We start from the raw sequence: 72,089 nt of genomic DNA on the forward strand, positions 1-72,089 counted from the left end.
GGGGACATTCTACGTCAAAACCTGTAGTAAGAATTCGAACGATACCCGCAAGTACCCATATATGATTTAGGGCTGCGCGGTTTTTTGCGTCAATTCGTTCAAGATAGTGGAGTAACTGAACGTTTTCATCGATATGCGTGACTGTCATTGCTCAAAAAATGATGAACGGAATCAAATAAAATGTTAGGAAGCAGCAGGGGGACAGATTTTGGGCTCAATAACACCAGAGGGTGGAGCAATCGAATGTTTTTTCCTTTCTTTTTTATTATCTGTGATTGATATATCTCAAAAAGTAATACAGTAGACCCTCGTTTTCAGCGGGTTTATTTTACGCGGTTGAAGATTTGACACCTTTATTTTATTCACGCAGATGAGTTTCGGTTTTACGCAGATGCGGCAATGCAAACAGGTAACATTTTCCTCTCTTTCAAAACCCAAGCTCCTAAAGATTGCAGATTACACGTAACTAACTGCATTTTGGCGTGCTAATAATCGAACTTGGGTCCTTGGAAACATTTTATGCGATTGGTTCCAGAGCTTTTTCCACCAGAAGTAAAGTGATTAAACTCACACAGTTCAGAACTCACTGGAAGAAGAGCTTTTAGGAGTGACAAAGGAGGTCAAAACCAACGCGGATACCGACTCCGGTGACACACAACCAAAAACGCTCACATTGAAAATTTTCGAACCATCCGTAGACAATAGGAATGATCTTTCTGATTTGTTAGTGAAAGAAGATTCTATCATGGAAATGACGCAAGTGATCATGGATGAGTTAATGCTAAGCAAAGAATTGGAGGAAAAATTCTTAATGACTCCCAAAAAACTATCATAGTCAGCTCTTCTTCATAAACAGAAAAAGAAATTAGTTTGTTTTCTTTATGCATATTGTGCATAAAAATTGATATAAGTACACATTAAACTTATTATACAATTAGTCATCACTAGAATGAAGTATTTTTTTTAATCTACGGAACCTAATTCCTATTTTGACACTAATATTAGGTCTCAATTTACGCGGTTTCGATTTACGCAGCATTTCCGTGGAACATAACCCCCGCGTAAAACAAGGGTCTACTGTACAAGGGTTAAGACAAAATTTGGTCTACAGGTATATCTTAAAGGGCGAGTTGCTCATTTATTTTTGGCTTCAGTCATCCTAAAGGATGGATCACAGAATAATTTTTATCGTTTTATGTGACTGCTATATCTCAAGAAGTAATGCGAGGATTCATACAAAAATGTAGTATACAAGTGAAATTAAACGAAAACAAGCCTTATTTTCGTTCTAAGTTGAGTTTCGTAATCGTTTACGTGAGTCAGTGTAATTAAAAAAAACAATGAAAAATATACTAAATTTATATATGAGAGGTTGAACATGATATCAATAAAATCTAAATTAGCCGTGTATTCCTCTAATTTTTGTAGCACTTTAACTAGCGTGAGTGTTAAATAAAAACTGAGTTTGCATTCTTATATAATTTGCGTAGTAAAAATTCACTAATTAAAACAGCAATTTTTTCTGAGAGAGAAAAACTTATTTGTTTATTATTATTATTATTATCAATATTCTTTTCTTTCTGAATTACCAAGCTATATTGAGCTGGAACTATTACTTTTTGAAACTCATTGGTCAAAATTGATCTGAATAATCTCATTGATATCAGTTATTTCACCCTTCATTATGAAATTTTTTCTTTTCTATTTAAAATTGGAAAATGTGATTAGCTGACAAGCGCTACTTCGCATGCATGAAAGTATCCTCTTGAAAACCTTCAATAAAATAGCTGTTCTGAAATTGTCCCTTGATGTTCTATCGATTATATAAATTTCATGAATGTTGAGAATTTAAAATATTTGTAATCGCGTAGAGTCGTTTTTCAAAAATCTGAGTGAAAGACACCTGTTTTAGCAGTTACGGGTTTCATTGATTTCAAAAGATTTGACGGTGAACATTTCGACGTAATTTCAGAATTTTACTCATAAGAGATGGGAGTTCCCACGGCAGTTTTGATCTTACTTTAACCAACGTATCTCACTGAAAACGTAGTTTTTTTTTTTTTTTTTACAGTTCTTAGGGTAATGTTGATAAATCTATGAGAAAATTAAGTTTCATTAAGATACTTTTCTACTTTATTTCCACCCTGGCCCGTGATTTCGAATTTTTCCAGTGAAAGGGGAGAGGGAGGATAACGGGCGTATGTATAACCAATGCAAATTTCATAGGATTGCTATAAAAACCACTCCCACGTATATAAAAAAAAAATTCAAAGTCGAGGGCCATTTCGCCTGATCCCCTAAATGACTGACCTGTCGCTACCGTAATAATATGCTAGAGTGAAGGAGTTATTTGTTTTTACTTCATTACGCCAAAAAATACAAACCGCCTATTCTCTTGCCGTATTCAAATTGCGCCTCACTATTCTTTCATTCGCGTTTAGAACAGTTTAGTTTTACTTCCATACCAATTTTTTGTCTGAATCCTTGCGTTACATCTTGATCCTTTATGTTACATCTTGAGTATTATTATTAATCAGATTAAACGAGAAAAAGAATTCCGTTGCAGCAGCCTTTCACATGTTTACGTTTGTAATAGTATACAGAAAAACGTATGTTTTTCTGAAAGCTATTAATTTTCTGGAATTAATCTGATGTTTACGAATTAAGACAGGAGAAAACGTTTGGAATTTTTGAAGGAACTTACTTTGAAAGGCAATTAATATTCTTTCGCAACTTTTATGCTGGAAAGCATCGACGTACATTTAAATTTTTCGTACAAATTGAACTAGCGAATTTTAGGCCGGCGACATTTTGGACCGGCGACATTTTGGACCGGCGACATTTTGGGCCGGCGACATTGTGGACCGGCGACATTTTGGGCCGGCCACATTTTGGGCCGGCGACATTTTGGCCGCGACATTTTGGGCGTATACCGTTCAATGCTGGCATGTTTCCCATAAAATAAATTCATTAATTTTTTTACTAAAATTAAACATAAAATACATCATAAAATTAAACATAATCTAAGTAAGGTAGCATGTATGAAAATAACATCTGATTAGCCAAAATATTTAAATATTTGGAAGATGCAAAAAAATTCAAATTTCAAACACGAGAAGCAATTTTCCGGGAAGTCTGAGTAAGTTCAACGTTGGCATGTTTTCCATAAAATAAATTTATTAATATTTTACTAAAATTCAACATAAAATATGATAATCTGAGGTAGTATATGAGAAAATAACAATCGATTAGCCAAAATATTTAAATATTTGCAGGATGTAAAAAGTTTGAAATTTCAAAAAAGAGAAATTTTTCGCGAAATTCAATATTGTTATGGTTTGCAAAATGATTCCTTTTTTAGACGTGGAAATTAAACAAAAAATAAACTAATCTGAGGTACTATACGTCAAAATAGCTTCCGATTGCAAAAAACTTCAAAATATTTACAAGATGGAAAAAGATTGAATTCCCAAACAGGGAAGCGATTTTTCGAAATGTTGCAAATCGAACGCATGTTCAGAAAATAGCATTAGTAAAATACTTTATTAAAGGTTTTAAGCATAATCCGATGATTTTTGAAAGAATTTAAGAAGAAACTTTTTCAAGCACTTGAAAATGAACTTTCTTTTTTCAAGCACTTTTCAAGGTTTTTCAAGTTCGTACGAACCCTGCTTGAAATATGCTGATTTAGGGAAAATATACCAATTTTTTTTATAGAGCTTCAGTTCATAGACTTATACATAAATTATAGTGTTTGTCAAATTGCGTTGACATTTTCTGTCCCCTATTACATACCCATTTAATTACGAAGGTTAAATGAGAATGCAATTTAAATTTTAGATCAATTTATTAAGCACTAGTCGACCCGTGCGGAACTCCGCACTGTACTTCGAATCGTTTCATAATGCATTTCGCTCTTTAAAAATTGCAAAGAAAGAATATTATGAAGAAAAACCGAAAAAAGTAAACGGAAAAAAGTAAGCGCACAAGAGAAGGCATGCAATTTGAAGACATCAGTAACAAAACCTCGTTAAATACAACGTTGTGATAATTTGATCATCGCTCTCTTTTTGGTTGTACGTATTTTCAATGGAAATATAAATATCATTAAAAGTGTGACTGAGTGACATGTGAAAAATCAGTAATTTTGCATGTGCAAAAACAGGTTGTGGCAAATGCAGTCCTGCCCATGTGAGCATCTGACGGAAAAAAAAGAAACATTAAAGAGATATTAAGTGGCACGGATTCGAACTGGCGCCATACTGATTAACAGTACGACGCTCCAACAAACCTAGCAACTGTGCCTTCCTTTTCGAATGCTATTCATTGAAGGAATGCGTAATAAAACACAGTAAAAAAGATTTTCGCCGAAAAAAAAATAAAAAGATCATTCGTCTATGTTTTGTCATTAGCCAGCATGATACGATTTAATATCATTCGTAAAACATGGAATTTGATTAAAGAATGAGGAAGATCTCACGTAGCGATTGAAGCAAACATTCTAGAGAAGTAATAAATTCGGTTGAAAAAAAAAGTGTTTTTATTTTTAAATATTCACCAATTTCCCATAGCATGCTTCTTTAACCTGTACGGCTTAAAAGCCCGCACTTGTTTTTCTTTTAATTGAACACTTAAACTTCAAAACCAAAACCAGTTGAACTGAGTCCGTTTTTTAAGTGTAATTTTTCGAACGTAGACAGAATGTTTTTTTTTTTTTTTTTCAGCCGAAAGCAGAGGAGTAGAAAAGGATTTCTTGCTAATGAAGTTGATAATACTTTTAATGTTTTATATCGTATTCGAATAAATAATTAAAAATTTACTGGTTGAAACTCGTAGTTTTAATTTGGCGTAGTATTTTTTCATTTGTACAAAAGTTCGAACACTGCTATCAGAAAAATCTACATTTCAGCATACAATGAAAATATTTTTCTGCACAAAAAGGATTCCCTTGAGGTATATCTAATACTTTTTTTTATGCTTACATTATGCTCAGTGCTCTGGACGGAGTCAAAGCTTAAAGAAAAAAAGGGAAGAACACCCTTCGATTAGCAGTCAACTTATGTGAATGATAACTGTAGCCTGCGTAAAGGAGTCGAAACACCAAATAGCATTCCCACTGTATTTATTTTATTACGTGTGTTATCTGTTGTATGTTATGAGTACATGTAATGCGTAATATTACTGTAAATTTGCTATTATGTCGGACAGCTCGAACTGGCCCGAAGTTCAGACAGTTTATACCAACGTTCTACGGGGGAAAAAAAAACACACAGGTAATTTTAAATTTTTTTCCTTGCCGAGAAGTGTTTTTATTTTTTTAAATTTTTACAATTTGTTATCGCAGGCTGTTTGAACCGTTATGACTTAGATGGCAGCACGTGTTCATCATTTAACAGCACGGTTAAAATACAAAATAATTTGAACTAAGTTATTTTTTAAGCGTAGCTTTTCAAATGTAGTAAAAATGATACGCCATTTGTTCTTTTGCAAAAAGAAGAAAAGTATATATATTACCCTTTAAATTGATGTAGTATTCTTTTATTTGTACAAAGAGTCAAAAACTCATTAGAAGAATCTATATTTCAACATACGATTTATTATATTTTACTGAACAAAAAACAATTCCAATGTAATCTGCAATCTTAAACCTGATACTTATATTTTCGCTTACATTATGCTTTTTCTTCCCGGAGCCAATGCTTAAAAAAAATAATAAACCCGCACAATTAAGTATCAATTTAGTTCCGTGTTGCACCAAGTTTACATAACAGCTAGGAGCGTTTTTTCCTCATGTATTCTCTCCTATTTGTTTTTCATGTAAAGCGCGATATTTTTCTAATTTTTTAACCGACTTCAAAAAGGAGGCGGTTATCAGTTCATACCGTATGTATGTTTTTTTTTTTGTTTGTCCACTCATAGCGTCCCACCTAGTGAACCGATTTTGATGATTCTTTTTTTAATGGATAGAGGATGGCTCAACTTAGGTCCCATTACTTCGTTTGACCATATTTGTTCTTTAGAATAAAAGTTATGGGCAAAAAACAGTAAATTTCCCTATTAAATAATTAAAATGATATTGTAGCGAAGTTCGCACTTTTCATCCGTGGATAACGGTGGCTCAGTGGTAGAATTCTCGTCTCCCACACGAACGACCCGGGTTCAAATCCCGACTAGGACAAGGTGAATTTTACAAAAATTTCGTTTCTACTGTTTCCCGTATTTTCTCGAATATTCTATTAATTTCTGTATCTTTTCAAGTCTGGAAAGTTCCAGCACTTTTTCAAGTTGTATATAAGGAGATGTAACGTTCATTCGTGGTTCTGAATAAAGATCTCGAGTTGAGACTAACGAGTATTCGCTTCATTTGGCTTTCACAGTGTCTTCGCTATCTTCATCTACGCGACAATATGAAACTCATTGTTATAAAAGTTTGGTGCCATATAACTGTAACATTAATAGTAATTGTAATGATAATTTTGAATAAAGGCTTTTCTAAAGCAATACAGTGATATAGAGCCGCACTTCTTACTAGGTAACTTCTTACTTTTACTGAAATATCTACATTTACACTAAAAAGAATGAAATAAAAAAATTTTGAAAAAAAGAAAATAGAACCGACTTCAAAATTGCTCTAAAAAGTGAAAAATAATTTTATTCTTTAAACACCATCGATAATACTTTTAAACATAATTTTTGAAGTTGGCGCAAAAACAAAAAGTAAAATCCATTGTAACCATGCTTCGTTCATATTTTTATCAAAAAATCATCCAAACTTAGGAACGGAACATTTATATCATTACTCAAATATGCTGTCATCAATGCGTAATGCATATGGTAGTGAAGAAACTGTACGTGGTTAAATTTATACTTGTAGTTGAGTTATGGCTGTGAATGATTTTATCGATCGTTTTTGCGCCAACTTCAAAAATTATGTTTAAAAGTATTATCGATGGTGTTTAAAGAATAAAATTATTTTTCACTTTTTAGAGCAATTTTGAAGTCGGTTCTATTTTCTTTTTTTCAAAATTTTTTTTTCATGCAGATTGTCCGGACGTGGGCCCGAACACTCATTCTCCTGGTTATCAGACGAACGCTCTGCCGATCAAGCTAGTCAGCTCTGCCGGTAGCAGTGCAAGTTAAAGTTATAAATTTAACCGAAAACCTCATTCTGGTTCTTTAAAACAGGTTTTTTTGCCCGAAGAAACAATTTTTAGACCGTGGGTCTATTTTTCGTCAGTAGTCTGCACGATAAGGTTTAAAATAAGGTGTAAATCAAAAAAATCGATCAAGAATTGAGGAATATCTCGCGTAGAAACCAAAAACAGGCTACAGAAATAATATATAAGGATTGATCTCTAAAAACACATCTATTTTTTTTTCTTAGAAAGTTCTTTTTGAAGCAAAATCTGTGTCTGATGTCCCCTCTGTTACGCTTGGAATTCACCAAATGCAAATAATACAAGCTAGAAATTATATTTTTGATAGCAACAGTAAGGAATTGTCAAAATAACTATGTAGGTAGAACATCAAAAGTTAGTCAGAAGAAAGAAATTGAAATGCAATAAAATAACCGTGATGGAACGACCACATACGAGTTCCGTTCCGGGAATTTTATTGTATTTAAATAAAATAATTGATGAAAATGCAATAAGTTTAATATTTTACGGAATTCTTACGACAAATCCTTAGTTGCTATTAATATTTTACGGAATTCTTATGACAAATTCTTAGTTGCTATCAAAACTAAAATATTTAGCATGTTTTATTTGTATTTATAAAACAAAAAATACTGAAAAATGTTCCGTTCCAGCAAATGTAATGGCACATATCTTTCAGACTTTTATGGCCATCTGTTATCAGGCATGATCATTTTCCCAGAATATGTGATTTTTGTAAATTGTCTTTTTAATAATTACTTTAAATATTTCAATTAATTTGTATTTGCTTGCTGTTTGATATAATTTTCCTCTTATTATTTTAGATTAAACAGGAAGATATATGATGGATTCAACCCTCAAATTGAGTGATTTCAATATTGGATAACGCTAATCGAGCTCTGCCTAACAAAATTTCGAAAATTGCGAGTGAAACCAAGACAAACAATTGTCAGATCTCATGTCATATAGGAATAAAGTATTTATTGATATTAATGATACATTTTATTTTATAAACTAATTCTGTAACAATGCTGTTTCCGTTATTAGACTTGTTATTGCTAAAATGTGGTATGTCTAGTTAAAGTGCAAAAATACTAATTAAGACATCTTAAAATATTTAGTATTTTTAATTGAAAGAGTTAAGATATTGAAATACAATTCATAAAAACTGGCATTACTATATAAATGGTCGATATTGGATTTTACTCAAAACACTGTATACTCTTTGGCAAAATATATATATATATTTATATAAAATATATCCCAAATAACTAAATAACGTGAACCAAACCACTTCTTACATTATAAACTTTTCATTTAACTTGTAGTACTATTGAAACACTTTGAAAATGTCAAAAATAAGGGACGTTCTCCGTGCATTCGCCACTCCATCGCCAAATATTTTGTTGCGCCAACTTTTCTGTTTTGAGCGGCTGATTTGGAAATAAATCGCGTCATTTGGCGACGGACTCGAGTGCGGAAAAATGCCCCCGAACATAAAACTTCAATATTAAGCAAACGTAGAAAATAAAACAAAATGTAACATTTAAGTACGTAAATCACACACGCACGCACATGTCGAGAGCGAACTCGTGTGCAGCAGCTGGTTTTTATTCCAGAAAAATCCAAAATAGATTTGTTCACAATATATTTAAAAACTTGAATAATAAAATATATATGCAGGGAATTAATTACTTTAGAGCATGGAACATCGGTACGTAATGAAAAAACCAGTGGATGTTTTGCCGCGAACACACTACAAACCAGATAGTACAGAAACACAGTTACAACTCTCTTAGGTACATATGAACACACTTTTGAGCAGATAAGAGAGTTGTGCTAAATTAAAACACAGTTTGAAAAATGCAAGCGCAATTGAGGTATGTTTCCCTTTTCCGCTACTGTGTACGCGCTTCTCGTATATATATATATATATATGCTTTAAAATTTACTTTCATTAGATTTCTAAAAAAAATATCTTCGAAAAAATATTTGGCAAGCTGCACGAACGGGGTATTTGTGCAAGCACGGGAAAGTAAACGTTGGTGCTTTTCTTTAAAATATCTATAAAGCTCGTGTTTTTTTTTTTTTTTTTTTCCTTCTTCATTAAATTGTAAAAGAAAATCATTCGGCTAAAAATTCAGTGTGGATTTCTGGAAATGATAGCGCTTTTTGGCAACGGTAGATACTGGGAAACACCCCCGCGGATAAAACTTCAGATCATCCAGAATACATAGTAACATTCATACAGATAAAAATTACTTTGTAGATGGCTTTGTAATATAGTCAGCAACACATTTAAAACGTCGATGTGCGAGTGGCAAAATTGTTTCCCAAAAAAGAACAACACTAGGTTATACACTATCTGAAAGATTAAAAAATTTGCAGCACCACCACGTATTTGCTATACACAACCATCGTCTAACTTCCAGCTCTAGAAATCCATAAACTCTGGAACAACTCCTTTGAACTTAAGGGTACTACGCAATATATAATTTATAATCTTTAATGACTTCTTTAAATTAAATAATTTAATAACATTTATCTATTTTACAAAAAATTTGTTCCCATTAAATATTTCACAATAATTTACATATTACCACAGTATTTTAATATAAAATTTTATATTAATGCGTCGATAGAATGCCTTTCATACAAACGAGATAACTTTATATTAAAATTATGTATTAAATAAAATTAATAAAAACGTAACACAAAGAAATTAAGCACTTAAATAAAATCACCCTGATAAATACTTGAGTAATAATAATAATAATAATTTCTGAGAACAAACATATAAACATCATAATAAGGAACAGAAAATAATGTCTGTCAAGCATTTTATCACAGCACATACTTAAATACTGTATTTATACATAATGTAATATATGAGCTATTCGTATTTACAAAGCCATTTGTTAAAATTTCTCTATAGATTCATCAACAGCCAATGTAATAATCTCAATTTGGCATCTAATTTTTTTAATTAAATATTGTAAATATTCAATAGTATTGAATTATTGAATCAACAACAAATATATAAGTACTCCCGATTGTGAAAAACTATGAATGTTATTAATGTTACCTTTAAAAGTTTGTAAAAATATTATTGCTTATGACAATTCGATGATTAGTTCTAAAATAACATTATACTCTTACTTTTTTGAACAATCGCCATCATCTTACTCGACTAAATAAATTAAATATGGCAACTAAGTGAGGTTAATCCAATGGTAATCGCGTCTTCACGACTTGGCTGTTTTTCATTGGCGATTCCTATCAATTGGCGAACCTTGGCGCAGTAACACTTGACATTCAGCCTCATGGATCTATTATTGTCTTTGTTCATTATGAAGTCGCCCTTTTCCCTCGACTCAAATGCCCCCCCCCCCCAAACTGCTTTAAAAAAATCTATGACAATAATAGAGTCGTGATCATTGGCGACTTCCATAAATTGGCTAATACTGGCGCAGTTACGTGACATTCAGACTTTTGGATCTATTTGTTAGCTCGCTTATTTAGTCGGTTCTCTTTTCCCTCGATTCAAACGTTCCCCCTCCCCTGGACCCTTAGAATCATAGTCTTATTCAGGTACATCCGTAGACAATGAATGGTCTATAAAGAGACGTCGTTTTAAGATGGCATAAGCTCTGCGTCATTTTTTTTCAAGCAAAAATGCAGTTTAAATAAAATTACGGCGACGGAAAAGCCTAGAATAAGATGATTGGTAACGTCGAAAGAGAAAGGTACTTCTAATGTTCATAAAACAAAAGAAAAAAAACGAACTCAACCAAAATTTTTAAACATAAGAAAAACAATAACAAAATAACAATATATAGCTCTGTAGATATTGGTTGATACGTTTTTTTTTTCCATTTAAAAAATAAATGCCACTATTTTAGCTGCTCTGTCCTTTATCAAAGTACCTTTCAGTCTGAAAAAAGTAACATTCATAGTTTTTTTTCGTACAGGGAATTTTTAAATTTTCAATTGCCAAAAACGAAACTCATCATATCTCCAATCTGTACAAAAAATTTTTGATTCATTCCGCATCAAAGAACGAATAAAATAACTCAGAGAACTGCGTCCGATGTTTTGTCACTCGCACACCTTTAGCTATAACATTAAAAACACATAAAAAAATCAGATTCAACCTACATCAATTCTAATGTACAAGGAAAAGTAAGTAAACCATACATTGGCTACACAACTAATGGCATATATAGAGCATGTCCCTGATTAAGGCAACATTATATTAGCACTGTTTTACAAATAGTAGCAATACTGATATTGTAAAATTGTGAGCATTTACAAACTTGGAGTGCCTTTCTGACTGAATTGTAACTAGACTGACCACTAACAACATCGGCATACCATCAGATCTAAACTTGCACAAGCAAACGTGCTACGAATAGCAAAAACTCTTTACCACAGAACACACACATTGCAGAAACTATCTCATCTTCCACAGATGCATCAAGCCATGCAGATTCAAGTTTGTAAGTTAGAAATTGCATATAAGTAAGGGGATTTCGCCCCGTGGGGATAAATCCCCGGAATTCGTCTACATATACTTATTGCGCATAAGGATACAAGACAGCAGTTTAACAATAATCACAAAGTACTGTTACTTTCATATATAATTTTTTTTCATATATATTTTTTTAAATATTTTTTTTAAGTAAAGCTACTCTTTTTTAACATAACAAATGAGAGAAAATAAGTGCATTTTTTTTTCTCATAACAAAAGAAAATATGCAAAACGCAACATTATGAAATAAAAGTCTGGAAGACTACAATCAAAATATAATTCTTCAACATTTTTTATAGGTTGCACTCAAAACGTACGCAGAAAAATAGACAAATATAAGTTCTTATTAGAATATATAAACGGCCTCTGTTGGCCTAAAATAAACAATGCTATAATTAAAACATTTTGTCTACATATACAAAAAACCACGTAAATATATTAAAATAGGAATACTAAACAATATTAAAAATAGCAATTACTAACCTCTTTGTTTTTTTTTCTTTTTGTGCATGTTTGTCGATTCCTTGGCTGCACAGAAAGTTTAACTGTCACAAATCACAAGACTTACTTATGCAGCAGCAAGGAGGGTGATATAACTGACTATAAAATTCGTAAAGATAAAATATGTCCGAAACATGGTTCCGGGTCTCTAAGATATTCACTTTCCAAATGGCAACCAAATTATTTTATGTGCAAATATTACATTCACATGACAGTTAAAACTACATAGTTTAAAAAGTTTAATATGTGGAATATACACCCGAATACGTAGCTTCATTTTATAGTTTTTAAATACAAATCAGACATCAAAGAATATAATCTTTATTATAGTAATTACTTTTAATACTCCGTCTTATTTTCAAGATTGTGATGCAGCAAAATACGCAGCTCTCGTGTCTACTCGGATAAATTAATCCCACTCGTCCATCAGAGTGGATATAGATATATATAATATATATTTATTTTTATATATGGAATAAATGATGGGGCGTCGGAGACCAAGTTAGTGACTATGGGCATGGAGACACACACTCACACACAAAGTGGCGATATAAACAAATTAAAAAAAGATGAGAATGCTTATTGTTTGGCTCTGGCCTTCGGGGAGGTCAGGATTGATATCTGATAAGCTGCCAGTCTTTAGGAGTAGATGCGAATGGCTTGGGATGCGGGCTGCCGACAGATGGGGCACTCGGAGTCCGTCTTCTCGCAGATGCGGCTCGCGCACTCCAAGCAGAAGAGGTTGTGTCCGCAGGGCACGAGGGCGGCCACTATGGCACTCTCGAAGCAGACGATGCAGTCGCGCTTGGGCTTCTTCCCGGGGGCCAGAGCTTCGATGGGGCTGCTCGACGAGCTGCTTGTGCATTTGGTTGCAGCGGCGGGGAATCCGGGGGCCGGGGCGGCGCCGTCCAGGGGCGAGAAGGAAGATATGGTGTTCCCGAGGCTGCCCAGACCGCCTAGGCTCCCCAGGATGTCCCCCACTTCCGGGACCGTGAGGGGGTCGCTGCGGATCCGGCGCGCGGGGGGGTGCTCCGACAGCATGAGATCGGTGAGGGCGCCGCTGATGCTGTTGCTGCGTTGGGACAGGTCGCTGCCGGACCCGGACCCGAACAGCGAGATCCCGCTGTCCGTGAGCGTAGACGCCCCGAAGTCCGGCCACGAGGAGGCACTGTGCGGCGCCCCGGGGGTCTCGAACGTCGGGGAGTCCCCGAGTCCCTCGTCCACGTCGTACAGGCCGAACCCGTTGCCGAAGTTGAAGATGTTGTTGAAGACGTCGTTCTGCTTCGCGTTGTTCCGGCCCGTCGGGAAATTGAAGATGCCGCCGTCGCCGGACTGGATGTCCAGCAGGTTATTGCTATCACGGGGAAACGGACAGATAAAGTTCTCCGTCTTGAAGATGGAACTGTTTATGGCGTTGAGGTTGTTCGTGAGCGAGTCCAGGGGATTCGAGTTGAAGTCGTCGTCCGCCTGGTCGACGGAAGTGCCAGTCCTCATCGCGATGTGGGCTTCGATCTCCTTGCGGGCGCTCTCCACGTTGTCGGGCAGACCCGTCACTTCGAAAATGGGCTCTTTGTCTCTGCTGGGCGTGACGATGTATGTGTTCGTTTGCTGCTGTATTCTCTTGATTGTTGCGCCTTTGGGTCCCACTACCAGTCCCACAACACGATATGGAACTCTGACTTGGATTGTCGTCTGGCCTGGAATGTTGGAATTGGGGCCTGGTATGAGGGTGCCGTTCAGGTTATTTTTCCTTTGAGCTCTGATTTGGCTGAAATGTTCGGCAGCAGAAAGAATTTCGCGCTTCGCGGCACTCACGTCCTCTTTCCGTCCGGTCACTACGAACACTGGCTCTTCTCCTCGAACGGGGGTCTTGATATAGGTATTTGTCTTCGCTCGGAGGGCCTTGATTTTGCAACCTGAAACAGAAGAAAACTATTATTTTTCCCGTCAGTAACATTGAAGATGCAATATGAAAGCTATTTATTAATGACATTCTAATAGTTGCGACTTTTCATTCAACATAAGTATCACAGAAAGAATGGACGTTTAGCAACAGCTTCATAAGCATTTAACAACAGCTGTAAGAAACGAACGCCCACTGCGTTATTTCTGTAACTGTTGTGTCAATGCGTACGTTTCATTTGATTTGTATTATTACTACAGTTGGAGCAAACCTAACCTGGCAGCATTCTTAAGGCTAAGCAGATCCTAGTCGCGGCATTACGACGCTACCGGGTCAGGTTTGCCCGTAACTATATACGATTTCAATTCTTAATTTGCACACCATCCAGCTTGATATTATTTGACATTATTGAGTCTCCCGTATCTACTAGAGATGATTTTTATGAAATGGGGTTCAGAGGCCTTTTGATCAAAACAAGGAGGTTTTTTCACGTCCACTACTGCCTAGAGGTTTTGGTTTGTAAAGGGAACCCAAATGTGAATATACCGGATGTTTCTTTTTTTCAACATTTTTGATCCCGATTCGCTTTTGGTTTAAGTGTCACACTTTATCTTTCCCCCTTTCTTTTTCACATGTTAAGATACATTTGAAGTGCTCGGGGCAAGAATGTGATGTGCCACATGAGTTTTTTCCGGTAGGCCAAGTTCCAACTTTTGAAAAACTGCTTTCAATAGATACTATACATTCTACATTCTGCAGTACTAAAACCAGTTACGTTTTTCTGACAGTGAAATAATTCATTGTCATGTTGATTTCAATTATCACAAAGCAGCATTTAGAACAAAAAATGTTCGATTTCAAAAGGGTGGGTTATCACGTTCTTGCAACGAACCCTTTATTTCAATACCATATTTTTATTAGGAAAAAAACGTGTGATGTCACTTCTTTTACCCTCCCCCCCCCCCGTCCAGTAGCGTAACTATGGGGTATAGCGCCCCTGGCGAACTAAAGAAATTGCGCCCCCCCCCCGGGTCTCCCACGTTGGAAGTCATCATGACCTCTCCCCAAAAATAATTTTTTGGAACACTTGGATTAAATGATTCGACAAATAGAAGCAGCATTATAATTTTTTTCTTATTTTCTTTCTTAGAGTTGTTTTCAATGACGCCCAATGTTCCTTCTCAGAGTATATATACCTCCTCTAGCTATTTTCCTTGCGAGTTTTTCTTTTTAATTATTCTGAACTTTTTTCAAATTCTATAATCAAAAAGAAAACTCAATATTTTTTTTAATCAGTCGAAATGCCCCCCCCCCCCCCGGCTGCTGCGCCCCTCGCGAGAGCCACTCCTGCCAACCCCTAGTTACGCTACTGCCCCTGTCACAATTTCGCGAATCCCTTTCTCCTCTCAAAAGGTGACATCATTTGTAGCTTCTTAAAAAGATTTGCAGTTTTCTTAAAAACGAGCTTATTTGTGCATCACATAGCCTTCTTTAAGAAATGATAACAAGTTAACTCTCCAACGATTGGCAATAGCGCCAAATTAAAAACAGATTCGAAATCTTCGCCAAATTTGTCAACTTAGCGACTAAAAGCTTAGCGATATATCGTCAAGTGTTCGCCAAATTGCAACATCACTTGAGTTTGCATTGAAATGAACATTGATTTCTAAAAAGGTGTATTTCGGAACATCCGAATGCAAGTAAAAGGAGAGGTGCACAACTTTAACCTACTATGAGTCATATCAATTTTCAACTTTCTATGACATACCGTTTCTGAGTTATGCGCGATACGACATACATACGCACAAACACGTCGCGAGAAAACTCGTGGTATAATTCACTAATGGTCAAAATAGATTATTTCGGGCGTCCATACGTTGTTGATAAGCATGTGTCCACTTGCGGTAGAGTCGAAAAAACTACTCAACATTCATTAGGGGATGAGTAAAATGGTAAATTAGACCGAAATTTGAGGGATTTTTTTTTAATCGAATACCTTCCTTTATTATGTAAAAGTAAAAAGCTTATGCTCTGTAAGCAAGGCATGTTCTTATAAGACAGGGCTTTTAGCACGTGCTTTCCAAGAGAACTGCAGGAACCAAAAGTTTTCAAATAGAGAGTAACCAATAACCTACTTATGTATGTGTACACATTAACGTAATAAATGCATTATTAAACACGTAGAAAAAAGGCAAAGAATAAATTTTGAATACGTTTAGTTTCTACATTATGGCAAGAATTTTTTTTTTTGAAGGGAACTGAAAATAATTTTTAACAGGTGTTACATAAAATATTTTGTTAATTTTAAATGAAAAGATACCAAAAAGCGAAACAGGCGGTAGCATTGTTGATGGTAGTATTTTTTTATGACCAAAAGCAGCAGAAATGCTTCATTTAAAATGCAGAAAACGTGAGCAATCCTTTAATCTTTTTTTTTTCGATGATTCTTCTGAAAAATGCCGTAACAAGACAAAAGCTTAATCAAAAAGACAATTTTTTTTATAATTGTTTTGCGATGCATAAAAAAAATCGAAGGTCTGAAACAATTTTACATTCACCGAAAGCTGTTCTTCGATTGTTGCAAATATTGATCCCAGTTCGACCTTCAAATCCATCACCAGACGCACCACGTGCTCAAAATCGATTTTCATGCATTCTTAATGGACAAACGTCGTTGCATCCTTTCCTTTCACACGAGCCCGAAAATAAAGCTCAGACGAAGTTCTCATCGTCCTCAATTTGCACGTCCTCGTTCAATAAAATCTAATAAATACCTGTTTTAGCTGGATAAATGCTTTTTGAACAATCAACTTGAAATCAGAAAAATTTATTGTATCGCAGGAATATGTTTTGTGTGCAATAACATAATTATTGTAAGACTTCCATCAATAGAAATTGCTTATTTGGAAATTGGTTAGGAAAAAAACCCGGTTTAAACAAAAAAAAAAAAACTTTTTTTATTTGTTTATTTTTAATTTAAAAAATAATTGTTTTGTTAAATTTGACACAAAATTTCTTAAAATATGCGCAGTTATATTTCAGCTGGAATTTTATTTTAAAAACTATTATATGGACATGAAGGTCTATACTATTGTTCCAATTAGTGCACAAGTGTGTGTTGGTGGTTCTTAAATCATTATTGGTACTCGACAACTCGGTACTCGGTCGAGTAGTGAAAGGCCGAGTACTCGGCCAAAGTGCCACTCGGTACGTCTGTTGAAATTCGGACACACTAGCTTTCACAATTTTTTCCCCTTATATCTACCAACTCAAAAACTCTCAAATCTACCAGATGAGTAAAATAATTTTAAGGTCTATGTTTCAGTTAATCAACCGTGGCTTCCCTTCTTTTTATCCGTTAAGAAGTAGAATCGTCTGGAGATGAATGTCAACAATTGTGAGGCGGACTAGAAACACAAAATTTGATGTCCAAGTCATTGAATCCCATAGTTAACAGCAATGAGCGAGTTGTATCAAAGAGGATCCAATCAGACAATGAAACGACTAAGAAGACGGTATTGGCACGTAAAAGCGTTGCGTCAATTTTACACCTAATGCATATGAGTTGGATGGTATTACACTCAAACTCGTTTTTGTGCGATTCAGCAGTAATTTTAGCAGCGAAAACTACTTTTACTGCTACTCGTAAGGATTTTTTACGCGGTCCCCATCCACCGCACAAAAACGGGTTCAGTGTCCATCGACAGCGATACTAGCCAAACAATATATCAGTGCTCTTGTTCCTTCCAGCAAGAAAACTTCCATTGGCGAATTTAATTCGACGAATTGCTAGCAATTGAATTACATAATAATTTTGCAGTTATATACGAGTAAGCACGTCAGTTGAATCGATTTTACAGAAGTAATTAATTTTCTTGACCCCATAAATACAATTATACAGTATTCAAATTGCATTCGGATAAGTATCAAAGTGACACCATTTACTGCTTGAAGTTGTTAATGGGTATTATACGACTAAAAACACCTGGCTAGCAAATAGATTCATCCAGCCTTGGATTATGTCCTTGTCTTCATACAACATTTGCCGATTGCAGCTGGTTAATTAAAGGAAATGCGTATTAATGCTCATTTACAAGGCAAAACTTATATTCAGCAAATGATGTTATAAGTAATATCAACGAAATAAAAAGAAATCGCAAACATTGATCGTATAGGTCGTTATTTTACAAGAAACTCAGTGCGGGATGGGACTTGCATATATATCACTGTCCTTCTGTAAGAAGATAAAATGCATTTGAAAATCATCCACAACTTTTTTTAAAAAAGCAAGCAATATCCTTAATAGGGGAGGGAAGTGAAGAGGGAAGGGAAACGGGGTATGTACTACTAGAAAAATATTAAAAACCTACTTCCCGTAAATCCGTCTGGAACGTATTGACTGCGATGAACGAGGATCGACTGTATTCTTTGATTATCATACATACAAAATTTTTTCAAGACATCGATAATTACGATACATTTAAGAAATACTTAAAAGAATACATTTAAGATACTTTTTTTTTTTCACATTTTTCAGAAAAGGAATTCTGATCACTAAATTTGCCGTAGTTGTTTCATCAATTATAATATAATGAAGTTATTAATTCAGGAATATTTCTTAGAATAAAACTAAAAACTTTAACTAATTGGGAAAGATAAAACAAATGTCGCCAAGGGTCGATAAAGAAACAGACCGCCCCCCCCCCCCCGCCCCACACAAAAAAAAAAAAAAAAAAAACTCACCACAGATCGCATGAATTTGAATATTTTGGAAGTACAATTTGCTAAAGGTGGAAAAAATGCAAAAATACTTGTTTTCCCCGTAGTGGAAACAGATGTGTTTTGTTCACGGGGATCAAAACTTTTCGTAATTTTAACCCTTACGCTAAGAATTTCAAATGTTTTTAAACTTAAAATATTCAAAATCATTGAAACAGAGACCCCTTTAGAACTGTTCAAGCAAAATGCTTTTTTTAATAAATACTAAAAATGTAAACAGAATATAAAAAGTGAAGAAGAGAAAATAAAATAACTCACTGACTTCGGTTCAAACAATCAAAAGTCATTACTATTTGATAACATTTTTTTTTTCTTCAGTCAGGGCACGATGAATTCAAAGTGTTGCCCAGGTCCTGGTAAAATGTGGTAGCCCTCAAGAATATTCCGAACACTTTTTAATAACCATTTTTTAAAAAAAGGGAAGAAAATAAGCAGGTCTGGCTCCAGGGTTAGACGACCTGTGCCGCAGGAAGGGGGGGGGGGGGGGCAAAATATAAGGAGGTGGGAAAAAAAATGAAAGACTCAAATTTGTTTCTTACGTTCATTTTCTGAACAGCTGAATTTACAGCAAAACGTGAGAGTATGCTCGATTATTAAAAATAGTGTAGCACCGTTTATACATTTTTGAAGGGACTATATGAAAAAAGCGTACAAACGAAAAAACGTTTAATAGGTATAGGTTAATGTGTATTAGATTTGGCAGGGACCAATTTTAAAAACGTATAAAAGAGAAACGTATAAACGGTGCTTCACTGTATATCTATCAGAATGATGGAAATACGAAGAAAATTAAATTGTAACACATTAGTCTCAATTCTTTACATCGCAATATACTTTTTTGTTACATTCCTAACACTATTTTCAAACTTTTTCCCGAGTATTATTTTTAATTATTTAAATTATAAAATTAACATGAATGAAAAACAATGTCAATTGTTTCTGATTTAGGTCTCAAATGAATCCCGCACAAAATTATATTTTTCTTTCGTTCAGTTTTAAATCCAGCTATTTCCCGGTTTTTTCCAGGTTTTCCTCTGCCCTGCAAAAATACTACACTTTGCCGGCAAAATGACTAACGTAACCTCTTACCGCCCACCCCTTTCTGCAACATAAAAGATTTATGTATTTCGTCTTTAGGATTTTACTCAATCCTGGGTGGAAAATTCCTTGTGTTTTCATTGTGTGAATAGGCAGCATTACTGACAAGCGAACACTGATATTTGCATAAGAACAAGAATATCCATTAGTTTAACACACAGGAAAGGGGGGGGGGGGACAAATACCAGGGGCCAATCCAGGATTTTTTTCCCGCTACCTATTTTTGTGAAAGTATTGCATCATTCTATTTTTGGAAAAGTCTTTTTTTTTTTTTTATCAGCATTGGTTTTTTTTTTTTTTGAAATTTTCGAGGCATCCTAATATTTGTAAAAGAGAAGTAGAACAAATGAAATTTTAGTTCGAAAAGTGTAAATGTCATCTAGTATTATTTTTAACAGATTTCATTTTTTGGGGGGGGGGCTATGTACTGTGTAACAATATAGGAAATTATGAGAAAAACGGTTCCCCAAAACATGTTGAAAGATTGCGATAATATTGCATAAATACACTTTGGCGAGAAACAGCTAAAAATTAATTAAAATACTACAAAAAGGTTTTTATTTAAGCGATTGTTTATATAAACCTGCTTAGAATTTTATGTTATGAGTAAATTTTATTTTAAACAGAGAAACAAATTCTATATTTTAAAGTGCGAATTTTTGTGAAATTTTCGATGTTTTTGTGAAGCCACTGATTTTATAACCTGATTTCTGTGAAAGTACCGATTTCAAAACAAGATTTTTGTGAAGGTACCGAAAAAACGGTAGCAAAATCATCCTGTATTGGGACCTGAATACATACATACAAATGAAGAGAAAGGAGAATTCATTTAAAATGAAATAATAGCATGGTATGATACAGTTAAAATTAACTTTTTATTTAAAAATGAGCTAATGTGTGCATCAAATGACTTTTTTTTTTTTACGCCAACTTAATAATAATAGTGCCTTGGAGTAAGCAAAGAAACACTTTTAAATATTTTTTACACCAAGTTTGTTACGAACCGAAGCAAAAAAAAAACTTTTTATACAGATTAATTTTCCCAATATCGGACATAATAATGTTGTTCAATGGTTGTGTTTGCCAAATTCTCTAACACCACTTGAAGTTGCATTGAAATCAACAATGATTTCCCCTCAAAGGTGTAAAAGACACCCTTTGGAACATCCGAATGCAACCAAAAGGGGAGGTGCACTACTAGACCCCACTAGGAGTATACGTACCAAATTTCAACTTTCTAGGTCATACCGTTTTTGAGTTATGGGAGACACATACGTACATATATACATTCATACGGACGTCACGAGAAACTCGTTGTAATTGACTCGGGGATCGTCAAAGTGGTTGTTTCGGGTTTCTGTGCGCTCTTAGGCATATATCCAAGTCTGGTCGTTGAAAAAAAAAAAACTCAATATTCATTCGGGGGCGAAATTAAGGCCGATTTTTGGGTGAAAATGTTTTCGCGAAAACAATAGTACTTCCTTTACTTATTAAAAAGAAGAGTTCTCAATTCATTACTTGGACCTTAAAAAATGAAAAATGCAGAAGTTTAGTTCTGTAGAACTAACATTGATGAACAATCTCATGCTCTCTTTAAATTAGCATAAAATACAAGATGTAGACATTTTAATATATTTTTAAAAAATAACTCGTAGACTAATTACTATTTTTTAGTTTTATTCATGAATTTATTATTTCTGAGCTTTTATTTTTAAGCATGGATTTTTTCATCTTCAATTTAAAAAAAAGTTATTAAGGAAATTTTTAAAATTTCCTGGATTATCCCTGTTTTTTGAATTCTCGGTGTTTTTTCCTGTCTAAAGAGAAATACAGGGTTGCAATACAGGGGGTAATACAGGTTTGCAAGCCACTGGGAGTTGCAATCTCGTCCACGTTCGCTCGTCTAAGGATTTCAAAAAAAAAAAAAAAAAAAATCGTTAGAGAGCCCCAAACTTCTCCAACAGGTGTGAAATTGACCTAGTCCCCCCCCCCCCCAACACGGCCAGAAATCCTGAAAAGCGCACCGTGCACGTCGCAGTTTTTGAGACAACTCAGGGCTCATGTCAAAAGGGTCTAAACATTTTTTTGATGTCCGTATCCGTAAACAAATAATGACAAATTTTTAAAATGCTTCTGCCACAAAAAGTCTGCTCTAAGTCTGCCGAAAAATCAAGAAACGGACGTTCGTTGAATTTGGCGATTTTCAGTTAGTAATGGAAAACATCTTCCCTACGATTTGTAGATCGATGCAGACTGAAATTGAGTGTTTTCTTATAATTTCGGCAGACTTAAATCTTCATACTTCGACATCAGGCGGACGAGGGCAAATAATTTTTGCGTCAAAAATATCACAAGATGCTCTTTCCGCCATAAGATTCCAGTATTCTTTCCAATCATTTCGAAAGTTATGATTTGAATTCATTATTATTCCATTCGTTTGGTTCCTGGTCAGACTTCGTGCAAAAAGGTACGATGTTAGTAGGTAAGCTAGAGAACCTTCGGACTTCCTTACGTGTACATGAATCTTGAAACTAATACAGTGAAATTCCGTTACAACGAATACCAATGCAACGAAATGAATTTTGAGTCCCAATGTAATTGCTGTTACATTGGTTGAATTCCGTTACAACGAAATTCCGGTTGCAGCGAGCAAAATGTCCTGTCCCTTGAGGTTCGTTGTACATTTTACAATATTTCGGACTAATTTAGAGTGCGTAACATGACACCTTTTTTGCATGCATAACTTTTTTTTTTTGAGTAAGTGTGATGGTAGGACTAACTCAAAATTAAAAAATGCGCTAATTGAACCGCTATGACAAAAAAGTCATGTTACGGACATTACTCCAAAACGTCGGGAAATGACCATGTAACGGGATTTCATTGTACAGTAAAACCTGTGTAAGTTGACCACTTGCGGTGCAGCACTTAGGTGGTCAACTTATAGAGGGTAGTAATGAAAACCTTTTTTTTTTTTTTTTTGTCATTTCTTGTTCCATGCATTCATTTTTAACTAATTGGAATACTTTAAACTCACTTTCATTGTTTAACCGCCCGCTTTAAAACAATAAGAAAAAATGTTGTTTAAATATTTTTTGAGATTATTTACCAGAATGACTCGTAAAGTATCATACAAATTTAAAATTTCTGTGAATCGGTCAAAAAAAAAATGCCTCATTACTAGTGAAAAAAAAAACAACTTACTTGATATTAACAATTCCTAAAAATTCATAAGTCAAAAGTTACTCAAATTCTTCATTTGATTTTTTCTTGAACATTTGTAACCATGGTAATCTACTTTTCAACAAAATAACTTCTTATTGAAGTTTGGCGCATTTTCTAGAACCTAACATCAGTCCAATGTTTTTCGATGGAAACATAAATATTCATAGGATTTTCTAAAATGTCTGGTTATTTATTTGAGGCATAACTGATGGAACCTTTAGTACAATCTAATGCTTTTGCCTAGTGGTCAACTTAAAAAGGGTTTTTTTACAATACTCCAAACCAAAGCTGGTGTATACTAGTGGTCAAGATAGAGAGGTGGTCAACTTACAGAGGTTTTCCTTCATTATATAAGATAGGACTAATTCCGTTTCTGACAAAAGCGGTCAACTTAGACAAGTGGTCAACTTACAAAGGTGGTCAACTTTACAGGTTTTACTGTATAACAGTTTTCTCTGGTTGTTCTTTTACTGCCGCAGAGGAAACTGAGTAACAATCCATCCGAGAAACGGAAAACTCGCAAGGATATCTTGAGTGTACGAGTAAAACTAGAGTGCTAGAACAGTGTTGCCAGATGGTCAAATCCAGATTTCCCTAATTCCCTTCCAATTTTTCCCCAAAAAATGATGTTTTCTACCAAAATTCCCCGAATTCAAAAATTATTTCTCCACTAATATTTTCAGAAAATAAATCGATTTCCTCTTATATTTTTGTCTCTTGATTTTTTTCCCCCCTAAATAGCCAAATTTTCTTGTAAAATTCCCCAACTTTTTTTTTCTTCCCATTTTCGCTTTTTTTTTTTGTCTTTATCTTTATCTTTCTTTATCTGTACTAATAATAAAGCTGAAAGACTCTCTGTCTGGATATCTCTGTCTGTCAGGAGCTCTGTGACGCGCATAGTGCCTAGACCATTCGGCCGATTTTCATGAAATTTGACTAAGAATTAGTTTGTAGCATGGGGGTGTGCACCTTTAAGCAATTTTTCGAAAATTCGATTTTGTTCTTTTTCTATTCCAATTTTAGGAACATTTTCCCGAGCAAAATTATCATAGGATGGACGAGTAAATTACCAAGCTAGCATAACGTGAAACCGTAACATGGGATGGAAAAGCAAATTGGCGAGAAATTCATCATGCATTATTTGTAAATATACAGGGGAACCAAAAGACCTTTTAATTTTCTACTTCGGGCAAAGCCATGTGGGTGCCATTAGTCATAAATACAAGTGCCTGACCGAAAGATAAGAAATAGCCAAATGATTTTTTTTTCTTGCATGTACATTTAAACTATGATTTTTGTATATATTTATCCAAGAACATTCTTCATCTTGCTCACATATTTTTACCCATTTCACGTATCAACTAGTTACTCACGCAGAACACTAATGCGAATTCCATAGCATAATTTAAATGTTCCACATAATGCGAAATGCGAATTCCATAAAGTTGAGCAAAGCTAAACCAACGCTATTTGATATAAACGATCTAACTACTACCTCTTGATGACTTAACACGAATCTAAATAAGAAAAACATTCTTTTTTCCTTGAGGTTTTTTTTTCCCCTGGTTTTTCCCAAGAAAAAAAATTTTCCCCCAAAGAATTCCCCTCAAAATCCATTTCCCCAAAATTTCCCCAGAGAGCACCAGATTTCTTCAAAATGGGGAAATTTCCCCCAATCTGGCAGCACTGTGCTAGAGTCTCGTGCTTGCAATTTAGAATTTTCAATATCAGTTTTTCAGGATTAGAATAATTTTCGTACAATTTCAAGGTTTTATTATAGAAGTAGTTTTATTGAGGCGATTTTTACGAAATCTAATCACTGAAATCTTTTTATTTTTTTAAGCAGCTATCGTGCAGCTATGTTTTAGTAAAACATGCTCAAAATGGAATTGCTTAGTTTCTCTTTCATTTTGATCGTTGTTGTCATCAAAATGTCAGAAATAGATTACTTTTCTTTTTTATAAGGTTCGTTTATTTAAATCAGCTTGATTTAAATCATGATTTAAATCGTGACTTTTAAAAAAAAAATCATTGATTTAAATCAATTTATTTGAATTAAGTGATCTTTTCAACAAAATCATTAATTAAAATCAGTTGATTTTACTTTCATACATTAATTTTGCATTTTTAGAATGTATTACTCTAAACTGCACTGCATTATACTATCTGAACTCCAACAGGCAAAACTACATAGATCCCTTTCTGTGTGAGTAAGATTTTCAGGCGATAGCTTTTACTCAAAAACTACAATTTAGAACAAAATAAAAATTTGGAGTTTTTCTTATACGCCATGACTAATATAGTTCAGAAAAGTAATTGTTCAACATATTATTTTACACTAAAAACATACATGATAATGGAAACTTTACCTTTAAGCAAAGCATAAAACAAAATCACATCTTATATACATTATAACGTATTTATAAATCTTAAAATATTATTTAATAGTTAGAACTTATCTTAATTTTAAAAGTAAGTTGAATGGATTCATCTATTGTATGAGATATATAATATGTTTATGTATGTAATTAATATCTACACATTTTTGAACATTTAAAAAAAAAATCTGATTTAAATCAAAAAAATCCGATTTAAATAAAAATCCGACTGATTTTTTTAAACAAGCAAAAAAAATCATGAACCCTGCTTTTATTAGAATATTGCAAAAGAATGGAGTCTTAAAATTTTCTTTTTTGGGCCAAAACATTGAGACATCAGGACTCTGATCTTTCATTGAAATACAGGTGCAGGTTGAAATACAAGTGAGGGTAAAGAGCCTAAAACAAAATAATTCGTCATCATCGTATGATTCCGAAATTGCAGACGAATTGTGGTTTAAATGAAATTTAAGAACTACAAAGTAACGAAAAACCCACAAATGGCGCTTAAAGTGCCGAACTTCTATTGAGAAAGAGTTAAAGTAAATGTAACGCACTGAACGAACTGCGATCAGCTTCACGGAATTTTCTCTTGCCCTAACTCGCGTCGGGCATTCCAAAATAGGCGATTTTGAGTTGCCCGACAAACGAGACAAAACTGGTGCGTGGTAGGAAAAAAAATATAAACTATCTGCCCACAAAATTATAAATTATGGTTGTTTAATTGTAATTGCATTAAGGATGATATGGGGCGCAATTCGTTAACTTTAACCTAAATGTTGCAAAAGGGTCAAAAAGAAAAAAAATGAATAAGCAAGGTAATTATTTAAAAGGGTTCAGAGGTGGGCGACTGATCCGCATGTTTTTTTTGCTTTTTTTTCTTTCTTGACATGACCCCCCCCCCCTCCCCCCTTCACTACACACACATCCAGGATAATCTGGAATGACGAGCAGAGAATGATAAACAATCGCCGTCGAAACTAAGAGCGTGATCTGTGCCCCACTATCCACTTCTGTAAGTAATATTCCATTGAAGAATTTCCACTCTCAATAGACACGTTTAGTGTGACGTCAGGGGTTGCCAGAAACACGGGGAAGTTTCCAATCATGCCGTTGCTATGCGCGTTGCTATGGGAGAATCAGCATAGGATCTTCGTAGGAATAGGGTTAGAGCGATGTTTAATTGATAGTTTTTCGGCAATTAAATGGTCTAAATAATTTTTTTAGTGGTTTCAAGTTACATATAAGCCACCTGTAGACATCATTTGACGAGTATCGATAATTTTTACATGTGAATCGGGTTAAAATTCGGCAAAACATAGAATTATGTGGAATACAAGTGTGTTTTCTAGAGTTATATACTCTTCTTATTGTTATTTCTTTTTCGTTGGGGGAGAGGGGGACAGGTCCGACATTTGAGAGGGTCAGGAGAGGTATTGCTCCTTTCATGCCTTTTGGAAAATAACTGTATTTCTATAAATTTGGCGTAATTTTTGCTGTTTTTCGACGCAACATACTCGTACATTGACTTATTCCTTTTTGCACGTACCCTTCTAGGAAATTTGAAATATCATGACTTGGGGGGGGGGGGGAGATTTTTCTTTCAAAGTTTAGAGCGAAATTTAATTATTATTATTTTTTTTTAGGAAGAGGAGTAGTTTTAATTGAATTGTATGCATTCTTTTCTTTAGAAGACGAGAGACCATGTCAGCCTAGTCAGCGATACCTGGAGGGGGGGGGGAGAATTTTTCTGAATTTGTTCCAGTAATAATGCATATTTTAATGAAACTCCATTCCTTCGGGCTCTTTGGGGGGAAAGGGAGAATTGCGTGTTTTCTTCAAATTGTCACGAGTATTTTAATCTTTTTTTTTTTTTTTTTTGTATTCCGAGGCGGGGGATTTTTACTTTACTCTACTTGTTATACATATTTTTTGTATCAATATACATAAATATACATTGAAAATTTCAGTTTGTTCTACTATTTGCAATGCATAGTTCAATTAAATTCTTTTTTTCTTCGGAGAGAGGGGATATTTCTTCTTGCTGCGCGTAATTTTAAGTAATTGCTCTTTGGGGGGGGGGGGGGACAAGGATATACATATTAGTTTTTTTCTAGGTTCAATGGGAATTTTATCAATTTCTTCAAGCTAGTTTTTATTTCTATTCGGAATAGAGCTCGATTGGAGTTTAACTTAAATTACGTGTGTGTTCTCGCAGAAGAAAAACTTTTAAACTAAAATATCCCAATCAAACTCGCATTAGAATATGGTCAATGTAACCTAACATCCCCCCTCCCATTCGAAAAAAAAATAATTTCAATGCAAACAAGCATCACAATCGAGAAAAGTGAAAAATTCTCCTTCCCCAAACAAAAAATTACTTATACCATTAAAAAGAAAAAAAAAATCCCGCCCGAAAAAAATAATTATAATCAAATTCTTAGAAAACATTAAACGGGATTCAAAAAAAAAAATATCGTCATTTCAAATTTTTCTGCAAAGGGGGGGGGGGGGGGGTTAAATCATATACAGTAAATGCATATTGCATCGAAAGACAAAAAAATGCGCAAAATTTATAGAAATACAGCAATTTTCCGAAAGCGGGGGAGGGGGCAATGTCTTTCCAGACCCTCTCAAATGGCGGAGCTGTTCCCCTCCACCCAAAGAAAAAGAAATAACAATAAGAAGAGTGTAACTCTAGAAAACACACTTGTATTCCACATAAGTCTATGTTTTGCCGAATTTTAACCCGATTCACATGTAAAAACTATCGATATTCGTCAAATGATGTCTACAGGTGGCTTATATGTAACTTGAAACCACTAAAAAAATTATTTAAGCATTTAATTGGCAAGAAACCATCAATTAAACATCGCTCTAACCCTATTCGTACGAAGATCCTATGTTGTTTCTTCCTTAGCAACGCGCATAGCAACGGCATGATTGGAAACTTCCCCGAGTTTCTGGCAACCCCTGACGTCACCACTAAACGTGTCTATTGAAACATGTGCCCCACAACTGATCATCTGGAAGCTTTCATTTGCATTCCTTTTTGAACACAAGTGAGGAACAAACAATGCGTTTCACGTGCCTGAACCGGTTCACTAGGAAATGTCGTAGCCTACGAGGATGCAACGCTTCTCTGTTTGAGGGAAGTGTAGCAAATATTCCCCCAACTGGCTGATCCATTGTTTCCGCCCGTGCCCCCTTTCCCTGAGGACAAGTTTTGAGGCTCTACACCTGCTCGTCCCTTGAGTACTACAATCTTAGACCCAAGACTGACAGAGGGACGCCCTTTTATCCACCTGATTGATTGGAACTTCAAGTGCAACTGAAAGGAATATAACAAAAATCTCCTGGAGGAGACTCAATTAAAAATCTTGAGTATGAAGCTGAAGGTAGTAGAATTGCTGTCGCACTAGTCGACAACTTACGTTAGTATAGTAACGCCTAAAAAGCCTTTTCTAAGGTCATTAGCAGAGTAAGGAATTGAAGGACATTTGAGGCAGTGAGAAAGAAGCAAAGGGATTTTTGTGCAAAATTAAAAATTTGGAGACAGCCATTACAAATAGTAGGGGAACCTTTCCTCTATCTTGGAGCAAGAGGTAGAATTAACAGCCCTGGTGGTTCTGCTGTATAGCATGATTTATAAAAAAAAATCAATGAAAGCTTACCTAGGACGTTATCTTTAAACGCATTTTACTCAAAACTTGAAAATGTCCACTTACATCCCTTTGCTTCTCACTGCCTCTTTTAAATTGTAAAACACAAGCGCCAATCATAATCCATTCGGCAATTTCTCAGAGTTACGTAAAATAGAGATATCATAGAGGTTTAATTGATTTCGCTCAGAAAACTTAAGCCATATGCGATTTATTCCTTTCTTTTAGTGATTTATAGCGGCACCAGATCCTCAGTGGTTTGTTTGCTCTATATAACGACCTTCTATTACTGCGACCTTTCCATTATAGCGACCGATGCATGAAGTCCCATTTCCAATTCCATAGATGCAATGTTATTTTACTGTCCATTAGAGCGTCCGAACTGAACCGTTCATTCCAATATAACGTTCAAAACTAAGTTTAAATTTTTGTTCTAATCTCAGGACTAACTATCCGAAAACTAATGTTTTAACACTATACGTTTCTAAAGGTAAAATATGTTCATTTAAATGAATTATTTTTTAGTATAAGGTAAAAGAAATAATGAAAATAGCGCACAAATGATAGACATCACAAATGGAAAAAGTCTAAAAAAGCGGAAAGCTTCTACAATTGTAGCATAAAACTTAAAAAAAAAAAAAAAATCTCACGCAATTTTAAAAAAATTATTTTCTTAGTTTCTTGATTATCTTCTAAAATGAAGCATAACTATGAGAAATTATTCCTGCATTTCCAAAAACGACTTAACAACTTGCAATACGTTATTACGACCTCTCGTTATAGCGACCGATTTCGTTTGAACGACTGGGGTCGTTATAACGAACGTCAACTGTACTGACCACACAAGTTCGATTCACCAGCGTGTTATGTATGGAAGAGGGGAAACCATATCTTGAAGCAGTGAATAAACGCACAGCTTTAACCCAAGACCACAAGGGGGAGGGGGTTATATGTGCAATTTATCAATCAATGCTTCATATGAAACTTCTTTAATCTTTGCGTGGCGTTCGAATGCGAAATCGAAGCAAGTTTTGAAACGTTAATCGCATAATATTGTTTATTTTGCGAATAACGTTTTTTAAATTTATTTTTCAACTAGCCGCCTTCGGCGACCAGCTGGTCAGCCTTTTTACGCCATTCGCCTTTTTACGCCAGGGTTGCCGCCTTCAGCAGCTGCAAAGACAATTTAGCGACGGTATTAATGTTTTTCTTTATGTATCAATATTACCATTCGCCTTTTTACGCCAATGTTGCCGCTTTCAGCGGCTGCTTAAATAAATTGTGGCGCTATCAATCAATCTATCTATATCATTAGTAGTTTGAATAAAATATTTTCTAGACCTATCTCCAGTTCCGTCGTTTGGAATACTTTTAAAGGAGGGGAGACGCAAACGGCGTACTCTTCATGCAAATTTTGTCGAAAAATAACAAAAAGCACTCCCACTTTTATGAGAAAGTATTGTTTTTTCAAAGTCATGGTGTGGGGGGGAGGGGCATTGACACTCCGTTGAAGTTTTTTAAATGCATGTCTCTTTCTTGCTGTCCATCTACTATATCGACCTCAATATTTGTCTATCTATAAGATCTATGTACAGTCGAGCCTCCATATATCGAACTTCCACATATCGAAATTTTCTATATATCGAAATCTCAGCATATTTCAATGTTCATTACATAGAAAAATTGTTTCTATGTATCGAAAAAATCTCTATATATCGAAATTTTTTCGAGACATTCGTAGATTTTTTTTCCACTTTACACTGTTTGTCTCATGAAAAATGAAGGTTAGGGGAGAAAATTATGTTTACTAAAGGTTGCTAAGAAACTCATAAGGGGAATCTGGTGTTGAAGGGTGTGTAGTCGTTGTTCCGTTCTGGAGTTCTTAAATTCCCTCAAGTTTATTTCAAATCTTAGTTGTAACCAGTAACACTGTAAAATCAGTTTCAAGTTATCCCTTTTGTCTGTTGATTATCATTCCCAGTCTTTTCAGCTTCAGTAAAAATCGTTCAAGTTAAGTAGATTGATTTTTTACTTTTCTCCCGATTATATTGTCAAAATGAAAATCCCCTCATGTTGCGAATCAAGTTGAACTGCCGAAGAATAAAGATGTATGAAGGCACAAAAATGTAATTTCTGTTAATTTTTCAGATATTAACTTTCGTTTAATCCGATGCTCGTATAAATTAGAAATTGGGTTTCATGCACGAAAATTAGCTTTAATTTTAATGTTTTAGGAGATTTTTATGATAAAATAAAATTGTTTCTGTATATCGAAATTTCTATATATCGAATTTTTTTCCGGCAATTTGCTACTTCGATATATGGAGGTCCGACTGTATATCTACCTCTGACAGTAATTAACAATCTTTTTTTATTTATATAAGTATTAATTCTAAAAAAAAAAAACATTTTTTGTCCACTAAATCTCTATATCTACCTAACCACCAATCCATAACAAAAACACAGATCATGCAAAAAATCGCGGGCTTTATTTAATCAAAATAGCCCGCAAATAAAATAAATAAAAAAAAAAGCTCTATGTTTACCGTAGTGTGGCAAAAAGTAACGCTTGCAAAAAAAATATAATAAAATACAAGGTGAAGAGAAGGCAAACAATTTCAGTTGGATTACGTGATGAGGTAAGTTCGGAACTCAGGCGGCAAGCGACAGCTCGCGCTACGTTCTGCATTTAAAAAATTGTAAAAAAACTATTGCGTATTTAAAAAAAAAATTCTTCTGAAGGGGGCAGAATGTTTTTATTATTACCAACTAAAATTTTAGAATTGAGGATTGAATACTTTTCGCAGGATGGGTTTCGAAAAAAACTAAACCCAGAAAAAAAAATGCAAATTAAAGGTTTTTTCAAAAATCTATAAAAGATACAAAAATTGCTTCCAAATTTTTTCATTTATCATATTTAAAATTAAATTTTCTACACCATAGTACAAAAAATATTCGTCTGGCGTGGTTGGTTCGGGGTCTGTGAGGTTAAAAGTGCTAAAAATCACATAAAACATTAAATAACTTTTTTTCTAATTAAAATATCAAAAATCGAAGGCCGAGGTGCACATCTTCAGCAAAAACTGCACCAGTATACCAAATTTCATCTTTCTAGGCCTTACCGTTTTCTCGGGATGCACGCCACACACACACACAAACATCTTATTTTATTATATGTAGAGATAGATAACTCAATTTTTCAATGACGCACGTTTTTCTTTTTAACTCCCAAAGGGAAGTGTTTTTCAAATTGATCTTTTTCCCTTTCTGCTTTTCTTTAGAATGGTAACTTTTTTTTTTTTATAAATGAAAAACTAATTTAAGTTTAGTTTTAAAAGTTTGCAAAAAAAAAACACACATTCAGATTACATTCAAATCAAATTCTAGCAGATAAGTGAAACGAAGGAGTTTTGAAAAAAAAGTTTGCTTTAGTGATTTAGTTATGTTAAAACTTTAGACGGGGGGTGGGGACAAGGAGGGTGTGTCAAACGTTAACATAAAAGGGCCAGGGCAGTGTCAAGGGGAGAGGCACTTAATTAGAACAAATATCGCTCTTTAAATCCAAAGGGAAAATCTTTCAGAGTATCCATGATGATGCATATTCTGCAATATTAGCCAGCCACTCAGTCATCAGTAGTACTTAGACTGAACAGAGTGTTTCCAAAGTGGGCATACCCCTCCTTCACTTCAACACCATATTAAGGCAAAACTTTGGGACCTAATCCTAAGAGACCGTTGCGTAATATTAAACTAGTTTCTATTAGATTTCACTTTAATACCCCCCCCCCTCCCCAGAAAAAAAAAAGATGAGCAATCTTTTTTAGATCACAAATACTGCTATAATGGTAATGCAAATACATATAAAAGCTCCTGAATTGGAACTTAACGAAAATTATTTCCTTTGAAACTCAGGAAGCTAAAACCATAAATGTTTTTTCAGCGATTCCTTTCTAAACACTTTCTAAAATGCAGCTAGCAAATCAGCAAAACCTGCTTAGTCGCTAAGTGTTGAATGACCTCATTTGCCTGTAGCAAAATCAAGGTCACTCGAGAAAGAAGAGCTTTTGGACGAGGCTCATTCATAAGACTGAAATCATCACTAAACGAAGTTATTTACTATATTATTTACGAGAACAAATACGATACACGCATGAATTGGGCCTAACATTGGACTGGGCTGCTTTATTAAGGGGAAATCAATATTGTAAATAATCCCTTGTGCATGGTTCATACACTTGGTAGTTAGAAAAAATTCTCGGACTTTCCCAGGTGATTTTTTAAAAAAATTCCAAGTTACTCGCTTCAGTCAAAATTAAGTTTAAATAACAATGTTTTCAAAATATTTTTTTAAAATTTTAGGTAGCAATAGGTAAGAACAGAAACTTTTCCGTTTAGATTTTTTAAAAAAATCTTGGAACTTTTCTCTTTTTTAAGTTTTTCAAAATTCTCTTTCTCAAGTTCTTTTAAATTTAAGTTTTTCTTTTATGTTTAGCTCAAAATCTTTTTCATTCGTTTACTACTTATTGAAAACAAAGTACTTTTAACCTATTTTAGCGTTTCTTCGATGCATCCGCATTTGGATTGCAATACTTCGTTTTATTTTCTTATTAGTATATAAAAAAACATATTGAGCAAAATACAAAGCAATTTTCAGTAACTTGTTGCATTGATCGAGATACCATTTAATTCAAAAATCAACAGCTGCTGATAATAGTCTGATATCAATAATCATCAGTTCTTTTTCTTTTGCACATTGAAAAACGCTTACATTAAAATTTTACAATTTTTACAGGAAGCGTCGATAAATACGAAGATTAGATCTCATGTTAAGAAATTCAATGGGGGAAAATTGAAAAAAAAAAATTGGGGGGGGGGGGAGGCAAAATTGGAAATTTTCCTGACATTTTTAGCTATGTCATTTTCACTGACAATTCCAGGTTTTCCGTGGTGAGCGTGCGAAGCCTGCGTAAATGATTTTTTTTTCTTTCTTAAAATGCATTTAAACATATTTATCAATAAAATTTCAACACGAGCAATATTTTGAATTATTCTACAACATGTTATAGCAAGTCTTGTCAAAAAACGTAGAAAAAAATAAAATTTGATGTATAACTCTCGTTCAGGTTCACAAAGCGATTCGAGAAAAATGAGTTTTTTTCCTTCTTGAACTACATATATATATATTTAACAAATTAAAGGTCCTTAGCATACGGTAGCTAGAATCCTTTTTTCCCCCAAATTATTAAACATTCCATCTACTGACGTCAGAGGAAAAAAATAAAAACATGAAATTCTTGATGGAAACGGACGTTTTGAAAAATTTACGTTCTCAAGGATAAAGTTTGCAAAATTTTAGAGGCATTGGGCTGATACGAAAATACACTTCATAAAACTTTTTAAAATGCGTCTCCCAATGACATATCTTGAACTTTTACTATTTAAACAACACTCCAATTAGTTCGCATATTCAACCTCTACAATAAATAACTCCAACAAAAGCTACGCAATAAAAATTCTTACATCGACTTAAAAGTGATGAGAATGATACATCGTCGCTTCAGAATAACACGAAGACATCTAATCCTAGGAATAATACTAAGATATCCTACTGTTGCTCTGAGACGGCGACATATCGCTCGTTTGAAAGAGTACCACCATACGAAATTTTTAATTTTTTTTCGCTTTAAGGGCTTTAAACGTTATATTCTCCGGAAAAAAAATGAGATTCTTTTGTTCTAATATTAACTAAATTTCAGGAAGAGTGAAACCTCAGACGCTTCTTCTGTAAAATTTCAATTCTACCTCTTGTGTCACACTTCTTCCAAATAAGCGATATATATTTTTTCAAATGTCCCGGCAAGATTCCACACTGATATAATGAGGGTCAGTTGAATTGATATGAATAGGCTATTAAATAAAGTAGTGACTAAGCACCAAATATGTTAAGTCAACAGTGACTTTGCCATTTTGCAGGAGCTAATTCTAATTAGAAAATTCGTGCTATCAAGCAAGTAAAAAGGTATTCTGAAAATTTAACTTGAACTTTTTTTTTTTTTTTTTTTTTTGAAATTACATCAGCTGTTAAAATGCAGGAAGAATAACTAAGAACTTTTTATTCAATTGATATTGAATCATTAGTTTATCAGTACAACTAGTCTATTTGTATAATCATGTCACAACTCGGAGCCAATTCCATAAAAACCCTAATTTCTAGTGAAAAAAAAATGTAGTTGAAGAGTTGACTATACAGATCTCACTCCCCCCCCCCAAGCAATCTTTTCCCTTTCTAACCCGTGAATTGTTTATTTCCTAAAGGTAAAAAGCACGAAAATTAGTTAACAATTCTTTCTAAAACCAAACTTAATTGTACAACAAGACTTCTTTTATATCAAGCTTAATGAAGTGGGAACGTTTTGATTAGATTTCAATAATCACTAATCGGCGGGGGGTTTAAAATTTCGAAAATATTTGATAATTTGATATATATCGGATATTTTAATATGTAGCCGATATTTTCAATCAGCACTAACTAGCCATCAAAATAGTAAATAATACATCCTCAAATCTCACTCTATTTTCTTATATTATTACAATATATGAGCTTAAGTTTTTTTTATTATTTATATCCAATATTTCTTGTTTTCATTTCAATCAATTTTAATGGAGTTGATTTAGCATTAGCTGTTTCACTCATTTCTCTTCTGTTAGCTACTTTTAGTTATATGATTCAGAAATAAAACATATGCATTAGTCGGTGCACAGTCATAAGACACTCTTTAGATATAACCACCGTAAACACAAGTAAAAAAGGAATATTATATTACTTTGTTATATTAATGATGTATTAATACATGATAAAAATATAGTACATAACTTTTTGGTTGCTTTTAATAATAAATGAGTAATATTACTCTGATTAATATAATTTTTATATTGAAGATACGATAATTGAAAAAAAAATATCGAAAATATCATGATATTTTCAAAATAAATATCGGAAATATATCATGATATATATCGACCGATATATTACATCGGCGAACCCTGCTAATCGGTAACAGCAAGTCTGGTCAAAGGAATTACAATCATCAATCATTCCTATCGGGTTTAATCAAGTCCTTCACACAGAAGTTGGTCCAGGACTTGGGGGTCCTTTTTCTTGAATTAGTTTATAGATATGTTTTACAATTAGTTTTGTTCAGTACTGTAGAAAAATATATTCTTTGAAACGTACCTTTTTGTACCGTTTTCGTTATGTTTGACGTATTTTGGTTAGACAAAAAAAAAAGTTAATTTGGATTAATTAAGTAACCGAAGTTTTGCTGGAACAACAATTTTATTAAACTTTTTGACAAATGCACTTAATATTCTTCGAAATACATCCCTTGGGCTTCGGTACACCAATAGCTGTCCTTCGACAGTTCAAAGCATTTTTTAAACGCGTCTTTCGGGATGGCGTTTAGATTGATCGTTACACTTTTTGAATGCCCGTTATCGTCTGGAAATGGTTCATTTTGCTGAGCAAGAACGTAAAGAAATCCGGGGGAGACATGTCTGGGCTATAGGCGGGTGGGGGAATAACTGCGATGCCATGCTTGATCAAAACCTTGGAAACCAGTTTGGCGCACACTTTTTGCTGGCTCAATTCTTCCGTCACAATTTTCAGAACGGTGTAGTAAGTTAGATTTATCTCTTCACTCATCTCCCAGATTCTTGCCCGACGGTCGATGTTCAAGAATTTACGAATCATGTTTACTTTTTCGTCAGGTTTTGACATCGAAGGCCTCCCCGCGCGTTGTTCGTCTTCGGTGTCCTCCTAGCAGTCTTTGAACGCTTTGTGCCATTCATAAATTCGTGTCTGAGACAGAACATCGTTTCCGAAGCTTCCTTAAACAGGCCCTGGGTCTGGGTAAAAGTTTTTTTTTAGTTTTACGCAAAACTTGATTGAGTAACGCTGATCAATCTCGTTCGTTGCATTTTCACCACTCGGTAAAACGTAACCGACTGCAAAAAGAACCTTCGCGCGTAAGCGATATTTACTCAAACGCTGCAAGAGCAACAAGATCAGACGCACATTTTCCATCAACATGCATTCTTTTTTGACTCCTGAAAACAGAGCAGCGGCAAAAGTTCGGTTACTTTTCAATCGCTAACTGTATGCATGCCAATTTTGGGAAAGGTTCGTTGTCGCGATGTGACAGTTCGCAAATTATTTATGTAGAGAACTCTTCTTTCAGACAGTGAGTTAAACATAAAACATGGACTTTATACTAACAAAGCTCCAGCTGAAACGAACCCCCCCCCCTTCCCCTGCTACGCTGATTCGCTCGATTTCTTTGTCCTTCTCAGTTTTTTTTTTTATTTTTTTTTAATATACTTTAAAGGGTTAAACACATTCATGGGAGGGGTGGGAAGGATTTGTACAGATTGGGAGGCATGATTTGAGGCACAGGGCACCAACATTCAATATTCTAACAAGATTAATTTGACAACAAAACATTATCTGATCACTAATCCAGCTTGTTTTTCGAAAGGGGCAATATCGGAAGGAGGCTCAAAAGTGAAATATTCGGGGAAAATAGGACGCCTGGGCCGAATTTTCAGTAAACAAAACGCGGTTTCCAAGGTTTTTTTTTTTTTCATTTAAAAAAAGGGGGGAGGAAGGTGATGGTCGTAACTTACATGTTCCAGTTCAGTGCTCGTCACAATGATTTAGAAATAACAAGATGATAAACGTCAAACATCGATTACTTTATGAAGTGATAAAGTCATAAAAAAAGTTCTGTAAATTTATTTCAGCGCGAGATCGCACTTTCTCGACAACAACAGGCAGAATCAGTAGATTATATTGGAAAAAATAATCACATATATTTACTCGGGCCCGTAGCGAAGTCGAAGGGACAAAATATAATGTGTTAAAGAGTCGTAATTTTGTTTGAAAAAGTGAAACGATACAAAGCAAAAAATGAAGGGGAGTTGACGCTAAAACGTCAAAGTCAAAAATTCGCTAATCACAGCCTTGCTCGAAACGAGAGCTTATAACAATATTTGAATTTTTAAGAATTTCTTGTCCCCAATCCTCATATTAATAATAGCCGGTGATCGAGTTACCCGCGTATATCAACACTTAAACTCGCGCCACGGCATAAATGGTCAACAATGAACGCTACCTACTGGAGTTTAGTGTAAATCCAATGGAGTTAGGATTATAATTTCAACTATCAAAATATCACCAAACAGGCAATTGCTTCGTTTAAATGTATTAGAGTAGAAGCAATTTTCACTTGTCATACCTTGACAGCCGACTTTCTAGTATAATAATAAATGCAGAATCTGATGCAAATTATAGGCATTTTACTTAATTATTTCCGATTGTACTTCGCTATTCAACTTATTACAGGTTAAGACTCTTGAATAGTGGAAAAAACTGGTACGCGCGCGAGTTACGATCGACAGCATTAAGTTGGTCGGAGGGGGGGGGGGGGAGGACAAAGGTTACATCTACAGTACATTTCACAACAAACAAAATAACATGCAAAAATGCAGTACAGTTCTGAAATCCGAGTCCCCCAAAGGACGACGGGCTCTGGAACGAGCATTGTTTTCATTTACGTTTACATCTCAATAGAGTTGCGATTTCGACGTTGTAGAGAAAAGATTTTTCTCCAACACTTACGAAATATCATTTGACTTGATTTTTGAAAGGGAGAAACTGAAAATATGCAAAAGGTGTTTTTAAAACGGGTGCGACAGCCTAAATTCATAAAAATTTACATCCAAATTCATTGAACTCTTTCTTTGTTAAAACACAATTTTAGGGGGGAAAATCTACAAGCGAAAAATAAGGTATTTTAAAAATAAAAATAATTTAACATCTTTCCCACCGAATCCGAGATCTTAACAAAATACAACCTTACGACACAAGAAATAAAGGAAATCCCAGAACTATGACATTGTTTAGCTGAACTGAACACATCTAAGTTTTTTCACAGGCTTCCATTAACTTATGATTTCACAAGGAATGATCCAACGAAACTGTTAGAGCTTTAATTACTTTTGCTGGGCTGATGGCCAGTGGCGTACATAGCACCACCGCAAACCCAGCGGCGCGGAGGGGGGGCACAAGAGGTGTGAGGACGCACGCTCTGAATAAATAACACTATGTTAGAATAAAATTTATGGGGGGGGGCGCACTTATAAACATATAGGGGGCGCGATGATACGATGTACGCTACTGCTGATGAACCCATTTCTTTTGAACTCCTTAGACAAAGAATCGATTCAATAGTTATTTAGGTTTTCTCCCAAATTTTATGTATAACATCTCTTTTTTATTGTATGTATGGATTTTTTCGCCGAAACAAATAAACAAAATACATCTTTGCAATGCGAAAACCATTTTATAAAAATTTCCGACATTAAACGAATTATTACTCTATTTATCATTAAAAACAAAACTGAAGGAATTTAGTGAACCTAAAACCAAAGAAACAACTTAAGCAGAATTACAATTAGAAAAGTCCAGTACTGTTATAGTGTTCATATTTTGGGATGTAAACCTCTCCGTTTGAGGAAGATAACAGACGTCAATGATGGCGAAGTGCCAAACGAGGCATCGCACTCGTTTCATCCCAAGCTTCCCGTCCTTTGGTAACACAATAAAACTCGGTCAGACTCGTGTTTTAATTCGAATCAGTTTCTAACTGAACTGTATTCAATCTAACTTTCCAATGCAACTAGGCGAAAACACACACAAAAAAAGACGTAACAGTCATAAATAAGCCATAACGTTATGCAAGTAATATTTCAAAACATTTTAGTGTTTAAAAGAAAAGCTAAACATGCCGAGAAACAGAATGCAGAAGAACGTCGAAAACCTAATCGTCAAAAATCAGAATGCATTCTCATGAAGTTCAATAAATTTTCCTTTGTGTTCAGTTTGAAAGTAAGAGGTATATTTTTGTTAAATTCAATTGAGAACGTAATTACATACTGCGTTGCATGACAGATATTGAATTGTCACTTTATTTGATTGAATAGCACACTATTTTCCTTAACGGTATATGGTTATTTTCGAAAATCCGAACTATCTGTGGTCCAAATTGGTTCAGATTTTCGACGTTCTATTGCATTAGTAAAAGACCGGGCTAACTTTTCAGGGAATCTCAGCACTTTTTTTTTTTAATGAAACTCAGTACATTCGACTGAAGTCTAACAATTTACGTTTAGAAATAAATTATGATTCCTCTTTTCTCCAAAAAAAAAAAAAAAAAAGAATTGAAACCATTACGCTTTTTTTTTTTTTTTTTTCAAATTCTAAAAATAGAAATCTGTATTACTGCAATATTAAAACTACGTCCTAAAAATATTCAAGGTTAAATCTTGGGACAAGTAACGCACCATTATTATTCAGAACTGTTTCAAAATAAAGCAAAAATTTTAGCATGCACAAAATTTATCAAGGTAAATATGAGTTTGCTGAAACTAAAAAGAATGTTTCCAAAAAATTATTTCTTCATCCATGATTTAACAATCGACTAATCCGGAGTAGAATATCTAGATTTCTACTTGTGCGCCCTCTGTTGCACATTAAAGAACATAGAAATTAATTTAGATGAAGAAAGGAACGGAGTTTCAACTTTTAACATGTTTAATTCTAACCGTTAAGCAAACAACGGCAAACGGAAATATTTTCAGACATACACTATTATTGTTACATAAACCGCACGACAACAATAATAAAAACAAAAAAATCTATGACTTAATACTTTTAATATTTCCGCCAGTGACTACCACGAACAAAATAAAAGGTAAAACGCGCTTCAAAAGATAATCTGAAACGTTTGGATACACATTTCCAGTACGATAATTTATGCTGTCGTAATTTCTTTCTTTCTAAGGAAATAAATACTTGGAGAAAGCTTAATTCGATGGAACGAATGGAAATGGCATATAGAAACGTATATTTTATTTCAATCAAATCAAACTATAACGTCAAAATAAAATAAAATAGACATTAGCCAAAAAAACTTAATTTACGAGCATGAAATTAAGGCAAAATTTAAAGGATTTAGAATGAGAGGCAACAAGATCAGCACTAAAAATAATAATTTATTTGATCGAATAATGAAGCATTCCCTCAATTTAATTTCACGACTTGAATTTCTTTAACAGAAGTTTATGCAATATTAGTTTTAACAAGTACTACTTTATCAACCAAGCAACTTAAATGTATTTTTTTAAACATGAATAAGTTTATTCTATGTTATAATTAAGACGGTGTTCTTTTTAAAAAATATAAATGAATTATTTCTTTGTTACTGCTACGATCGAGGGAGATGGAACTCGTTGGACAGATCTTAATCTTATAATAAAATCACATGGTAGCTATAAACAAATATTATTACTATCTTTTCAGTGTTGTAACTTGATTTCTTTAAATGGTTTTAATGAAGAAGGGAGTAATCCAGTCAGTTAATTTAGTGCATAGTTATTTGTAGTTTCTTGAAGTTAATAACATTGGATATTCATTATTAAAATTGTCATATGTTGTTTTCGTAATGGGGACCGTCGGTATGCTTCAAAGAGTTGTTAAAAAATAATGTAAAAAAGGAACACTTTCAAAACAATCTGGGATTCGGTGCGAATGTTTAATGAACCTCATTGTGGAAGCTCAAACTGCTTATTTAATTTTAAGATGAGAAAAAATTACCACTAGAAAAGAGGACCGACGTTCTTCATCTCCCACTAATAGAAATCATTGCAACAGTCTCAATACGAAATGTAGAAAAGAGTAGTTAGTTGGCAATGTACACTCACAAAACTTAACTAGCAACTTAATGATACCAATTTATTACAAAGGAAACATTTTACTAAACAAACTAACTGAACATCTACGTTCATTCCATGCAGTAAGAATCAGACATCGTTCTTTTTCGTCACGCAATGTTTAAAATACGATAAAAAGTATTTATATTGATTTTTTTTTTAAACCAATAATAAAACAACAAGCGTTAAATATTGGTTACTGTAACCGTTGTGTTTTAAATTTTTTGGATTTTAAGTGCCAAGCACCATTTTGGCTTTTAAACCGAGGTACAACTTCTGAAAAGAAAAAGAATTCTATTTTTTTCAACTGCTCACATAAATTACAGGAGGTAAACGTAAAGCGATGAAAAAACAAAGTATGAAAAAAAAATCAATCCTGATTAATTATTCACTTAAATGCCTTTGAAAGGTAACTGAAGGGAAAATTCTAAATCGGAAGAATATTATTTAACATGAAAGTAATCCAGTATAGTAAGCATGATGCAGCAAAGCAGAAAGCGCCGGACCGGATGTCATCCTAACAAAGGAAATTCGGACTCTCTGTGAAACAAAGGAAATATTTAGCTACGAATATAGAGACTTGTTTCCTACCTTGCCTTCCCACGATTTCAGCAACATGCTCGGAGCTTGGGACGGGAACACATTCCGTCGTATTTTGGCTTTTTTTTGCTCCTTGGCTCACCATCGTAGGAATTACCTAAAGTGTCATTTTCGTTGTTCAAACCGAACATTGTCATTTCCAGTGCTAATTCTAGCACTCTGTGGTCTTCTAGAGACCTGCCATTGCGCTCCATATCGCTGAACAGACTAGCGGGCATCACAGGAGAAGTATAAAACAGAAAAGCGGTATAAAAATAAAATACTAAGATCTGTTCCTTTGTCTAGTACTCAAATCGCACGGCACCATCAGCCCTGCGCCGTACAAGAAGCACAGCGTCAAAATGTTCCAGAGTCGAAAATAACCATCACAGCCCGGGACATACAAAACCTGTGCGTCAGCCGGCTACGTCAGTCACGTGATATTTCGGAGGAAAACGGTGATTGGTGAAACTTCCAACAGGGGGGCGCGGCTGCATGGCAGGAAAGCAAATGGCGTCCGTTGATTGACAGCGTTTAACAGCTCTGGTTGCGTGAGAATGAAGAGGAGACATATTATTGCTGGGAGAGAAAGATACAAATCGAGTTCGCCGCTGACTAGAGGTGCATGAATGAGTAATCAATTGTTATGCAAGCTTTGTTTTAATCTTTCATTGACATATATTCTCAGCTAGTCCTCCTGCACTCATTACGAAGCTTGAGTTTTACTCACCACAACTGATGTTCTCAACAGTCGTTTACAAATTGGCGGGAAGTTTTGGCGCGCGGAAACCGCGTGTGGTCAAAGGAAGAATGAATCCCTTTAAATTTCTTCCTGGTACTATTTGCAATCTTTCTCATTTCCGGTGCTCCAACACCCCCGCGATGGAATGCGGCTTGTAATCAACTTCTTTTGATTCTGCCTATCGGGTTCTTAAATTCTCTGTTAAATTTTTATATCGAATGAAGCAATTTTTATACGCGACGATCATGTTCTGTTTTTTCTTTCATTCTAAAATGAGATTTTGGATCTTGCGTAATTTTGTATCCCGGATTAAATATTTGATTTTGTAACCGAAATTTCTTTAAAATGTTTGATTAAAAAAAAAAACTACATTGTTAGGCATAAGAAAATTAGCAAACAAAGTTCATTCTGCTTACTAATCGACCTTGATGAACTCTAGAGGTGCTACCAAAAGGGGACCCCCCCCCCCCCCAAAAAAAAAAAGAAGCATTAGTTTTAACCGATAATACCAATCCTAATAATGTTAGTACATACAGTACTATAGTTGGTAAAAAAAAAAATTTTTGAAGGAACTATCTTGGGGTTTGTCCCCAAAGGAAAGAGTGGTTTGAGTTTGAAACGAACTTGCATTGCAATTTTATTTCTTCCATAAAAAAAGAAAAAAAACATTTCGGTGGATGGCGAACCCCTCTAGCATAAATATATATATTTGATTATTGTCGGTATTATTACTTTTTTTTTTTACAATAACCAAAGCTCTTATAACAAGCACTACTCAGTCGAGAGCGTTTTTCAGAGATCCAAATCGTTTAAAATTAAAATATTTCTAATTGAGGAGTTTTTTTTTTTTTTTTTTTTAGCTTTCTTTTCTTTTTTTTCATTTTATTTCATTTCATGTATTTATTTTGTTTCCTTAAATAATTTTCTTGAAAAAGTGGACTTAATTTCTCATTAATGATTAACAATAGCCCGCTTCACTGCATTATAAACAATAGATACTGCATGGTGCATACTGCATAATTTAAAATTACTGTAAAAATAACTAGTAAGAAGTAACCATTTTACGAAGTCCCATTGAAGAAAGAGAAGCAAATGAACGGTTAGCTAGCAGTAGAGAAGATAAAGAACCATAGCGCCATCTATTGAAAACGTCAAGCATAATGTTTATTTGTTCGTTGTTGCTTATATTATCCTCAAAGCTGCCACCTGCTACGAAAAAATTGTAGTTTCGACGAATTGCAGCTTTAGACGCTACGAAAGCGGGTCCAAAAATTACGATTTTCTGTTTTTTTAATTTATAAATCCAAGAACGAAAAAAAAAAAAATCATTAACTGCATGAAAACTAAACCGGTAAGTTCAAAAAATCAAACTTCTACTGGGATGTGTATATGCAATAGCGATTTTTCAGCTGAACATGGTGGTCGTGATGATTGCCGCATGTTAATTCAAAAGGACATGCCTACCGGGTGAAAGGTACAGCTAATAATCAAGAATTTATCATCTTAAAATATTCAGTATAAAATCTTTTATTCCGTATTATTTTCTGTATCGTATTTGCAACTTATTAAGTATCATTATTTTATTCTTTATTCTATTGACAATTCATCACCGTTTGATTCTGAAGCAGTGCCCTCCCCCCCCCCCCCGCCACAAAATGCAACTACGATTTTGGATTTCCAAAAGTTGGCAGCTCTGCTTATCCTTCTACTGGTAGAAGTGGGTGCTTGATCTAGAGGGGAGCAAGCAGGCCCATTAGTTCAAAGCTCTCCAACCTACGGCCCGCGTGCCAAATCTGGCCCGCGAGCACATTCCTCCCGGCCCGCTGGAAGCTTACGAACTGAATACATTCCCTCCCCCCCCTTTGGTAATATATTTCTTTTCAGGCATTTTAAAAGAAAACTAAGTCAAGAAAATCTGAAAAGTCACTACTACTCATGTTCGTAGCCAGAGAGGGGCAGGAAGGGAAAACTGCATCTCCCTAGAAGAGAGTCTCAACTTTCACTTTCCTCCCAAAAGTCACCAGAGATACTTAAAAAATTGCAATTTGAGATTTTCATTTCAAAAACTTTCTGGATGATAGTCGCTTTTTTCTTCATTTGATTAAAAATATCCTTAAATGTTGTTTTGGTGATTTTACTCTCAAACGAATTCCGGGCAGAGATTCCGAGAGGCCCTTTCCAAACGACTCATCATAAGCTTAAAAATGCGTTTTTTAAACTTCAATATCAAACGAGCTGATGTGTGCATCACATGACTTCCTTTTACTCCAATTTAATGTCATTTCCCCATTATTCGCTATTTTAATGTGATTCAATATTTATTCTCTAAATATCACCAACAATGGCCAAATTGAAACCAAAAAAAAAAAAACTCCGCCAAATTTGTCGCCAAGTTGGCGACAAAACTTGGCGACCAAAAGACTGGCGATATATCGCCAAGTGTCCGACAAATTATAACGCCACTTGAGTTTACATCGAAATTAACAATGATTTCCCCCCAAAAAGGTGCAAAAGACCCCCTTAGGAACATCCGAAAGCAACCAAAAGGGGAGGTGCACAACTAGATCCCACTACGAGTCTATGTACCAAATTTCAACTTTCTAGGACATACCATTTTTGAGTTATGCGAGATACATACGCACATACGCACATACACACATACGCACATACATACAGACGTCACGAGAAAAGTCGTTGTAATTACCTCGGTGATGGTCAAAATGGATATTTCGCGTGTCTATACATTCTTAGGCACTTTTCCGCATGTGGTCGAATCGAAAAAAAAACTCAACATTCATTTGGGGGTGAGCAAAATGGAAATTAAGGGCGATTTTTGAGTGAAAATTTTTTCGCGAATACAATACTTCCTTTTTTGTAAAAGGAAGTAAAAATGTCTGGAACAAGTCCTACATTCTGATCATTCTTTTAACATTATCAAAGAATCTCAATCATCCTGAAATGTGCTTCCCGGACTTCATTCCCAAAACGTTTTTAAAGAGAGGGATTGAACCTTTTTCATTTCCTTAACATCACAAATAACCAAAGATAATCTAAAATTGCGTTTTCAAAACTAATTTGTGACGAGGAAAAACCTTTGACTTTACCAAAAATGACCTAGAATTGACTTCATTTTTGAAAAATAATAAGAGGGAGATAATTGCAACTTCCCATTCTCTTAATTTGACTACAATTGCCTGAACATGCGAATTTTGATGTGAATTTTGAAAATTTCTCATGAGGTGGACGCTGAAACTAGTCTTTCGACCATCTCTAACATCACCATAAATTGACTAAAACTGCGTTTTTAAGACTTCAATTTGGAAAAATTTCCGGGGATATGGCTTGATCTAGATCCCCTCATCACCGTCCTTCGTCTTATTCAAAGACAGCCTAAAACGTTTAGAACTCATAACTTTTGCTTTTGGTATCTATCTTTTCTTCAAAGCAAATACATTTTATAAATTCACTTATTTCTTTTTTATAAAATAAATTTTAGTATAAGAAATTGAAGCAAGATGGGTAAGGGCGGAAGCATCAAGTTATTGCCTGGCCTCGAAAACTAGCACTGGGCGAAGGGGCAGCTATAAACCACTATCTTGTTGTACCTAAACTTGCCCATCCGTAACGTGAATCTTGGCTACACTCAATTCACTGAGCGCTTATTTAAAAAAAAAACCCGTGGGTGATGGGGTCGAGGAGAGGGGAGCTAGTGATAGCTAAAAAATCATTTGAATTGAAATATTGTTGGATTGCTGGCCCGTGTTGCCGCCGAAAGTTACAATGTGACCCTTGAGCTGGGTTGAAGATCCCTGGGCTGAAGCCCCGAGTTATAATACTTGTATAATTGATTTTTGTACACCAGGGTTACAATGGTAAGTGGAGAAACAATATCGCATTCTAAATTACCTGATCTCTAGGAGTATTCAGATTATCGTATTTTAACATTTGGATAAATAAAATTCCAGTCATAAATTTAAAATTCTCAAATGGAAACAAAAAAATTCTTGTTCAGGAGACATTTAGATAATCGTTTGTTCTCTATGAACATCGGGGACTTGGTAATAACTCTTATCCAAAAATTCTTCGTTCAATATTCAAGTTTTTATGACAGACGATTTATTGGTCTAAAAAACATCAATTTTTAGAATTAAAAAAAATCGTTTAGAGATACTTCTATGTAGAATACAATACGACTTGAATGGATGACGCGTGAGAACAAAGACAGAAGCCGACCCGAGAACATTGTTCTCTTGCTATTTGCACCTTTCCATCCATTACCAGATAAGCTGGTTGCCATATCTTTAGGCACAAAGTAGGAATACAACTAACAACTGTCCGCTCTTTCTACAACTTCGATACCGTCCTCGTCTCCGTCCTTCAAGAGCTCGACCCCTCCCATTAGAATTCCTCGGAAGCAGACCCCCGGGTTAAGCCCTCCCCACTTGCTCTGGGGTTCGTTCTCAAGGGAAGGCTTCAACTCTTTGTCCCTTCGATTCCTAGAACGGTACGAATTTTCTGGAAGAGCTCAATGAGAGAGGGGAGGGAGGGTGAGGACATTTGAACTTCCTTTTTGGCCAAGAATCTCCCCCATCACTTTTTATACTTCCTGCTGGTGCAGTGCAAAGAAGGGGGTTATTCTTAACAGTAGGGGATAAGACGATTGGAAACCCACAGTGGGACCTGCTCCAGAAAGGGTCAAGGTTAAACGGGGATGGCAAAAAAATACGCTTGCTGAGAGATATTTTTCGTTCAAAACTGCAGGCAGGCTTTGATTTTGCTTTTCAGTTGAAAAAAAAAAGAATGAAATGAAGGGGGGAAGGGAATATTTCCACTTCCATCCTCCCCTCTCGGTCTGAGTACTTGGTTGTTTTTCTGACGGGTCGTTCAACTCGAAGCTGTTGTTTTTCGGGGCTGTGAGTTATTCCCCGCCAATCTCTCCCCCCACCCTCGGCAAAATCTTTCGATAAAAGCACAGTTGCAGAGGTTGTTCGGCAGCTTGAAGAAATTTTTCTCCAAGTCGAGAGATTAGTAGCTTTGTACCTATCTCTCTTTCCAAGGATTCTAAGCCCAGGATGTCAGAGAAGTGCCTTCTTCGAAAGAGGTTTATATTTCAAGCGACTGATAAACAAATTGTCGGAATGTAAATTGTACAGACGGAGGGAAACCTTGCCTTTGATAGAGAACACACAAGCAGGAAAATATTCCACTTTTTTGTACTTTTCACTCAACGGAAAACAGGATTATCTGATCAAGAATATTTTGCCCTTCGATTTTTTTTCCGCCCTGGTCTGAAGAAAATAAGATCTATCAATTTAATGTTCTCCATAATCGGATCGTAAGTTCGTCAAACCTTTTGGTCATTGATATTCTGTACGTGGTGCGTCTTCTGGTTTCAGACCTTATGTCTTTATCCCGTGTAAAATGAGATGGAAGGAAGTTGACCGTTGCACCCAGAAACTGGAGAGTCTTGCACGGCATTGCGTATAGCTCCAGGGTTGTTCTTTGTTCATCTTCCCATAGATTTACATTAGAATTTACCTTTTTGTAAATTTTAAAACCATCACCAGTTTTATTTCCGCAAACTGCAAATAGAAGTTACGTCAAAGAATAAAAGCGCACTAAATAAGTGGGTATTTTTATCCCAAGTATTTCAAAACGAAACCAGGTGTAGTCAAAATTTTAAATGGATCTAAACTTTTGTTAAATCAAAAATTTGGATATTTTTGGAAATATCGGATAGAGTATAAACACTGCGCCATATTATTCGCCTAATGATGGCGCCAATCTCATTCATAATTAGTCATTCCTGATTATGAAATAATTTGGGAATATATTCTGACGTATACAGCAACCTTTTTATTAATTTAATAAGTAGTTTTTTTTTTAAATGAAAATTACAACTTTTCCCTACTATACACACACGCTATATGTGTAATTAGTACTGTAGTCGGAAAAGATATTTGGGGAACTCATTTCGGGGACTCCAATTTATATAACATTTTTATTGTCTTCACGGCAAAACCAAGATATTTCGTACCCCCCCCCCCACACACACACAATCACAGCACTGCAGATAATATCTACGCAAATGATTTCTGTAAGTAACGCAACTTAACATACAGAAATGGTGCATTTAAATGATAACAATTGAATACTTGTGCTTGTGTGTAAAGAAAGAAATATAAAACAGCTTAAAAGGCGGAAAACATCGAATGACTTTTATCGGATATCCTTGTTGAAACCCCAAAACACGTATATATGCAGTTTTTCTGTAAAATTTGAGCCTTTTTACTTTGTTTAATTCTATTTTACAATTCAGAATGATAGAAAACTTGGCGGTTTCAAAATTTTACCAATATTCCAGACGGAGCTAAAGTGTCACTGTTGCATTTACCGGTTATTTTCATCGCCTCGTTTTAATTTAAAGCTCACGTAAAGTGAAAAAGTCATCCTCCAGAAGAAATGAGAAAGCGGCTAAAGATCGAGGCTTTTCCTCCCACCCCCGTCGTTTTTCCAGGAAATGGCTCTGGATAACGAGGGACTACAAAGTAATTGGCGACCCATCCAAGAGGTCCGATTACCGTTTGGGGAGCGAAAAGGGGGGGGGGGGTGCAATAGAGGCAGAGGACGGAAATAGATTTTCGTTCCCGAACCAAAGTTCAAACGACATGTGGTCACAAGGTTCAATCTGGAATCACTGCTGGAAACCGAAATTTCTATTTCTATGGTTTTTGATATAGTATCTTGGAAAAGATTTTCTATGTGATGCACTAATCGTTGTTCGAGGTCAATTAAGTTAGCCCCCTACAAAAGCAAATTAAAAAAAAACAAAAACGTCTACGTTATGCACTTGTTTTGCACCCAAGTTTCACGTTTTGCACCCTAAACGGAAAAAAGTTATTAGCGATTTATTTCGGGGGGGGGGAGCAACTTAAGCTTAAGTTAGCCCCCCTCACCTATAAATTTTGACTTGCAGGAAATTTTTCAATAACCCACGTTATGCACCTATTTCGCACCTCTCATACACGAAGTTTCACGGCCCTAACTCTAAACCTGCAGAAATGACACAGAATATAAAAAGGGGGCGTGGCAAAAGCGATTTAATAAAATTTCTCGAGTGTTAAATTTTGCCGTAAGACAAAATTTAGAATAGTTCCCATTATGCACCTGTTTTGCACCCAAGTTTCACGTTTTGCACCAAGTGGCGTAGCTACACTTTCTGCCGCCCAGGGCGGTTCCTCAATTTGCCGCCCTTTTTGATGCGAAATAGTCGACACATTAAATAGTCAAAATTATTTTAGTAAGATTTTAATAAACAAGAAAAAAAACTTTTTTTTTTTTTTATTTTTCTTGTAGAAGGAAAAAAAAAAGTAATTCAGAGCCTCACCGAAACATTCCAAAAGTTAAGTCAAAATTCGGAATTTAAAGCAATTTTTAGAATTGCTTGTAGAAAAGATGCTTGGAACTCCCTTCTTTTTTTTTTCTTTTCTTTTTTTCAAAATTAAACTTAGTTTTATGCATTCTTTGATGCTTCTTTCGTTTCCCACTTTTAAAAAAAAAAAAACTATTGCTCATTTTAAGCTCTTCACCACTGATGGAAAACAACTTTGTGGTCTTCCCTCAGAAATCTCTAAAAACGAAATTTGGAGCCAACTGTGATGACCTTATGTGATTTCGTGCACATCTGGGTTCTTTGCCTTAGAATTTTTCTGAAGTTTAAGTTTCAAATACCCAACTTTAAGCTATTTTTGGAGGCATTGGATGAGATGGGGATTTTCAAGTTTAAAGTTAATGCCCTAAATATACACTTTAGACTTTCTTTAATCATTTATACTTTTATTTTTAATACGGTGGTTTCCTCGGAACTTACTTAATATCAAATGGTAGCTTCATCATTTAACGAAAGGTTATGAAATTTATTGTTTCCTCCGTAATAGTTAAAATTAACAGCAAAAAAAAAAAAACATGGTTCCTTGACTTTACATTACCACCTCTCTCCGTCTAAAGGTTCAGACGAAGGAAGAGAGAAAAAAAAAAAAAAAACAGACAATAATGCTGAGATGTCCACAAGAAAAATACGTTTCGTATTAGAGTAATTGTACTTCCATAGTCGTACTAAAACCTTACAATTCGAAGACTTTTTTTTTTTTCTTTTTTGCTTTCAGTAGTAGATCAAAAGCATGATTTCCTTATTGGGAAAACGCGTTAAATTTTTTTGCATTAAAAGTGAGAAATTGCCGCCCCTCAAAAAGTGCCGCCCGGGGCGGACCGCCCCCTCCGCCCCTCCCTAGCTACGCCACTGTTTGCACCCTAAACGGAAAAAGGTTATTAGCCATTTATTTCGGGGGGGGGGGCAACTTAAGCTTAAGTTAGCCCCCCTCACCTATAAATTTTGACCTGCAGGAAATTTTTCAATAACCCACGTTATGCACCTATTTTGCACCGTTTTGCACCCAAGTTTCACGTTTTGCACCCTAAACGGAAAAAAGTTATTAGCGATTTATTTCGGGGGGGCCAACTTAAGCTTAAGTTAGCCCTCTCACCTATAAATTTTGACCTGCAGGAAATTTTTCAATAAACCACGTTATGCACCTATTTTCCACCTCTCATACACGAAGTTTAACGGCCCTAACTCTAAACCTGCAGAAATGACAGAATATAAAAAGGGGGCGTGGCAAAAACGATTTAATAAAATTTCTCGAGTTAAATTTTGCCGTAAGACAAAATTTAGAATAGTTCACGTTATGCACCTGTTTTGCACCGTTTTGCACTCAAGTTTCACGTTTTGCACCCTAAACGGAAAAAGGTTATTAGCGATTTAATTCGGGGGGGCCAACTTAAGCTTAAGAAAAGGATATTTAAGCAAATTTTTAGTCATATTATTGGTTGACCAGTCATGGAACAGTATTTTGCAGGGACAAGCCATTTCAGAATCATCAGTAGTTTTCAAGACATTCAGTGTTAAATGATACTGCACCCTTCAAGTAAAAGTTGGAGATTTTGGAATTTTTTTATATTTTAATCTCCAGTTTTAAGGGAAACGAATTTTAAAAGTGTACGTTTTTTAATTACTTTTCTGGCTATATATTCATGGAGTAGTTTTATATAAATTTAATCTAAGTTGCTAAAAATTTAAGATGAACCAAAGAAAGCTACCTAGGGAGCTTTGACTCAAGCCAACTAAGGAGAATATACCCAAACACAAATTTGATGTTTTTGAAATAAATTTTTATTTTTGAATGGATAAAATATAGTGATTTAGGCCTAATACTTTGATTTTATCTGAACAGTAACTCTAACATTGTGAATAAGAAGGCCTGATTTGTTTTTTTAAATGAATAACTATAATATATAATATTTTGGTCTAAAAAAATGTTTTCATTTGGCAGATTACTAAAATACTAAGGACCTTCGAGCCCGATGATTTGTTACTTAGTAAAATAACTGAAATATTTCTTAAATCTGGTCTGATAAAGTTTTGAATTCGACTTTTGGTTTCCTGCTGATATGGAGCAAGATAAATTAAATATATATTTTTTTAGTCATAATAATGTGCAAAATGGCAAACTATTTATGTATATTTTTTATTTCGTTTTAACTGTCCTACAAAGACGGGAAAAAAAGGAAAATGAAAAACCGAAAATTGGTCAAGTTTCCCTAGTTTTCCCTATAGTAGCAGCGAGTGGCTACGACTATTGCTCCGTTAAACAGACAATTTGTTTTCAATACGCAATTATGCAAATCAGTGGTAATAAATTGAGCGTGAGAGAAAAATGTTAGAGAAACAAGACACGCCATAATACTCAAAAAATATTGACCACATAAGATAACACACAGTTAAAACATAACGTATAAAAGTAACCGAACAGAATTGGAAGGGGTGCCGTCCCCCACTAAGAGCAAGACCTCACCCCCCTGCAAATATTGCCAAGTCCCTCCCCAAAGCAGGAGCCCTCCCCCAAAAAAAGTTAAACATTCCCCTAAAAATACCCCTTTCCTAAAAATTTCAATGGCGCCACCAGTCTCCCCCCCCCCCAGGTGGGCACCCCTAAAATTGGTACGAATGAAAAAAAAAAGAAAAAAAACCGGAAAAGTGAAGTAAAACAAACAAAGGGAATTACAGTAATGCGAAAAATTCGCAATCCCTCATTCAAACCCAATTAATTTCCAATCTTATAAAAACTTTTTTCGAACCTATTCAGTTTCACAAGAATTTTAGTTGGAAAAAAGTACTTAAAGACCTTAAATTCTGTTACGCGATGAAAATGACTTCCTGACACCATGGCGAGTCATTTTTCGCACCGTGAACGAAAAGTGATAATCGCCCGCGAGGATTTAACAGCGCCAGAAAAGTCATCTGTCTGATCTAATCTCTAATAATGTCATTTGGATAGATGAGCCTTTCCGTTTTATTTCGGAGGAACGGAAAGATCGATTTGGGCGCGAAAACAGAATATGCAAGGATATTATTCTTTAGTGAATAGATTCAGCAGAATTTCTTATGCCGAAAATCGATCGTCGGAGCATTTAGATGTAGGCTGTGATCTGTGATGTCTTGTGAGTAAGATCTTAATATTCTGTACATTTCACACTGCAGGGTTGTGTGGTTTTACCCAGGGGCTCTCAAATATTTTCGACTCACGGCACCCTTTGAGGAAACGGAATTTTCTGGCGGCATCCTCTAGTTCATCTCTATAACATAAGGTAAATGCGCTAAACAAGACCATCCTAATGTTCATAACCAAAAATCATGTTCATTTATGACTGAATCGACACCAGCTTTTGCATGTTCATCAGATGGCTTATTGGGCTATCATCTACTTTTCAAAGATCATCAAAAATGACGGTTCACAAAGACATGTTTCCCTTTGAATTCGCCAACTACATAACAACTTTTGTTTTGAGCAATAACGATTGCTTATTGCTTTCATTTGACTGTTTAGATGGCTTATGATTTTATTTTCCCACCAGCACCCTCTGCAGCACCACCGTCGACCGGCCGCCTCACGATGCTGCTCCTCTAGCGAAAACCGTCTCTAGGTTGCGTAAATGTCCTACACTTACACGCATACATACACGCACGTACACACACACATACATACACCTACACACACACAAACACATACACACACGCACGTACACACACACAAATACATACACACACATACATGCACCTACACACACAAACACATACACACACGCATACATACAGACACCTACACATACACACACACCTACACACAACTACCCACACACTCACGCCTGCACACAGACACAAACACACATGCCTACACACATACACATACCCCCTACACACAAACACACATATCCTTCCCACGCACATAAACACACATATCCTTTCCACACACATAAACACACAAGCCTACATACACACACACACTCGTAATTGCGAAAAGCATAATTTGAATTCAAGAGGTCAAAATTCCAATTATTATTATTTTTTTAATTTCAAGTAATTTTAGTAAATCACGTAGAAACAAAACCTACCGTAAAATGTGATAAGATAGTTTTGACATATGTCTTCCGGTAATAACTTTTGCTACATTGTTGTTTGTTGAAAAGGTTTAATCATCAGTCAGGCTCCATGGACGATAAAGACCACATGATATGGCGAATATTTATCATGTTACATCAAAAAATAGGGGGATGACTTTACTGTTCTACATGTTTTTATTTGACACATCCTCCTAACATATTATGGATACCATGGACATTTCAAGGCACCCTTGCCTCGTACTACGGCACCCAGTTTGAGAACTCCTGTTTAACCGGCCGAATGTGGCCTGAAGACAGCTCTGATTTTTCAAAATTACCAAATATCCAACTTGTTCATTTTGAAAAACGTAAGTTATCTTAACTTTGCCCCACATATATCCTGTTGGCCTGTTCCTGTTGCCCCGGTGAAGTTGAAGCCTATGAAGTCAGCTGTACTACATTTCTTTGGGCATCATTTCACGTTTATAGAATTCTAATTCAAAATACATTGCAATGTCAAATCTCGTTATCACCCTTGGAACTGCCTACATAGTGTCTTCACAACCGGAGCGACGTCTTAACCGAAATAGTTTTAAAAATGTATAATTAAGCTATATTTAATGATAAAACTGCGCATTTAATGCATTAACAAAATAATGTTCTTAATTATATTCAATTAACATGGTTTCGAAGTATTGACTGACAAGGCTAAAATCGTCTAAAAAAAATAAATAAATAAATAATGTAACGGATCCGGTGCGACTTCAAACTTTCTTGAAAGGACGACACAGTTCTTGATAAAAACACAGGAACTTTATTTACACTATGTACAGAAGAAATCGTTAACAACTGCTAAATTAATCATCAGCAATTAAACAAATATCACTCAACACCGTAAAATCAACGGTTACACACGTATTTACGTCCAAATACGAAAACAACACAGCGAAATGTCTCGCAATAAACAGAGCTAATACACTCTCAGTACGAATTCTCAATCGAAACTAACTTTTTATCACGCGGGACGCTTTTATAAACAGTGAAAAGAGATCTCTCAAATATTCCAGAAAATGCTACACCGTTCTACACTTTCATTGATAAAATCCGCGAATGAAATAAGAAAAAAAAGAATAGGGGATCGTATACTTCAGCCGAATGTATAGGGGCTGTATATTCATTACGGGAAACTATTTACAGGTTACGTTACTACAATAATTACTATTTACAGAATTTGTAACATTGTCCCCTTCCTAAGGACTGCACGTCCCGGGCAGTACAATCCCCAGAAAGGGTGCCAAACTTCTATCACAAGTTCACAAATATACACATTAATTAATAACTAACAGATACAGAAAACACAATAATAACAAGAAATATTACTAAACATTAAAAGCAAAAATTATCTACAACTTTTATGTTATCAACCATGGTTGTTTACGTAAATACTCATCAGCTATGGCCATAGTATGGGGCTAACCGATCATAATGTACAACCCTAGGTTTTGCATTAGATGATTTCTGGATCCTCACTACGACGTCATTCAGTCGGTTAAGGACTTTGTAGGGTCCATCCCAATGCGACTGCAATTTGGGTGAAAGACCTTTCCGTCGGATGGGATTCCATACCAAAGCTTGTCGCCTTCGTTGAATTCATGTCCAGTAGACCTTATGTCGTATCGGGTCTTCATCTTCTCCGCCGCGATGTTGATTCGCTCTCGTGCGAAGTTATGAACGTCTTCCAACCGGGCCTGGAGATCCTGGATGTACTCCTCAGGCGATGAAGGCGCATCCGGAGGACGACCGAAGACGAGATCACAAGGTAGCCGAAGCTCTCGTCCGAAGAGTATCTGAGATGGGGCATATCCGGTGGTCTCGTGGACAGCACTGCGGTAGGCCAGCAGGAACAAAGGTAGCTTCTTGTCACAATCCTGTTGATTTCTGGAGAACATAAGAGAGAGATTATTCAGGATTGTGCGGTTAAATCTCTCCACCATTCTGTCCGATTGTGGGTGTAGTGGTGTTGTCCTAGTTTTCTCAATTCCGAAAATTTGACATAGGCCCTTAAACACAGCAGAGATGAAATTCCTCCCTTGATCGGAATGAATCTGCAAAGGTGTTCCATATCTCGAGATCCAATGTTGGACTAGAGTCTCTGCTACGGTGGTAGCTTCTTGATCTGGAATGGGATACGCTTCGGGCCATTTGGTGAAATAGTCGATGGAAACAAAAATGTATTTGTTCCCATCAGCAGTTCTTGGTAGAGGACCCAGGATGTCGATCCCAATTCGTTCAAAAGGAGCTCCAACGTTGTACAGATGTAGCTTCCCTCTGCTTCTTTTCTTTGGTCCTTTACGAGCAACACAGGCGTCACAAGAATGGCACCACCTCTCCACGTCATCCTTCGCCTTGCTCCAGAAGAAGCGCTCCCGAACTTTATTGAGGGTTTTCAAGACACCAAAATGTCCTCCAGTCGCACTACTATGTATTTCTTTCAGAACATCTGAAATCCTCGATCGGGGAAGTAGTAACTGCCACCTAGATGTTTTGCCGTCGTCAGATTCCCATTTTCGGTGTAGCACGCCGTTCCGTAAATGGAGCGAGTTCCATAAAGCCCAGTATCTTTTTGTTGCAGGACTGAAGATGGAAACGTCCTGCCAGCTGGGTCGCCGACTGTCACTCTCCATGAACTCCAAAATTGGTTTTATGTCGGGATCTTCAAGTTGATCTTTTCGAACTTGGTCGTCACTCCGTGGATCAGGTTCTGATGATGTTGGAGTCACAGTCACCTGATAGGCAGTAGGGCTAGTCGTTCCATACTGTTTCTCGATTCGGGAACAATAGTGGCAGTTCTCAGAACAGGGTCTCCTTGATAAAACGTCAGCATTACCGTAAGATAACCCTTTTCGATGCTTGATCTCCATGTCATATTCCTGGAGCCGCTGTATTCACTTGGCTATCTAGCTTTCCGGATTTTTGAAGTTCAAAAGACAAGTTAACGAGGCACTATCTGTCCGAAGCAGAAATTTTCGGCTGTAGAGGTAATGATGGAAGTGTTCTATAGCTTTAACTATGGCCAGCAACTCCTTTCTGGTAACTCAGTAATTTCGCTCCGACTTTGATAAGCATTTGCTCCAGTAAGCGATGACATGTTCGTTGCCGTCTGTTTCTTGGGATAAAACAGCTCCGATGTCCTCGTGGCTCGCATCAGTGTCTAGGATGAAGGATTTTCCAGGCTGAGGATATGAGAGAATAGGCGTTGATGTTAAAGCCTCCTTCAGTCGTAGAAATGCATCTTCGCATTCTTTGGACCATTCAAACTTTTGCTTGCTCTCCGTCAGCTTATGAAAAGGTCGTGCAATGTTGGAAAAACCCTTTACAAACTTCCTGTAGTGCGTGCAGAGCCCCAGGAAACTTCGCAGCTGATGGATGTTTTCGGGGCGACTCCAACTCTTGACCGCAGATACCTTTTCTGGATCGGTTTGTACACCCTCAGAAGAGATGATGTGACCAAGGTAGTTCACTTCCCGGCGGAACAAATTACATTTGAACGGGCTTAACTTCAGATTGGCTTCCTTAAGTTTTTGCAGCACCTTCCTAAGATTAGCCAGATGTTCTTCGAAGCTGCTTCCCACAATGATGATATCGTCTAAGTAGACCAGACAGGATTCGTAGGAAAGTCCTCTTAACACTGTCTCCATAAGACGCTCGAACGTAGCTGGTGCATTGCAGAGGCCGAAGGGCATCACTTTAAACTGCCATAAGCCTTGTCCAGTTGTAAAAGCTGTCTTCTCTCGGTCATCAGGGTGTATCTCAACCTGCCAGTAGCCGCTCTTCAAGTCCAGGGTAGAAAACCACTTGTGTCCGGAAAGAGTGTCCAAGGTGTCGTCTATCCGTGGAAGAGGGTAACTGTCTTTCTTGGTGATTCATTCAGCCGTCGGTAATCGACACAAAATCTGGTGGAGCCATCTTTCTTTCGGACCAAGACGATAGGAGAGGCCCAAGGACTGGATGAGGGTTTGATTACATCATTCTCTTTCATCTCTTTCAGGAGGGTCTCAACCTCTTCCTTCTTGGCGAACGGTAGTCGTCTTGGATGCTGTTTAATAGGGGGGTGTTCTCCAGTGTAGATCCTATGCTGCGTTAAATTCGTACGGCCCACATCCTCCGATGTAGATGAAAACAGATGCTTGAAGTCATCTACCAATTGTTCCGCATCAGTTCTTTGATCTTTCGATAATGGAGCACTCCCAATTAACTTCGATGTCAAGGACTCAGAAGACACAGTCTCGGGGAAATTGATTCTTCTAATGATGCAGTTTACTGGAGTACAAGTTGCTAACACTTCACCTTTCTGGATATTCCTTGGCCATTCACTCACGTTGACGACTCTCACAGGAATTACATCCTTAGAAAGGTCCACAAGCGTAGATGTTACCAGCACTCCTTTTAGGTTATTGCTTAGGTTAGGGTATTCAATGAGTCCAAATCGAAAACTATTGCTTTCTTCAATGGAGCCAGGAATTAATGATTCTGACCTTGAGGGAATCGATAAATCTGTTTGGGCTATTATTTGATGAGCGGATTTTACATCATTTTCAGCGTTGAAGATGGCTATGTCTTCTCTCATCGAGTGCAGTTCATTAGTCTTGAAGACAAGGGTGAAGTCGTATTTCTTTAAAAAGTCCAATCCGAGAAAGAAGGGGTCCGTGATATCAGCAACGAATGCCGTATGATGGTAGGTGGCATTCCCAAACACTATTTCCAAGTCCACTTTACCCTCAATCTCAGTTTTGTCACCTGTCACAGTCTGGAGACTTACGCGTGGCGATGTCCACAACAGTTTCAATCGAAATTCACGAGCCACATCTGTCCTAACGATTGTCACATTGGTCCCAGTGTCGACAATCAGTTTGCAAGGATTCCCATTTACATGTGCGTAAATGAAAAGTCCATCACTGCCACTACTAGTAGAGGAAATCTGCAGAGTTCTGGTGGAGGTGATTTCTTTCCCTCGCGTAGCTTGGCGAGCCGGACAACTCCTTCGCAGGTGCCCTTCAATACCGCATTTCCAGCACTTCTGCTCTTGTTTCTTTTGGGCTGTTATGCTGTTCAGATGTCTTGCCAAGTCACCGAGTTGTCTCTCAAGTTCAGCGAGATGGGACGACCTGGAATCAGACTCATCAGCTTCCAGAGTCCGGATGGGATGGCGATCCACACGGATTGCTTGCTGGGCGGCCTCCAACTTCATCGCATACACAACAGCAGAATTCAGGTCTTTGACATTCGTCATCCGTAGAGCTTTCTGGATTTCCGGATCTCGAACCCCGTCGATGTAGTAGTTGAGTGCCAGGTTGTCTCGAACATTCGCAGGGCAGTCGCAAAAAGCAAGATGAGACAGTCTCTGGATGTCCGCCGCAAGCTCTTGCAGGGTTTCCCCGGATTTCTGGGAACGGGACTTCAACTGGAGTCGGCTGAAATCTTTCTGGCACTTCACACCGAAGCGAAGCTCCAACGCAGATGTGAGGGCGGCGAAATCCAGGCGCTGGCTGTCCGGAAGGGTCTGAAGAATGTCCGCTGCGTCACCTCTCAGGGATGCTGCAAGATGGCAGGCCTTGGTAGCAGAGTCCCATCCGTTCGCTTCCGCCACTATCATGAATTGGGTCTTGTACACCTGCCACGAACTTTTCCCATCAAATGTGGCCAGTTAAATGGACGGTCGAGCAACAGATGTGGGAGCGCAAAACTGTACAGAGCTGCTTTCCGCGGTCGCCAATCTCCTTTCCATGTTTTTGATTTTCTCATCCACATGATTTTTAACTGTTGCGATACGGTTTTCTACTGTTTCAAATTTTTCATCAAAAGCATCAACTCGATGCTCTATCTCATTAAATTTATTTTCCATCAGTCTTTACCGAAGTAAGGTCGTTTTTAATTTCCTCTTGGTTAGAAGCTAGGTCATTTTTCAGCACCGTTAAATCACTTTTCAATTGTTCTTGATTAGCCGTAAAACTTGCAGTGAATTCATTTTTTAATTGGTCTTGATTTGCTGTAAAACTTGCAGTTAATTCATTTTTTAATTGGTCTTGATTTGCTGTAAAACTTGCAGTCAAATCACTTTTTAATTGGTCTTGATTAGCCGCCATATCATTTTTAATTGTTCTTGATTAGCCGCCAAACTTTCAGTCAAGTCACTTTTCACAGCATTAATTGCTTCCAGAAGTTGTTTTAATTGATCATCCATTGCGCGAGTAATCACCATAAAAACAAAATCTATAAATTCAAACAGTCTTTACGAAAAAATGTCCAAAGTCACACTTACTCCAAGAAAGTCCAGAAGAAGCCCCACGTTGGACGCCAATTGTAACGGATCCGGTGCGACTTCAAACTTTCTTGAAAGGACGACACAGTTCTTGATAAAAACACAGGAACTTTATTTACACTATGTACAGAAGAAATCGTTAACAACTGCTAAATTAATCATCAGCAATTAAACAAATATCACTCAACACCGTAAACTCAACGGTTACACACGTATTTACGTCCAAATACGAAAACAACACAGCGAAATGTCTCGCAATAAACAGAGCTAATACACTCTCAGTACGAATTCTCAATCGAAACTAACTTTTTATCACGCGGGACGCTTTTATAAACAGTGAGAAGAGATCTCTCAAATATTCCAGAAAATGCTACACCGTTCTACACTTTCATTGATAAAATCCGTGAATGAAATAAGAAAAAAAAAGAATAGGGGGATCGTATACTTCAGCCGAATGTATAGGGGCTGTATATTCATTACGGGAAACTATTTACAGGTTACGTTACTACAATAATTACTATTTACAGAATTTGTAAAAATAATAATTTAAAAAAAATCCAATATTTATTTGAATTGTGACGTTTTGAATTCTAATTTTATGTTTTTCTCGATCACAAATTTGCGATAGGAACCTACTCGTTGAGTTTCTTGTTTCTACAAACGGAATGGAATGGAAATGGCAGAAAAATTTGCACCCGTCATATTATGAATGATGACTTTCTAGAATAGGTAATACGAGGCATATCATTAAAAAAAAAAGAAATGGTGATAAGGATGCAGTAATAAAGAAAATATTTTATGATTGGTATTAATTCTAAATAATGGGAATTAGTAATCAGATACATTTTGTATTCAGTTGAAGTTTTGCGTTTTACGTTCATCTATGTAATGTTGATGTTGTTCCTGAAAAAATGCAATTTTACACGACACGCCCCCCCCCCTTTTCTAATTAATAGTTCATTTTGCTCGTGTTATGCCTTGAATGAACGCAAACGATTTGTAACCATGGCGACGAAAATTTGTCTTCTTAATAAATATTAAAACAAAAGAATTCTTCAATTTCTAAAAATTTTCAGAGGAGTGTACCCCATCGCTTACCCTTACGTAATCAAAGGTGTCCTACACAATTGTGTTTCTTTCGAAAAATATTCAATGAAAGCTCTCGAACCTATCTCTAATATCATCTTCAATTTCGAAAAAAATCTTGTTGAAAGTCCCAGTCCCTATTTCTTTGAATTTTGGGGAAAGCGCTGTCTTTCTCCCTAAGCCATCGAAGAAAATGCGAAATTTGCGTTTTTAGAACTTCAATATCGTAAATATAAAACTGAAGAAAGTTCCTGTATGTCCCTTGTTAAGCAGGGACAAGGAGGGAGGGAACGCCCGCACCGCCCCTTCCTTGTGTCCGTCCTTGAATAAAAACAGTCCTTCTTTCTAGGAAGTTATTTTCAAATCCATCAATGGAACGATCACTTTTGACCACAACCTGATAAGATTTGGACAGTCTTTCGAACATGGAAGAAGACTTTCTAATTCTTTTCAGTTCTTTTAGTTGTACTGTACTGTTGTGTTTCTTGTCAATCTAAAGGGGCGTGATGTTATTTATCTCTTTCTCTCATGGGAGAAGCTTGCTAAGACCAACTACAGCTGGAAGTATTTAAGATTTTTCGCTAGTCTTGCTCCTTCCGTAGACCTGTTTTCAAAAGGGTTTCCCCGATGAATGCAATGGGTGCACAAGACAAGAGGAGAGAATTTCTCAGTGAAATTATTCGGAATTGAAGTTTTAATAACGAAATTTTAGACAAACCTGGATAATGTTGGAGGACTCTGATGCGGAAATTTGCAGAGAATGCAGTCTATAAACCAAAGCATAAGATAATCTTAGAGGAAGTCTGGACATCAGGTACGATGGCATGAGAGGGAGAGGGGTGGTTGCTGTAGCATTATAGTCTTTCTTCTAAATTCACTGTCGCTATCAAGTATTCACGCTGCTCTAAAATGATGCTGTTTTCCCCTATGTATCTTAATTTTTCAACCATGCAATGATATATTTTCAAATGTAGGAAAAATGTTGCGACCCCTTAAGAAATGCTTCGTGACCCCCCTCGACCCATAGGTTGGGAACCCGTGGTCTTGGGGCAGGACAAATCCTAATGTTAAAAACTCAGGACTTCACTAGGTAGGGAAAATCTCCAAATCTACAGAGTTCACTTTCTACTTCAGACGAAGAACGTACAAGCAGCAGAAAATGCTACAAATTGATTTTATTGATAAACTCAAAAATGCGTCACGATTTAATTCCGACTCAGTCTTTGCTATTTGTAGTGAAATACGATTGATTATGATAATAAAAATACGTTCATTTTACAGAAAATTTACATCAACAGCTTTTAAAAAACGTGAGATTTTCCGTTCACGTATATATTTCCTCTCGTTACAATCGCACTTCCTTTTGCGTCCCTCCTGTATAATAATAATAATAATAGTAATAATAATAATAATAATAAAACAAAGAAATAATAATAATTAAAAAAAGTAGAAAATAAATTCATGTTTTCACTTTTTAGACATCGTGGTGGGTAAAAAACTATCGTTTCTCACAAATTTGAAAAAGCAAAAAAAGGAGAAGAAAGAAAATACGATTGTCCACCACAAATAGATAGTAAAATCTAAGAAAGAAAAAAAGTTTACAAGTTTCGAATCTTTTTCATTTGAGGGAAATTATTACTTTCTGAAACATACAAACAGAATAATAAGTAAGCGCGCAGTTTTTATTTAATTTTTAATAAAAATATTGTTCGAAACTAACATTTTCGAAGCAAATACATCTCATTTACTTGTACATTATTATTATTATACGATTTATGACTTCAGTCATATCGCAACTTCACAAACAATGCTTTTTTATTGTCCCCTGCTCCGGACAAACAATGAAACGAATGGCAAGTCAAGCTCATAGTCAAAAGATATTTTTGGGTAGTTTTTTTCATCCCCCCCCGCACCAAAATATAAAAGTATTGCAAGTCGCAATAACCTAAAACACTATAATTTCGATCTTCAGGGTAAGTCATCTATAGACAATATATTAAATGTAATGTAAATTTTGCTATTACGAAACAAAATTAGGCGACAACAAATATTATGTTAATTTCAAAAGGGCAAGCATGTGCATTTAAAAATTTAAGAATACAAGTGTGCACTTTTAAAATATTGTCTAACATTTTTCTGTAAGATGCATCATTTAATATTAATCTTTAAAAATATGCTATTGGAAGAAGCTAATAATTTGCTGTATATATTTTTTCTTACGTAAATTAATGCAGTCAGCTGCTTTTGCTGAAACTACTTTCACTGGAACTTAAGCTTTCTTAAGTTGCTGATTTAGCAACATTCAAAAATTTTATTTCAATAACGTATTCAAAACGATAGTTTTTTTTTTTTTTTTTGTAAGTTCTAAATGATTAAAATGTTATCCGGGTTATTATCAGACAGAACGGCACAGTTCTGTCCTCGCCTTTCTGACCCTACTGAATATTTTTTCTCACTCTGCATTGCTGTGAGGTATGGCTAGAATGGAAAGCATAGAAAAGGAGAGCCTTTCATACTTCAATGAACCATTGACACATCAACTAATTTCTTCAAAGCAACCTATTTTTATCCATCCTCTTCCTTTTTAGCCCAACATCGGGCAAATCATCTATTTGTACAGAGCGAAATTCCCTTTGGAGCTTATGTTAGGCTCTTCATCTGCAGTTTCTCGATTCTTCTGAAGCAACATAACAGGAAATTCATAAAAAAGATCTAAAACCTAATTATCATACAATTATGCCATAAGATCTTACAAGCTCACAATACCCCCGAAAAATCTTACAGTGTGAGGCTAAATCTTACAAGTTGGCAGCTATGGAACGAGCTTTCTATTGGGGGGGGGGGGGGATGTCAATGACGGAGACTGCGTCATCAAAATTTTTTTTAAGTGTGTTTTAAGCGAATTCTTTTTCTTTTTTAGGGGGAGGGGGTGGGCGCTCACCCCCCTTCTTCTCTATGTAAATATCTATCTTTTTAATTATATATATATTGAAGATCAAACACGGGAGAAAAAAAAAAGTTCAACCCAAAAAAAAAAGGAAGAGATCTAATGACCAATCAAGCCAGTTGAATTTCTTATATAACTAACGCATGGTTGCCCATTTAATAAAAGGGAATATACAAGCACCAAGCACTCTCATCAAAACCAGCAAGCCCCCTATTGCGCATCGTTCATCGTTTCCATCACGCCATCGCCATCTCTCCCCCCCCCCAAAGGTGAATGAGCAGCATAGAGCAAGCCCAGGGGGACAGGGGATTAAGGTGTTGGATGGAAGAGGTTCTCACAATCGTTTTCAAATCCATCTGCTTTGCATTCTATTGTCCTTCATTTCTCCATTTTGTCGTTTTCAGTATTTACATATACGTCCTGTCGTACTTGAGGTGGCATGCATAGCCTATTATTGTAATATAAGTCCCTTACGGTTTGCCAGAAATAACAACAGATAACCTTTACCAGATAGTTTCATTATTGAACTGAAAATATTTCAGGTAGAAAAATTCCATCCTGTGTTTCACCTTTTGTCCTAGCTGTCTAAAAATGTGGACTTTTTGTCCGTGAACCTTTTGTCCGTCCGTGTTCCTGTCCGTTGAACCTTTTGGACGAGGACGTTTTGGTTTTGGACGTTCTGTCCGGCTCCCGTCTCAACTGCCCAAAGCGTCGTGGTAACCGGAGTTACTGAATAAAACACTGTCGCGAAATCCAGAGCCACTCAACATTAAGATTTTATGCCAGAAGTTCGGGAAAATGCGAAGTAACATTCAGGAAAATGCAACGTCCGGAGTCGCGAAATCCGGGTGTTGCGATAACGAGGTTAACGTCAGTACTTTTCTTTCAATTAATAGGTTTTTACGGTTGTGACGTCTGGAGAAGCTAATTTCATCCTGCATTTATGTGCGTTCCAATATTTTCGAATTAATCTGTAAAAGTGCGGGGATGGGAAAGGATCGTCTTTTCCATTTCAGTTTGGACTTCTTCCAACAGTAGATCGATACTCACATGGAAGGGGAAGAATATTTCCAAGGTTGTTCATCATTGATCACAAGTCGGAGTCGGCAAAAGGGCTAAGAAAAATGAAATATTATTCATCTCTGACACTTTACGGCATTTTGCGAGAGGGGAAAAAATGCCTTCTCCCCAATTCTCCCAAGCCCATCTTTTTTTTGGTGTGAATATCATCGCAATATAACACGTCAATTTAGTGGAAAAAGCAAATTCAAGGAAAAAAAAACCCCTCAGTAAATATTCATTGGTGAGACCGAGATCGTTATAAAAAGAAATGTATGCAACTCCAAATCAAGAAAAAGAAAGGAAAAAAAAAGTGCGTATGTATTTCATGAAAATTCAAATTCGAAAGATTAAATATATCATTAAATTGAGAAAATCGTTAAATCGGGAATAGTTAAATCTAAGTTATACTGTAGTTCAGGCCCAGTGGTGACGGACAGACACTCCAAGTTTGCGTTTGCCACGTTTCTCGTTAGATTACTAGCCCTTTCAGACGGAATTTTGAAAAACTGAACCAAAAGTGTTTTTATTTGGTAGACAGTGTACTATGGTAAAGAGTATCTTATAGACAGAATTTTAAGTTTATAGGTGATAAATTAAAAGAGTTATGACACGTCCAATAATCCGGACATATGTTATTGAAATGCATATTTCAGATAATAAAACGATGAAACATCAAACAAACTTCTTTGTAAAATATTCTCTAAACAATAATAAAACATAATATAAGCATTTGAAATGATTAATATAAAATTATATATTTTCAAAAAAATCAGAAAAAAAAACCTCGCTTTTGCGACAAGAATCTGTGGTTGGGAAAATGAGCCAGTGTCCCATTCTCTACCAACGCATTTTCTTTATGCTGTCAATCCCAAAATGAAACATTCTTGTACAGATAATAATAAGCAGCCTGTAAAGAGTCGACTACGAAAAAATTCGAGCAATTTATTCAATTAATGAATGATTAGCAGCTGTTTAAAGTTCATGTCCGGTATACAGGACGCCACGTCTGAAAGGGCTAGAAGTTATTGGGTAACCTATGCGGGAGTTGTGCTTTTAATCGAAACAATAAGCGGATACAGTAGCGCAGGGAAAGGGAGGGGTGTGGGGTGGTGAAAGGCATCTCCCAGAGCCATTGGTTTTTACATAAAGGCAAATTCTAATACAGTAGTTTATGTGCATGAAGGTGCTGTTTTTATCAAATCACCTCTTCAGAAAGTATTTTCGATCAAAAAATCCCCTTTAGAAGGTATTTTGATCACCCCCCCCCCATAGAAGGTATTTTTGATATTAAAAAAAAACACCCTTCCAGAAGATATTTTCATCAAAAAACTCCCTCCAGAAGGTATTTTTGATCAAAAAAAAAAAAAAAAACATCCAGAAGGTATTTCTGGCTGCGCTAGTGAGCGAATGTGATAATTAATGTATTAAAAACTCGTATTTTGGTGGTAAATGCACGACGTATCACACAGATATTCAACAAAAATAGTTTGAGACAAAGGAAAAACTCTAAAATCCGGACCTTATATCCATCGTGCTCAGAAAACTGGACCTTATGTCCTAGCTGTCCGAAAATGCGGACTTTCTATCCATGGATCTTTTGTACGTCGGACCTTACGTCTGCCGGACGTACTGTCCTTCGGATCTTATATCCGTTGAACCTTTTGGACGTGGACGTTTTGGTTTGGGACGTTCTGTCCAGCTTCCGCATTTATGGTTTCGTTTTTGCTATCATAATTTAAACTTATTATTTAACTGCTTTTTTATTTTTCACTATGCGAATTTGATCCGGATAAACCGGGGCCGGATAAACGATGTTCTATTGTATTTTGAATGTTCGACATTTTGCTCTTAAAATTCGGAAAGCTGTCTGATGTAACTTTTTAAAAATTCCAGTTTCCCTTTCTTTCCCGATCCTAAATTTTGATTTAAAGTATAAAACTTGAAAATAGGTTTGTCAAAATTTTTGAGCCGTATTTCCAATTTTCTACGATTGTAGGAAAGTGAAAAATAGAGCTATACACAGATATTATTTGTGTGCAGCTATGTGCATATGTATTCTTTCGATCATGTCTCTTTTTACAATTATTTAATTCTGAATACTTATAGTGAAGAAGTTCAGTATTCCAAAAACCGGAGAGTGTGATCATTGCTCGGCGATCATAGATCACTCCTCGGTACTGTTCCATGACAATGGTACACGGGGGATGGGTCTACAATTGTGTAAAAACTACAACACCACTCCAACTTGTTTATCCAGCAGTTTTTCTTTCTCAATCCCTTAGAAAATAATTATTCCTAGAACCTATCCAAATAAAAAAAAAGCAAGAAAAAGCTAACCGCCGTGACCTTCGACTCAAAATGCCCGCCCTTCTTGCAACTATGGCCCAGTAGGCGAATATTCGATGTGTTGTGAGGGGTTTCCTCGGTCCCTCTGTGGGAGAATTACTACCGTCCCCCCACAGGGTCACGGAATTCAGGTGGCGGGAGAAATGGCGGAAGTGGGGCCAGTCTACCATTTTGGCGACAGTATCTTTGAAACACGCATTATCTGTTTCTTTGCGTGGAAAAGACATGTGCTTCCTACTGCTCATTGTTCTTTTGTTCTCTAGAATTCCTGGGAGTTCAAGCTGATTTTTTTTTATTTCTTTTTCTTTGAATGTGATCTTGATGAAAAGGGGGAGAAAACAAAACCACAAAACACTCAGCGTTTAGAAAATATTATGTAATCCGGATGAAAATGCTTCAGGCACAGAGCCAGTTCGGGGGTTGGGGGGGGGGAGCAAACCAGGGGCCCCTTGCCTCGAGAGGCAATTTCTGGGACTAGGCCAATTCACCCTATTTCTGCGGGAATTTTTTGCCTAAACTCTATAGAAAAACTTTAATAAAGATGAGGAAGAAGTTTCAAAACTTGCCCCGGCTGAGAAAAAATCGCAGATCCATCACTCCATCACTGTTCCGTCAACAATAATTTTTTGTTAACTAGAAAAAACTCTACGGACATTGGCCCTTACTTCGGTTTTTAGCATTAGCGGTAGCCGCTTCAAAATCCAGACGTACCCTGCTCAGGAAACTGGACCTTATGTCCTAGCTGTCAAAACATGGGGACTTTCTGTCTGCCCGCCGGAACTTTTCTCCCTCCCTCGGATTTTCCATCTATGGCAGGGGTGGACTCCCAAGAGGGCACGAATGCGCATAAGAGAAACCGCAGGACCTCCGGTTTCAGGGTGCAAAAAAAAAAGATAGCAAAGGTTTGAGGGGACAATAAAAGCCCCATAATAAAAAAGCGAAGACGCTTTTTTATTAGGCGCAATTATTCAAAAGCGAAATAGAAAATAATAATAATTATTATTATTATTATAAAAAGAAACGAAGTCGCATAGGCTTGAAGGCGCTCAGGATCAATGGCGCCAAAAAAAAAAAAAAAAAAAAAAAAAACGAAGGACAGGTTTGAGGTCCGAAAAGATAAAGAAGACGCTCAGAAGGCGTTCGAGGGCGCACATGCGCGGGAGCGCGATGGGCCGGCGGGGCCCGGTCCGCCCCTGATCCGTCGGACCTTTGGAACTTCTGTCTGTTGGTCCAAAATCAAAAGGTCCACGGACAGTTTCAGACAAAAATAAAACTCAAAATCTGGACCTTATTCCAACCTGCTCAGAAAACTGAAACTTGTGTCCTAGCTGTCCCAAAATTGGGACCTTCTGTCCGTGGATCTTTTGTCTATTGAACCTTTTGGATGTGGATTTTGTGTCTACGGACCTTCTGTACCTCGGACCTCTTAGACGTGAATCTTCTAGTCCCCGAATTTAAAACAAATATCGTTTTAATTTCTACTTCTGAAATATATTTTTTTCCACGAAAATAAAAATAGATTTCTTCATTGAAAATATTATTTTATATGAATATAGGTGCACTTTGATTTTAAATTTTTGGGAGGGAGAGGGGATTCTTGATTTGCCGAATGGAACTCCAACGATTGCCAAATGATAAAGCAAAGGGATGCACACAGGCGTACATCATATGAAAAGAGATCAGGGGCCGGCCGAGAGCCAAGGCCATTGTCAATTTGGTTGCCAGGTCCTCCTCCACCCTTAAACACTTACTGAACTTAAAGCACATTCGAACATTTGCAAAGCGCAATTTCACAATTATGTCTCTAAATTTGTCGAATCGTGAACCAAAATTTGCCGAATAAGAAATTTTTGGGCTCCCATCCTAGTTGTCCAAAGATTTGGACCTTTTCTCCTTCGGACCTTATGTCTGGTGGGACGTTTATGTCCATCGGACGTTCTGTCTGTTGGACCTTTTGGACATGGACGTTCTGTCCGGCTCCCCATCGAAGCGCCCTGTGTGAATACTATTTCTGAAATCAATGAACATTGTTTTAAATGCTAAATATTCTGTATTTGATAAAATTAAAAGGTATCTAATTTGACTAAGGGACCATTCATTGATTACGTATGGGTCCCCGAGGGGGAGGGGGGGGGGTCAAACCTATTCTTACGTAATACATTTCAGGTCAGTAATTTACATTAGAAATCGCGGCGGTCAAGTGGTTTGGCGGGGATCATATTTTATTTGCGTCTGGGAGGTAAAAAACGTAAAAGATGAGCTGTTTACAAAGAATGAATAGTGTAAAATATAACATAAGATTCGCACTTTTTTTAAAAATTTAGTACTGCATCATATACAAAAAAAAAAAAAGTAAAAAAAAACATTTAGTATAAATACCAATTTTTTAGAACATATTTCTTTACACAAGTGAATTTAATAACGATTCCAGTGACGTAAGATTCGTTATTTTATTATTTTGAAAAACGAAATAGAATCTTACGTAAGAATGGGGGGGGGGGAGGGTTTGAAAAATCTTACGTACGCTTAATGAGGGAGGGGCGGGGTGCAAAAATTGCCTAAATCATCCTTATGTAATTAATGAATGGCCCCTAACATTGGAAAAACCTAAGTTAGGAATTTAAAAAATGAGCACGTAATCCAAGCTCTTTTTTAAATTTTCGGGCAAACAAATTTGTTTTCGCAGCAAGTGTATTTCAAGGTCACTCCAATCTTTTGTCAGACAAAACCAAATTTCGCCCATCTTGGCATCTTTTTCTTTTGTCTGTTCTCTTTGAACTTTTTGGCAGCCCTAGCGGAACAAGTGAAACAGCTGCAAAATGAAGTTCATTCAGGGGGATTTTTCGCCACATCCGCCACGGGACGCGAAAAATATCAAGAAAGAGAGAGAGAGAAAAAAGGCGACATTTTTGCGACCCCTTAGGATATTTGTTCTACTTTCTTCGATGAGAATTTTTCGCTTTTCGTGTATCTAATGTCAGGTGGTTTTTGTATTTTTATTTTTTAATCCTCATATTTTTTCCCGTCCTCTTTTGCCCAAACGGAAGTCGTTTAAAAAAAAGGGCAAAAATATAATAATTCCAGAGATTTTTTTCTAATTTTCAACTACTTATTCTTGTGTGACTTTTGATTTCGAAAGGGGAAAAAATGGAGTTTTTTTTTTTTTGATACTACAGGTGAATTGCTTCGCTTTTCCCTCGTTTTTGAATACATTATCTCTTTGGCAGGGTTAAAGTTTTGAAAGGTATGTGCCCTGTGCATTCATTCCCAAAGCGGTATTTTTATTGTATTTACCACCATCACAATTGGTCAAAATCTCAGTTAAATTCCACTTTAAAAATTGGAAGTCACCAACACATTTTAAAAAGCTATCTAGAGCACAATTATTATTATATATATATATATATATATATATATATATATATATATATATATATATAAATATTATATATA

General features: G+C 36.0%; 1 protein-coding gene across 1 annotated transcript; it reads right to left on the bottom strand.

Moving 5' to 3' along the window:
- Positions 1-8,131: 8,131 nt before the first annotated feature.
- Positions 8,132-42,955, bottom strand: LOC129230656 (RNA-binding protein MEX3B-like). Its single transcript, XM_054865075.1, is given in 3 exon segments — positions 8,132-14,105; positions 42,651-42,754; positions 42,756-42,955. Coding segments are annotated over 3 exon segments (1,503 nt in total). The 5' UTR covers positions 42,878-42,955; the 3' UTR covers positions 8,132-12,828.
- Positions 42,956-72,089: the final 29,134 nt, after the last annotated feature.

The sequence above is a fragment of the Uloborus diversus genome, chromosome 1 (genome assembly GCF_026930045.1).
Source record: "Uloborus diversus isolate 005 chromosome 1, Udiv.v.3.1, whole genome shotgun sequence".
NCBI lineage: Eukaryota > Metazoa > Arthropoda > Arachnida > Araneae > Uloboridae > Uloborus > Uloborus diversus.